This window comes from Varroa jacobsoni, unplaced genomic scaffold (assembly GCF_002532875.2).
Source record: "Varroa jacobsoni isolate VJ856 unplaced genomic scaffold, vjacob_1.0 contig02164, whole genome shotgun sequence".
NCBI classification, from domain to species: Eukaryota; Metazoa; Arthropoda; class Arachnida; order Mesostigmata; family Varroidae; genus Varroa; species Varroa jacobsoni.
The window spans coordinates 1-60,704 of record NW_019214771.1 but is presented as its reverse complement, the minus strand read 5'-3'; the positions used below and the strand labels follow the sequence as shown (position 1 = coordinate 60,704).

General features: G+C 40.5%; 2 long non-coding RNA genes across 2 annotated transcripts; both read right to left on the bottom strand.

Moving 5' to 3' along the window:
* Nucleotides 1-36,550: 36,550 nt before the first annotated feature.
* LOC111272402 (uncharacterized) lies at nucleotides 36,551-39,125 on the bottom strand. Its single transcript, XR_002687499.2, has 2 exons — nucleotides 39,015-39,125; nucleotides 36,551-37,206 (listed from the first exon to the last, which is right to left on the bottom strand). It is a non-coding gene; the product is annotated as an uncharacterized LOC111272402 (long non-coding RNA).
* A 900-nt stretch (nucleotides 39,126-40,025) lies between these two features.
* LOC147751869 (uncharacterized) lies at nucleotides 40,026-41,052 on the bottom strand. Its single transcript, XR_015315722.1, has 2 exons — nucleotides 40,844-41,052; nucleotides 40,026-40,669 (listed from the first exon to the last, which is right to left on the bottom strand). It is a non-coding gene; the product is annotated as an uncharacterized LOC147751869 (long non-coding RNA).
* Between the last annotated feature and the right edge of the window lie 19,652 nt (nucleotides 41,053-60,704).

Sequence of the window (60,704 nt, the reverse complement as noted above, 5' to 3'; positions counted from 1 at the left end):
AAACATGTAAGGATTTTTACGAGGAGACCAAGTAAACATTCACTAGGTGTGAAATCTTGAACCGCAGGCTCTAAATGATCTCCTTATCAGTACAAACTGTCTTTTAGCATTCTTACGTGTCCTTCTCAAGCGCTCGGGCTGTACAATGTTCACATCTATTCCCGGAGGCTTTACCTAAAGGTTAGTATTAGTCAAAGATTGTTCTTAATTGTGTCATTTCTACTTAGCACTAGGGTTACGTAGTTCAATATCTTAGCTAAAAAGGCTCAAAACATCATTAAAACGACTCAAAAAACCAGTTTCAATACATCTAGGTTTTTGACAGAGAAATTAACGGCTTTTGTCTGAGAAGGAAATTCTCTATCCGGTGTGGCACCCTGTATATCTTGTTTTACGATAAAAATCTGCGAAACAACTGAAAAATTAATGAATTTTCATTGAGTCATACTAGGACCTTGTTCAAATCATCGCAGTTACGCAGAAAACGTTATTATGTTCGTGAAACCAAACGGAATCACTCTGTAGTTATTTTTGAAACAAACTAAATCCAAAACGGCGGGACAGCGGGGACGATTCAGTTTAGAATTGACACTGTCGTTTGTACAGCTGTCAAAAACTGCTTATTACAAATTGGGTTTTGCGCTCGCTCGTGTGTCCAATGCGCCAAACGCGAAAGGACGTAGAACGATGAGACAGTAAAGGCCGAACGGGGAGAGGATTAGAGGCAACGTAAAGAAGCGAGACATCATAAGACGTGGTAGCAGCTTATGATTATTCGGATGTATTTTGCTTAACTTAGACGTCGGCGGTACTGTCGAACGACGTCGCAGTCTATTTAGAGGCGTTCCTTAAAGTGCGGCCGTTGACAGTCGTCGCAAGCTGTTTTCTTTAAGCAGAAACGCAGTGAAGCAAGGCCTAGGGTCTCATGTAACTCGAATGACGGCTGGCCGACCGGTCTCATGGCACCATACAACCACTAGTTGAAGGCGACACTTGAACACACAGATCAGACGAATGGTAAGACGGGCAGAAGAAGAAGACTGAAAAAAAAGGGTCCAGAAAGATGGTAGCATGTGGGGTTGTGTAAAGGACTGACGATTTGTGTGTACCTATGTGTTGTGGGTAGGGTTAGGGCTTTCCTTCAAAGACAACATCGTGCACGAAATGTTTTGGTCAGATGATGCCTCGCGGACCCAATCTGCTCTTGGCCGCTTCTTCTTCTATGGACTGCGCCGGGAGCGTCAGCGTCGGAAGAGCGTACAACGATCAGGCCGCAGCTACAGATGGTAAAGGCTATACGAGTAGTTGTAGAATGCGCCGTCAGAGGGGTTCGTCCGTTCGTTTCTTCTGCATCATCGTTGAGTGTCGAACGCGAAGCTGACTGCTAGGTGCTGGGCTACGTAGGGGACAGCTGGTATTCCATGGTGGCCCCCACGGTTCGCTGTGCGGGTGCATATGTCGGCTAGCAATAGAAGGAAGCTGGATCTGCCCGATAGGTTGCTTCGTAACGATAGTAGCTTAGCTGGTTGTCCCTTCTGTGAAGGGAGGCCAACCCCGGGCACGATTACCGTACACCATTTTTTTTTCAAAGCTCCCGGTAGGTCGCTTCCGATTTATTCATGAGACGCTCCACTTCTCCTCATATTTTTCTCTTACCGCTTTACCCTGTTTTGCCAACACTTTTTGCGGACAAGTGGCGATATAGTTGGTGTTGTTGCTGGTGGCAATGTTGCTAGGGAACTGCTCTGTATTTTAAAAACGGTTTACTATATCTGAAAAAATGACTAGACGCTTAAGCTCTTTCAAGTTCGCTCGTGGGCCGCTACTTGGTTTTGCCACAATGGTGCAGTCCATTCTCGTCCACAATTTTGCTTGGAAGCCTTTCGCTGGTTTTCACTAACATAATCGTGTTTTAATTTGTATTTTGCCCTTTCAAACTGATAGTGCGATGTTTCTGCGCTGATCCACTTCTGTGTCTTCTGTTCGTTTTTTCTGTTTTTGATCTCGACGAAATTGAATTAAAAGCGGTGGATTTACACTCAACGAAGGCGCGAAGTGAGAACCGGCAAAAATTAACTAGAATTTGGAATGTAAGCCTTCGAGTATTTATATTCTTCGAAACCCTCTGTCGTAGTGTATGCGTGTGTGTGTCTCTGCCTGAACGTCAAGATGTGCGAATCAGCAAGCTCTGGGAGACATTTTACATTCTGCCGTTCAGCAAACTTTTTCTGTCATAGAATTACTGTTAAATGGTATGGAGTTTTCGTTAAGCAGAGTCGTAAAAGGAGTTACGCCATTTGTACAAAGCGCCATTTAAGCCACGTGTCCTACCTACTGATGTTTAAAATAATTGTTGAGACTGCAACTATGGAAGCCATAGCGTCCGTTGGTTTAACACCAATTTCATTAAATTAGGTTAGAATAAGTATGGATAAGAATAAGAGGATGTTACTAAAAAGCCGATTCAGTTGTCTCCCAGATGTTCAATGGCGTGGGATTGGAGTGTCTTTTTTTGTTTTTGTTTGGGTGACCAGTTAGGGATAGAGCAACTTGATAAGCTATGGACTTTACTACACCTCAGCAGGTTTTAGAAGCAAAAGTTAGCTTTTGATTTCACCAATTCTAAACCCTCATAGGTACACTGATCTCTAGTTTTACTCATTAAAGGAGACAACCTTTATACAAATATTACAACAAACACAGCGTTTAACGCTCAACCTGTTGCGGAATCAAGCTCTAGTTCTGGCTAAAGGATCTGCGGGAGATTCGCATCTTATCTATGTACAACATCTAATTGCGTCTATTCAATTCGCTAGTGTCAGCACTTAACAAAAATGAAAAAAAATGCGCAGAATTTTCGAAAAATCTAATTTCAAAAAGCCAATAAGATGTTTTTGCATGCTAGATTAACATCGGTCAGTGCCTATCGTAGTAGAGAATTGATTCGTTGCACCATTTATGAGGTATTAAGTATTTGCCCCTCTCAAATAGATTTTCGACTGAAAGTCACCATTTCCTTTCGATATTTTAGTATTGCGATTCAAGGCTATAAACGTTAGGGAACAGCTTGGAGAATGCACTGCCATCTTGGCCTTTCGGACACGTGTGTTTAGCCGCATTGACTACGAAGGACATGGCTAAATATGCGTGAATGGCCGTGAAGGTGTTCTTCGTGGACGAACTACTTAAGTCTAAACGTTTAATAGTTTGAGGGTTGTGATCATCGTATCGTTTCGGATGTGGGGTCATGTCAGAACCGGAGGCGCATTGTTGCCGAATGTCCGTCCGCTCTCGTTTCCGCTGTCGATCCGTGTTCCGCTTCCGTTGCTGACGAAAGTTGAGAATTGACGATGCAACCGAAACCGTTGAGTCCGCCTATTATAACGAGCGATGTATAATCGACGCGCGAGTGTGATGAATTGTTGATGCCCGCTTATCGAGGGCAAGATGCTATCGCAGGAAACGTTTCATGAATTCGAGACGTACAAGCAGAGTGCAGAGATTTCCTCACAATATTGATGTGTTTACTTCATTATTTTGCCTAATATTTTCTATTTCTCGTCAGCGCGAAGATCAAATTGTTGCATATGCCAATTTGGACAACTCTACGAAAAGTAGAAGAATAGATTTCCTAGGCTAGGAATGAGGTAAAAGGCATTTGGTAATTACCAAACGCGGAGAAATGTCTGACCCAATAAAAACAAGAATATGCGTTTGAGCGTAATGGCTAATGTTTTTGTAAGGATGGCGACTTTTCTCGTAAAATGAGGCACATTCTCGGAGCGGGGTCAATGTTCGTCTATATGTTTTTGCTGAAACTGCAAGCACTAGATTGAACATATTCTTTGAACTTTTTTCAATTGTTTAGTTGCTAAGTAATCGGCAGTGCTTCGCTGTACCTAACCGACTTTAAATGATAATTAGCGTCCCGGAGAGCTTCTCATACCAATGTATTGTTACAATGATGTCTATTGGCATAGCTATCTTTTAGTCCTATTCTAACGGTGGCTTCGTACAGCTGACGATTGATATATCATTTGCAAGAAATATCTTGTTCTTTCTCATCTATAAGTTACTAAAATGCACGTAATCCACCGCATTTGTAGAGAATAGCCAATTCATGGATCGAAGACGACTCGATAATGTTTCAGAAGATATTATCTAAAGTTTATTAAACTGTTAAGTAAACTAGTTAATTTACGTTTCTACTATAGTTTCGAACGCCGGAGACATAAGACTCGAAACAAGAATCGCGTCCTATGTGAATCCTTACACCAGCTTATGTTAGTTTATATTGGGAAACGAGACTACGGTACGGTCCACAGTATTTCACTATATAGGAAGAGACCGTTGCTAATTTGCCTAGAACATAGAAAAAACTAGATTGTGTCGGTGTTCAATTCTGCAACGGGTCTTGCGGGCTTCGCATCTGATTAACTACTTGGATTAGAATAGTAATTTCTAAATACGTGCTAGAGCTACTTTTTTTTTTTTAATTTTCATACCTTTCTTACACGTTTTCCCTTAGCGCTCTTGTAGTTTCTGGATAGCCATGGAACCCGTATGTGATTTCTTCTTGACTATTGCATCTCAAAGTAAATTGATGGTGGAATGTGCTTGCTTACCAGATAGCTTCTCCGAGGTATAGAAAGGCCCGTCACTACACAGATTTAAATCTGGGGAATAAGCGGTTTAAGGCCAACATTAAATATTCCTCCACAACCGCGACGGTAAAATCTAGCGTTCTCATCAAGTAACCAGACTGCTTACTTTGAATTGCGGTGCCGGAGGTCTATGGGTCTCTTGGGGAGTTTAATATAGCGGATTGTATTCATTGTTTCATTTTTGGTGAGTACTCCATAATAGTAGGAGCCCCTGACGCTCTTTACAAAACTGCCGTCAGCTTAATCCGAACCTATTTTACACTGTCCCTAAACTAGATTTCTCTTCGTGATGACGCCGGTCTATCGCCTATAGTATATATATATATATATATAAAGGGCTTCGTCTGAATCCGGCCAAACTTGGGCGGACCGTCCGTCCTATGGGGCGCTTATCCCCTAGTCTATATATAGATGAGAGTTAGTTCTCTCTGAATCAAAATAACGAGCTCATCTTTGTGAGAGACAGCATGAATTGGAGCCAAAATCAGCTACTATTCAATATTTTTACTTTGACTATAAGTTCATTTTTCGCCTAAAATCGACGGTCTACATTATTTCCTGTTTTTATATGCTTTATGAAAGCTCCGTACAAGTTTTCATGAGGCAACTCGGACAATTATCAGTACGATTTAGATTTAAAGGGTACAAAAAGTCATAGAGATGACTCAAAAACCCATTGTTTGATCTGGATTTTTGTATAAAAGTCCATGGCCGTTTTGAAGGGGGATTATATATATATATATATATATATATTGTCACTCAGGTAATCCACGTAAGCTTCATCTAGAACATGTAAACATTTTGTTTCAAAGGTCTTTTTTTGTTTAGATACAGTTTTACAAACAACTCATAAGGAATATTCAGATTTTCCCTATATATTCATATACTGTTTTATACGTCATAGCGCACCAATGACACACACTGGCATAATCTATACGTCTTTCGCTCTTGGTAGCGGTCGCAACAAATAGATTTCAATACATATGACTCCACTGTCCTTTACGTGAAGATGTGTTGAGAACGTGTGGGGTCAACAGAGCATAGACTCGTAAGCCCAAAAACACACACGTCAGTCGTGGCTTAATGTAATCAGCTTACAAAAACAACTGACGTTTTACCATTTATAAATTTGACTTTTGCGCAGAACGATAGTGGAGTTGATATATATATATATATATATTAGTAATATTCAGCCCCCGATTTAATGTATCGAGGGCCACAATTGATGCCAGTTCTGCGGCGGAAGTTCGACGCCCGAGTCATCGAACGAGGCTGCATTCAAGACCGGAATATTTTTTGAGCTTTTTTTTTTCTACATTTGTATAATCATGTGAATCGTTTACACGTCGAAAGGTTTTTACTACAATGAGTATTGAGTAATGTTTATCTAAGTTCACTTCCCTATAGAAGCAATGCAAGATGCGCTATCCAAGTACACTTGACATTGTCAGCTCGATACTGTCACGTCCATAGTATTAATACAGATTCATATAATTCTAGTAACGTACCTCTTTAGTTTCCCATCCAAGCGGCACAAACAGAAGAACCGGTGCTCAAATCACTAACTCTCATTTTTCGATGAAGTGGTACATCTTTAGGTGAACTACCTAGTTTAATTAACAAAATCCTAACCGCCCGAAGGTCGTCTCGTACTGCGAGTGAGTTCGTATGCTCTACTACCTAAGTAGACGTTGTCGTCTTCGTAATTAAGTTTTCTGCCGTGTATTTTCTCAGAAGAAGGGACAAGGCCTGGCGATGCTTTACTTGTCACCAAAACCGAAATAGAGCACGAAACATTTGACGGCTATTGAGTTGTGCTGGGTGTCTAAGCGCCCCTTGTCAACAGGTCGAAACAACGTTTGCTAGCTTTTTACGTGACAACCATCTGTAATATTCATCAGTTCACCGTCCGATGTGGACGGCAAGGACTACAACACGCCACTAACCGCGGAAAATGGCTTTGAAATGTACGTCTTCCTACTCGTTCGAACGTAACGAAATATAAACTAACAGGCGTACCCAAACCAATGCTCCAAAAGCAATTAGCAACAGTTGTGTAATACATCCTCCTTTTTGTGTTTTTGCTTAATATAGTATGTTTTTTTATGCATAGAACAAAGTTTTAATTTGGCAAAATCACGTAGTGTTCATGAAAATACTCGTTTGTTTATTAAGAGCGGTCTTGTTCGACATATTGTACCGCTTACTCATTGTGCACGCAACAGAAGCTCAATAACATAAATTAGCGAAAGTTACAGCAGGTATCACGAATCGACGGAAATTTAAGGAAATAAATGACTAAACACTTAGGTACGTCTGTAGTCCATACAACTGCCAACATTAGCCGACAAGCGAGCACCGTGAGGCTCCTTTGTGTCTCGAACTCTTAGGTAAATGACCTCTGGCGTAACTGTTAGCGATGAGGGTAACCTTCGCCTTTGAATGGAGCATACAGCTGTCGGCTAGTAAAATGATGGTAAGGCTAATGTCAATGAACAGCGAGCACAGCTGAACCGTTTCCTCGAACTCTTGTCTAGGAATCAAGTGCGGCCCAGTGTCTACTAATTAGCAAAGTTTCGAAGTAATTATGGTCATGCGTGAAAAGAATGACGTTTATCTAATTTGAGATGTGCGTGGCTGGCTGTAATTATGCATCTACGAAAATTTATCGGACTTCAGCATCTAGTACTGTGTGGCAAAGTAGAATAAGGGGCTGTCCGCTACGGTACCATAACAATGTGTAGTGGAAAAAGCGTTTTCTATTTAGGAATAGACATATTCCCTCTCCATAATTTTGTAAAATATGGTAAATGATCTATAGAATGCATGGAAACAGATAGCATCTTAGTCAATATCGGTTCGTACTTGTCCAACAGGGTACATTTATACGTGCCACATAGACATAGTCAGTGGGCGTGCCTATGATGATTCAAAAATACAATTGTATTAAGGGTGTTTTTTGTTCCTTTTAGCTTATCCGTTCATAGTAACGTTTAAGCGGATTATTTCCGTTTTCATTCCTCGACTAGATTATTTGTCTTCTTTTCGTTCCTCTGGAACTTGTATTACATTGTCCCTGTGGATTGCGCTCTCAGCAGTTCACGTTTGGCATAGTAAAATGAGAGTGGCAGGATCATCGAACAGGAGAATTAGGGGATTTCAAGGAAATCGAAAATCGTTAGTATTGGTGACGGTGAAGGTACCAATAAGTTCAATATGGGGGCACAGGTCGGATCTAGTCGGCGACGACTATTGTGTGGTAGGCCAAAAGAGGCTCTTCTAAGCTCCTTCTTCTAAGCAGCTAACGACTTCAGTAACAGGGTGCTACGAAATAAACGCAAATTCCCAGCGCTTGCTACTTTTAACAAAATGCTCACAAAATTCGAAATAATGGTACTGTAAAAATATACGCGCCACGACTAACACGAAATTTTAGTTAATGTATAGACTATAATTCTTTGCAAACAAATCGTTTGTTTGATCTTTTGCCGCATTGAAAATAGTTCTACGGTGCTTCGGTCTTATTTTAAAAGTATAATACGAGATATTCATTCAATCAAGATGCGATGATACGAAAATATTGAGCGTCGTACTCAATGTGGTCGTGCTCCAGCCGCACTAGGAAAATCCCGCCGTACTCGCTGTTAGTAGATGCATAGTTCAAGTATCTTTTATAGGAAGTGACAGCATCCCAGCCTGAATGTAAAATTGATCAACCCAACCCACTTCTGATGGGTGGAGACCGGTATCGTATCATTCGTTGTCGTCGAAGGATCAGGTAGATAGTACACCGCTACCCCTCTATGTGTCCTGTGTCGTACGTCTCCTTATTGCATGCTTATTGAAGGTAAGCAGACTAACTGTGTAGCTGGGACTCATCTGCATGACGAACGTTTAAGACAAGGGGTTGGTCGTTCGCTGGTAGGCTCAGCAAGTTTCAAAGCGTTGTCGCCATGGAGCTCGCTGCCGTCGGCGACAAACACCTTTTCTCAGCCCTCTTACTTCTTCATTCGGCTCAAACACGATTAACACCGGCAAATAACCAAGCAACCCTCATTTACATACTCATTGTACCTAGTTGTATTAAGGTGTTTCAAACCCCGTGAAGCGCATCCAAGCTCACACCTGACAGAACCCGGATGTGTTAAAGAAGGCGAGGTCGGTGACGAACATTGTTGTTCGCACTGCATCTGACAAGCTGTCATTCTGAGCTGCTGTTACTGCTGCCGCTCCCTGAGCTTAGACAACATTAGAGATGACATGATGGCCGCTGCTCAAACTTAGTGAATTATGAGCGGAACACTGAAGCCTCGGGCAACGAGGTGTTCGGCTGGATATGGCGTAAAACTGATTGATATCAAAGCATGCTTTTAGAACGATAGGTCAAGCCGGAGTCTGCCACGGGGCGTGGATAGAGGTCGGCCTATTCTAGAGGGTTAAGCCTTATAGTTTTAACACTGAAATACCTTCCGTGGACTAAAAATTAGGACTTGCTTATAGATACTGCTATAACTCTTGCAGTTCAAGGCTGCACAAGCCATTAGTTATGCCGTCGTTTTCTGGTACAAGCATATGCTGGCCATTGATAAATCAGCCGTTTCGGATCTCTGCTGTAGGACAGAAAGCTTCCGATATTTCTTGCCGTTAATTTGGCAGTTTAATTTAGTCACTGAGATGAAAATGCGAATACCTCGTTATTATTTTTATCTACCCGCGCATGCCTAAAAAAGAATGCCTTTCTCTCACGCCCTTTCGCTAGCCCCATACGTATTTCATCTTTATGGTAGACTCCAGTTTTTCCGATTTCGATCTGTCCTGCTGGAATTTGACCTAGCCTCACAAGCTCAAGAAGCCTGCCAGCTAAAGATATGACACTGTATCGTACTGAATGGCACGATCGCCTTCCATGCTAGACTGGAAAAAGCACGGTACAGTCTTAAGCCCCGTTTGACGTTGGCATACGATCATTTTTACATGGGGGGTAAAAGAAATTGGGCTCCATCATACAGAGCAACGTCACCATCTGCCCATAGATTTACGTCACATGAATAGATCAACGAGCACGTAATTTTCTTTCTTACCGCTAAAATTTCGTTTTTCTATTATGCAGTGCTTTGGTGAATGCTGGTGTGGCCAAACTTGTCAGGACTCTATTAGACCTGTTCACTGCAATAAAAAATCATTGACCTCAATTGATTAATGCTCCATTGAGCTAAATGAAGATAGTCGATTTGTTCGAGAGGCAAGCTAGTTCACACAGGAAACAGACTATATTACGCATATTGGTTAAAGCTTAGATAAATTATGTCCATACAATAGTGAACTATGTCTACTTCCACCACATTCTTTTTTCAACTTGTAAAATGACGTTATGCTATTTAGACCCAGATACTAATTTGCTAACAGTAAGTAGCGTTTTGTGTGGATACGTCTCGTTTATCTTTTGCAAATACTTTCCTAATCGAGAACTTCTCGTGTACCGAGCAATGAGTTTTCAATATTTTAACAGTGTATGTTACAGGACGATGGCTACGTAAAGCAAGATGACTGTTATCGTGGTAACGTGTTAAGGGTCAGGTAGCCTAAAACCAAACAGGACCATACAGACTAAGGATAAAGAACCCCCGTTACGTTTAGGAAGTGTGTTAGGGGATACTGCGCATTCTGCTAACAGAAGTCAGTGACTTTGACGCAGCTCCAACGGTTCTTCGAACAGACGCTAAACTGCTACAACGGTAGTGAGCGCCTATTCAAGAGCTCGCTCAGGGAAACTACCGTCGAGGATTTGAGTTTATTAGGACTTTCTAAGGGCTGAACTATATTTTCGCCTCAGGCACGCGAACACTTTATATTGCAAAGGTTGGGTAAAAATCATTTCTGCTGTTTTGCTTTATCTCAGGTATAGCCAGCCGAGGTATTTAATCTGTGCAATAGCCTATTCCAAAAACTTAATTATGTGCTATGTTTAAGGAAACTGCTGAGATGTCATATATTCTACTACTATGTGATATGACGTTGTTTAACGCTGTATGATGAGACACAAACGTTTTCAGTACTAAGACAGGGTTAATTTAACATATTGTCGCGTGTTGGCTATACATCACTGTCTGCATGAATCATTTTAGCTCTAATTACTCTTTGTAATATAATTCCTGTTCACCTATTTATTTCTGAACATCAACAAGGGCAACGATTTTCTTCAAAGAGGCGATATCGTTCTAGCTGTATATATACGATCGTCGTACGAGGCTTCGGGCAAGCTTTGGGTTGCTTGAGCTTAAGGCTAGAGCTCTTTGGCTCTTGACCTTGCCGTCCCCGCTTTTAGGCTTGAGCCTATAACATTGTAATGGAGACACTACTAACAGCAAGCATGAGGATACTAGAGCAGGTCTAAAAAACAAGCCGAATTGAATTTCAAACTTATACTTTAATTATTTTCAAGAGCATATTTGAATTGGGACCCTTTCCCCACCCAGGTTTAACAGACAAGAGGGCGATGTCTTCTTTATATGTGAGTGTCTCTAATGCAAGCCATTTTCTTTAGATGAGAGAAGATTTTCTAAGTGATGCTTGTCGTGCTTTTTTTTATGGTAAATATAGTGTTGGGTAACTATAGCTATAAAACCATGCATCGGCACGCCATGGTCCCATCAGTACAATGATTTTCTGTCAATTTCATCTGTCATCAAAGACATTTTGTTTTGGAACACCATATATTTTAGCTACTCTTGACTAAATATCGTTTTATTAAATATGACTGTACTAGAAAACCAACTTCCTTAAAGCCTTAATTGGACTAAATACGGCACGCGCTATGTGAAGTTAAGAGGCATCTTTATACTAGTGTCTCTCATCATAATGTTGCCTGGGAACTAAATGAATTAGACCCTTTTCTTTCAAAGACTAAGGGACATGCAGATTGTATTGTTGTGTCCTGAAGTTCAGCCTTAAAATCTTTTTGTTCTGCCTGAATTCAAACTTGAAATTTTAAATGGATCGCAGTCAATGAAGAATTCTGCATTTGCGAATGATGAAACGAGCAAGACATGCTCAATTTATATTTATAACCTGAATGATAAATGGTTTACGTATAGGAGATATATTGCCGCATTAAGAGCTGCTGATGACAAATATGAAGCTAAATTGATGGTCAAATGGTAACGGAACATATTGAAGCGTACGTTTAGTTCGCTAGTAGTAGTACATTTAGCGCTAACAAACACCTTCACCCAGTGATGGGTTCTCATATTATGCGCTTAAATCTATTAGTGCTACGTAGTAGAAAAGAACTATGGCATTATAAAAAAAAGCTTCGAGAAGGCTGTTGGGTCAAGATGACATTCTCTAGAATTAAGGAAACCTAGGCTTAATCAAGTTTCCAGATATACGCTTTTAAACAAGCTACCTTAATTTAAATTGCAATTAATTATTACATCTCATTAGAAAAATAAACCCCGCCGAAGAATGGGAAACGTGACCGTCATTCCGGCCTACAGTAGCCTGCAGGTCATGTAAGGAGCCAGTAATGCCTACACGTCATCTACTGAAGAAATGCCTTTTCAGAGATCCAAAACGTTGCTGACTTTGTAGTGAGAAGTGACGGGTTCTTAAGGTAACCGGCTTAAATCTTTTACTTTAATAAATTAAGTAACGAGTTGCTCTCTTTTGGTTGGTCTTTAGAAATTACGAGATTGCAATCGAGGGAAACACTTTAGCAAGTTTTCCATACGTGGCCGACATCTAGGCACGTAGTCTGAATAGCAGCTGCTTGATATTACCAGCGCCTGGTACCTGTTCAGGCGATAACCGAGGTTGTAGCAAAGCTGATATCAAGCGTGCCTAAGGAATTTTTCACGGAGATCTTTAGGCGACAAATCTGTGTTCATCCTCTTTTGTTTTGCAATCTTATTGAAAGCGAGGGAGGTGAAAACCTTAAGGAAAGAAAAGGACTAACCTGAGCGCAATAACGGCGTACAGGCAAATGATGCAATATTGTATTAATAATATTTTGTAGCAATTTCATAGCAGTAATGATAATAATCGTCTGAAGATCCCCAGTATTTCAAATTATTTAATGCATTGTAGCAGTTCCAGTCAATAGCTTAGAGAATAATGCGTTCCCCCTTTAGCGCGCTCAGCGGAAGCAGGTAGCTGTCATGACCCACCAGGCCCTAGATTCTCCGACTCCGATATTCTTTGGGCGCGTCGCCGTTTTCCTGTTACAAACGACCACTAATTGTTAACTCGACAACGATTATTGGTATTGCGCTCTTTTGTCCCTTTCAGGTATCACGCTCCATGACCAATATGGCCTCTCTATGGCACAGAGTAACGACAGCGAACCGGTGGACAAACATCAAAGAGCGTCATTGTTAAGGAAGAAATAACTGGTGGCTATCTTATGGCTCACAGCCAACAAGGCAGAGCCGTAATGACATTTAAATTAAAATAACGCCAAGAAAATTAAGCCAGATGCAGGCGTTTGGTATCCAAATCGAGGCAGATTTAGTTCGCGAATTTGCTGGATCGTCGAGTTCGTTTCGCTTAACGCGAGATCTAGCAGTCTAGGCTCCCAGCAGCGATTTATGCTGCGCGTTTATGCAGCTTTTAAGAGTCCATACAGTAATACACTTCTACTGTATATTGAGAACAATATATTTTGTTAGTTCTACTTCATCATGTGTTTATCGGCCGAGCAAAGTCTGGTAAATATTTATATTATAGTCACGCTTTGAACATTGTATCTTTGGACAATCTGGTTGACTCTAGAGGAATCCAGTTTCTAGCGAGGAAGAACGAAGATTTACGAGGATATTCTCTGTTAACCTTGTACCGTGCGCGCGATAAAAGCTTGTGCCAGAAGTTCATCGTTCGCAAGAAGTCGTTGTGAAATTTGTCCTACTTGTCGGCGGTGTTCGGTCGACTCCATTGTCGCTCACTACCATTTATGACGACGTCAGTTTTTAGGTACACCGTGTCGTCCATTGGCTATTAGGCGCGCTGTTTGTGGGGAGCGGAGTTGGCTATTATCAGTGATGAACCGAAGTATCGATCATTTGCTTCATCCGACTGTTATGAGCATCGTACGAATATCGTTAGAATAGTCAAGCGCCAAATTTTGTTAAGTAACTTGTGATCTGATTTTGCGCCAATTAATTATCTTTATTGCTACAATGCATCCACAGTTCATAACTTAACCTTCGTAAGAAAGAAGTCAATGATCTCGATCAACTGGTACTTATTCTCTTTTAAACTATTTGATTGTTGTCGTTTAGCCGAGTGGGTTGCGGCTTCCTTCACGTAATTGCCTTCGTTTAGTTTTCCACTCTGACAGATCATCGCTCATCGTTTTCCTTAAATCTCCATTTCTATTCTTTCAACGAACGAAAACTTGCACACAAGAAACTGTGCGCGGGTATGCACGAACGCAGTATTGATGCACGAGTGTAGGGGGCATGACCTGGAACACAAAGGTGGGAACAAAATATTCGCCACCAGAATGGATTCTGTGTGTAACCTGCCCATAGCGTATTGGTTGAAATAGTCGTCTCGACGAAGCTCGATATTATATGGAATATTGTATCTGCTCGCTGGACTTAAGGGCGTCTGAACAATGAACTAGATATAGCTGCTTCGTGCTGACGCAATGTGAATGCGGTTTCAGGCGTATATTTCATTTAGTGCTTGATGCGGACCGAAACTGCAAAAACCTACCTAGGTTTATCCGTTGTCTCGCACGCAGTTGCTGCGGCGCCGAGGGTAAACATATTTGGGATTAAGTAGATAGACATTTGCAGAATATATGAGTAAAATTAGCATACACTATCAGCGTTAACATGAAATCTGCTGCTTCAAAATGAAGAACGAAAGATGTCCATACAAGTTGCACAGCGAAGGCCTTTTTGGAAATTCGTAGCAGTAGTCTATAATTTCTTCTTGCTAATACGACCATTTGGTTGTTGTGTGACTAAGATTGAGTATCTACATTTTGAATTAGGATAGATGTCGGGCAATATCTTTAGTAGTATCTGCATTTTATCAGTTTTACAGTCCAATAAAGGACGACAACATCTTTTGATACAATGTATTCATATACCAGATGGCGTGTGTCTATGTTAGCTTACCCTATTTCTCATTAAGTTAGCAGTCGAGTTCGGGGGGTTAATATTATAATAATAATCGTGTGTAGTGTCCCGAGTTACTAAATAATAAAGGATGTCTAGTTCTTATAATATTAGTGTTAATTGACAATTATTCCGGCGTGTGCCGGTTACAACAACATACAAACACGTACAGAGTGTGCAATTACTGGCAACGGGACATTGCTCATGCTCAGTGGTCGTTGTCGCTATTATAACCGGTGTCGCTGCCGTCTACAGGGATCTGGGCGGGTGAACTCATATTGCTCCGGGCAAATGTATACTTGCCCCCCCACCCCTCCCCTCCCCTCGTACGGATAGCGCGGCTTGCCTCCGTCGTCCAACCTACAAGACCACTCCGTCGCTGTCCTAGCAGTAGCAAGGACAAAGACGGCACGTAGTGACTGCCAGCTGTCGAAGCAGGTCGTCTTTATCGTGTGAACTACGAGACGGAGGGTATACATGAAGATAATTTCATTAACTGGAGGGTGGATTCGTTTCATCCATTCAGCTAAGGAAAGATGTGTTATGCCAAGCTAAGTTCGACGCAGAAGATAAATCAGCAAAGTCGTATTCGATGACTGATAGCATGGGACGAGTAAATCGAGATAAAGAGGAAGAAGCCATATATATGGGCGGAGCACTCTGCTTTATCGCCGGACGCTCGTAGAAAATTAGCTCGGTTGTTAGAGATCCTTGTCTGAATATCCGCCAGCAGAGATTGCCTTACATAACTAAAAGAGTGGTGCGTTCCCTCAGTCCAACGTTGCGTGCATGCGGGGTTATTGTTGGACATACGGATTGCTTGCTTCATATATTTAGAATTTACATATTACATTACGTATATTCTATTTTGTCCTTGGCGTTTGACCTTGCTTTTCGTCCTTTAAGAACGTAGCTCAACAGGTAGTATGGTTGGGGGCGCATTATACAAAGCAGTGTGTGCTACGTTGATTACATTTAAGTACAAAACGCAAACATTTACGAAAATAATATAAGTTACCACGGAAAGTTCCCTATGAAGACTGTGCGGCAAGGTAGAAAATTAAAACCGATCCTTGCGGGCTTGCAGGGATAATGGAAACTCTGGCATCCGAGCTTGCTAGATGACAATAGACTTTGCTAAAATGGGTGGTGGCCGCTGTTCCGCCTGAAATGCGTCCGACTAGGGTGAAACTGAGCTCAAGTTGGCAATATTTTGTAAAATAAATAAAAAAGAACAAGATAATATTAGCTATATTTTTTCATAATAGTCATAAATAACAACTCTGTAGTAAAAAGCTACTTTTGAAGACATGATTTCGCGAGCTTCCAACTAGATTGTTATAGGACGGATCTGCTTAAGCGTTCCTACATCGTCAACTTGTTTAGATAAACTGGTCTCTCTTTCTATCTTATTATTTCATCTTATGTAAAATAAAATAAAAAAAAAAAGATGAAAAAATCTTATTATTTCATCCTATGTAAAATAAAAATCTTATGGAAAAAAACAGTTTAGATAAGTTCTGTTTATAATAGGATAAGAATACCTTTCTTGTTATCACTCCGGCTTTGGCGGGTCCCATTTATCTTGATACTCGATCTAAGCAGTTCTGTTGGTCGATAGACTGATTGATCTATCATGTATTTTATTTTTATTTTATTTTATCTATCACTTATTTACTTGATTGAATTTGATAGAGTCGGACAGGGCGAGACGCAGAAAAATTGAAAGTAGTCGAAGAGCAAATTAGGTATGACTGTAATAAACTATTGATGCCCTTAGGCGGCAGTTCATACTTTAGAATGTGGATAGATACAGGCATCTCCGCGCTGGGACCGAATGCATTGGCCGAGCATTTCAGCTTTGCAGCGGGAAAACATTCTTTCTAACGAAACGCGGCCGACACTCAACGAAGAGCATCAGTGTCTGCTTCCGAAGTGTCGAAGGGAGCGATCCACTAGCCTGGGCCGTAACCAAGAGAGGCTCTGAATAGAGTTCTAGGGATTCTACTGTTGCGCATTCTAATGTACATCGTTGTGTTGTCTCTACTGCTGCTGCTGTCATCGCCACTGCCTATGAGGACAAACGAATGGGGCTGCCTGCGGCGATGAGGCCTGGGCTCGATCAGCTGGGAGAACCTTTCTCTCAACGAACAGACCAATGAGGTTCAACAAAGGACAAAGACCGGCAGAACCACAGAGTCGGGCGATGAACGGCACCCAGAGGGCCATCCAGCCGCCCGCCTCCTCACTAGTTTCATGATACTGATGCTGGTGGCCGCAGCCGCGGTATTCGTAGTGTTCAGGATGAAGGCAAAACAGGACTGAGTCAAGCTGGCGTTTCTATGCACTTGTTTTACAATGAACTAACTGCCCTCTGCGGTGAAACCAGAGCGAAAGTGGCCGCTGGCATTTCCCTGGTTGGTTGGAAGAGAATGAAGACGAACGCCCATGCACAACACACCACTCCTGCTTTTTCTCCGTTTAAGGCCCATAGACATTCTTGCTGTACGTGCACCGGGTGCAGTACACCAAAGTGACTCTACTGCTGTTGTGTGTCTCTGTATGCACGCTTGTGTGTGTATACACGTTTGCATATGTCCAAGAGTTCAGGGGGTTCACTGGTTGAAGGAGTTGAGAGCCAAGCAAAGAGTGGGCCCAACCCTATAAGCCCTATAAGCGTTACCATACGACGCGTTAGACAGTGCTAGAGCAGGTCTGGAGTGCTGGTTCGTTGAGCAAAGACAGGGAGTGCGGAGGGCGCTACGAAGGGCGGTTCAAACGGAGTGTAGCATAGCTGGACGCAACAGAAGCTTCGCGGCCTCCCAGGCAAAGCCCAATGAGCCAACCTGCTCTTGCTCATAGTTGAACATATATACGGAGAAATATACATTTCCTACCCCCCAAAATTTCCTTTTGGGCTCTGCGGGACCGCGAACCAACGAGAGCGAGTCGACAAACGGAAAGGTTGTACCCGACCACAGATTTCGCTGTTGTTCACCCACGAAGAGTCTAGCAGGAGAAAGAGCAGAGATGATGGTGCTAAAAAAGGCATGTCAGGTCGCGAGTCGTGAATGTGCAGGGGGGCAATGTAAGTTAGGTATGTGTGTAATAACCGCGAAACATAGAGGTTCAACAACGTGGTAATGTCCTGATGAGCACAGGAAAGAAGACCCGAGCTACCGTAAGCTGCGTGGTATTCTGCACCCGTTCTGCTTGTACTGGTGCTGACGCAGAATAGTTTGTGCACAGTTGGTGAAACGATGGTAAAGTAACAAAATATGACACAGACAAACTATTCATACGGATGTCGGATAGAGAAATGGCACGATATTTCCCGAGCACTTTGCACAAAGGAAATTTTATTGAATAAGATATAGACATATAATAGGAATAACAAAAAAAGTTGACGCATGTGTTTTGCGCATTTAAGGCTTTTGCAGAGATATTATGGGAAGAACAACGAAAACGCCATAATCCAATAACACGCTGATAATAGTATAGTCATTTGGACTGCAGTGAAATAGTATATAGATGGAATTTACTTTTGTCAAGAAAACAGCCTTCACTGTAGAAGGAATGGAAGTCGGTAGCCGATGCTCCTCTTGCGAATAATGATTCTGATAATCAGATGCTCCTACGGACTACTTAAAATTTAAAAAAAACCGCGCGCGCGCCCCACATATCTTGAATAGAGATGTCGAAAAGCGTATTTTAGTTTACGAAGCCTAAATATCATAATATTTTAAAGAGAACATAAAGTGCCTAATTAATTATTATTATTTCGCGGAACTAAGCAATCATGTTTAACAGATGCGCTAGTTTGTAATAATTTCAGAGATTCAATGAGGAGCAAGTGATTCACGAAAGGGTTCCACTCCGCAAATAGGTATGGAGAGTCCTTTCCGAGCTACCATATACACGCACCACTGGAGCATTTACATATATATATATATATATATATATATATATATATATATACATACATAGGTCGATATGAAATATCAGCCAGGGCTTCATTGCATACTAAGGGTGGTGGACTGATTCCACCTACTCTACCCCTCAGGAAGCATTGCGCCGACGTTTTCCAAACGACACCCCAGGGGCTTGAAGCCTATGGTGCTTGGCTACAGCTGCCATCGCCGAAATAGTCGCGATGATACTGGTGCTAGTAGTAGTAGGTGTTTACAGGCACAGGGAACCAGGGAGGGAAGAAACAGGCGAGCAGCAGTTAGGGTAGGTTCTACGCGCCGAATTAAGGAGAAACCTGGCAGATCTTTCTTGATTCGCCCAATACCCTCGAGCCGCTATTCGTTTTGTGGCTTGCTTTAGCCACCGCAACGATATAACCTTCCTAACCAACCACGTCTAAATACATATACATGTATATACAAGCGCAAGGCAGCGGACGAAAGTGAGATAAGCAGGAAGGCCTGCCGAGAACTGTGGGGCTCCAAATGCCAATGTCAAACACAGGTATCCAGCTTGCGGCTAGTTGCTGCTGATGCTGTTTCAGCCAGCGATGAACGGATGGCAGTTTGTAAAACGGGGGGTGAGTAACTCCCGCACCACCAACATATCCGAGTTAAGCCTATTTCACACGTTGCTCTATTTCTATCTCTCTTTTGGCCTCAGCTCTTTTATCTGTGTTTTAAGCTGGCTAGCTCAGTAGTGACGAGTCTCATTGGCCGTTCGTTCTATGACGAAAATCTGCGTGTACACATGCGCGCTTATCTGCTATATGTAATGCTACACGAATACACAGCCTATCGCATAGGGAAGATGTACGTTACAGTGAGTGTGAGGTAGAATGCTGTTATATATATGTTAGTGTCAATCGGACGAGACAGTCGTCGATAGAATCTCGTTGGGGCAACTTCCCCAGCCAATTCGTGTCCCAATCGCTACTAGCCAGTCTTCACCTGTGACCAAGATAAGGCACCACTCCTTACGCTGCGCAAGGAATGCATACAACCAGCGTGGTGTATTATAGATACCACTTGCAGTAGTGAAAGACGATTGCAGGCTCAAATAGGCCACAGCAGTGCGTCCGCCTGCGGATGCTGTAAACGACCTACTATAAAGAGGTACGTTTGTATACAGGTGAATATCTGCATTAGCGCCATTCTGTCGTCATCAGAGTCATCATATCTACCGCTGCTTCCACGTGACTGCGCAGCCTGCTGCACGAACCATCTTACTGAAGGATCTGGCTAAATACCCTTTCGCAGCATTGAATGCAGAGGCCGAGTGGCCTTTTCAGTGACGCTGTATTGGTGATGTCTCTGGCTATGGGCTCCGACTGTGACCATCAGTACAACTAGTACTATTGCAATAGCGCTTAATGTCATCGTTACCAGTGTCGGTTCGCCTGTTGCCTCTGCATAAAGCCCTAACTGCCGCCAGGGAGGATTGCGAGAGAAAGACCTGTGGAGTTCCCCAGGGAGCGATTGAGAAGAGAGGCTGAAGGCCAAGTTGATTGTCCTGAATGTGAGTGTGCGTTTGTCGATTGGTCGACCGTCATTGTAAATAATTCTGTCTTTCTGGCTCGTGTTACTTCTGCGCATGCTGCTGCCGCCGCTAAAACGACGATTTATGAACATGTCACGTCGGTATGCCTTATTGACATCTTTTTTACACTTACTGATAATAATAGATTATCAGAATAATTTCTCTTAATTTGAAACCGCCAAACATACCTTTTAGGTAAACTCTGATGTGTAAAATATTGAACACGTATTCCCAATTCGGCAATGTTCGCTGTTAATAAGCACAATTTAACTCCTTGTAAGTTTCGAAACCTTAAGCATTGATTCTGTCAGATATAATGTTCCCAGTAACGAATTCTCCCGTCGAGGCAAGCCAACTTACAACAAGTTTTAAAATTGGCGAAGGCCACAAACAAAGTTTCGTGTGTTTTCTGATGTGCAAAATGTACAATTCTCTAACCACCTCGAATTCAGATCCTATTTTTGTGGCATAAATATGCCAACGCTTCCGCTACAACATCACTTCTAGATTAGGACAGTATAAAACCATTCAAAATTTCTATAATACTGCCCAGGCCGAGTGTGTGGTTCACATTGTTTTAGGTGCAAGCTTTCTATGGCGGCCGGCAAGAGCTGCCAAACTCTCCTGCTCGAACGCTTAAAGACTAATTTATTATTCTGACAATGGCCAATAATAGTAGACGATACGTTTGCAGTTGTAGAGGCGTTCTACGATAGAAACCGGCCATGCGCTCGAGTATTCATGTAATTAGTGGTCATCTGATAAAGCTCGTTTTTACTACAATGAGTTCACAAACAGAACCGCCATGTTTGCTGTTTTGCAGTCCGAGATTGGCAATAAATAGCTCGCTTCAGAATTAGCAGTGTGGAATGATGAGCTCCTAGATATGCTGTCACTTGGAAGGTCATTGAGTCGATACTGTGTGTATATATCTATTCTGTTCACCTGCACTGTAGACGTAATAGCTTCATAATGACGTACTAAGTTATGTAGCTCGACCTAAACGTCCTGAAAGGACCTATTGCTTACCTCTTAATACAATAATAACAAAGTATGTATTCACTCTATCTTAACACATCTTACATTTTTTTGTGTAAGAAAGGTTATTTTTGTGTACTGTATTGGACAGTAGATACATTTTGGGTTGGCATTTATCCTGTGGTCAGCACGGTGACTTGAGCATATCTTTTTTGCGTCATTGACCTATTGTGAGTACTGCTAAGTAGGTTGTTACTGACAATGTACGGACGCTGTATTTTTGTATCGACATTAGGTCCTTCCATTGGAATTTAACAGAAATCCATTTTATGCCGTTTTACAACAAATAAACCTAAATAAATATGCGACTTATTTATTTAGTTTCTATTAACGTAGTTAAGTAATCATAATTTCCTTACCATCGTAATTTTTTGGTTAATTTTAGATAGCTGCGTTCCTCAACACAGATGATAACCAGTTCCGCTATAGGTCATCAATATGAGTTTATTTGGTGCTTGTTTCTACCGGAGCGATGAGAGCTTGTTCTGTTTCTTCTTTTTTTTTTCCAAGACAACAGGAACGTTCTTTGATAAAGATCATAATTGGATAGCTTAGCTAACTTCCTGTCATGATCGCAACTGAACGCACTTATAATCATGAGAAGGACCCTTTCTCTGTTACATTACTTAGGTACATTAAAAAATTCAGTTATCTTCAGGGGCGCAGTAGATATGCTTGTATATATAGCGTGTCTTTGAGGCAGTTTCTCTCGTAGCAGACGGCTCTAACGACAGTTAACGCAAAAATACCAGCAAACATGTTTAAGGAATGAAGTTGTTTTTCGTGCCAACTGGATGTGACCAGATTCCTAAGAATTCCTAAGACTAGAGGCCACATATTTGATCCGTTATTTCGAAAGCGTATGAAACGATGACGACATGTTGGAACGGATAGCGCTGGCACCGCTATGAGGTAGAGACGAACGGCTGGTGTCCACATTGAATATGGCCTATGTTGGATCTTCCGGGAAAGCGAACGCTTTGGTCCAAGTGGCTGTCAGCTAGTCTAGATCACCTACGAAACTGGTTTCTTACTGATATATCGATAACACTGTTGCAGAATTTTGGTTTGTAGCGTCCGCGGCAATCCAAGACGTAAGAACCTGGGGCAAGACAACACCCGGCTGAAGTAAAGCTTATTTTGTCCAAACATAAAATGTCGTACTCTTTTACATCGTGTTCCATAGCCGAGTCGGGGGTAGACGCTGACGCCGCTTATATCTGAGGGTCTGATTTCTAACTCGATGGGCAGCACAACTGGACACGCTTACATTACTTGAGCTGCAGTTGATAAAAACTTTCTTGCAGTCCTCTTATCTGTGAACATCTTGGTGAGCTGAAGAAACTCGGCAAACATTTTATAATTTCTTAAGATTATATTTAAGTTTAGAGCATCATACACTTTCGAACTTAGATTTACTTCTAACAAAGTGAATCGTTATGTTTTCTAACAGTTTTCATTAATAAAAATGGCAAAAGAGTCTGTGTACTGGACTGCGTATATTCGTGTACTGTAATTATTTATTGAGTATTTTATTACACAGCCAAAAGGCTTGTCTGATATAAGAACGACCTGATTGTAATGAACTACTATCGTAAGGTTAGTAATATAGTAAATACCGTTAATAAAAATAGGCGCCACTGTAATATACTGAAGAAGGTGTTAAAGGACCCGTTGGTCTTTGTTCTTCTGCCCAAGTGCAAGCTATTATTATTGACAAGTTGTTTTGCTGCCGCGGGTGCTGTCGTTACTGCTAGCTAGAACAACAGTATAAATAAACGCACTGTCTGTCTTATTAGATTCATATTTGATGCCGTCGAAAACGGTTCTAAGGAATTATATTTTCTTTCTCTTCAACTGATCAGATGTCGACACGTTAACATGACTGAATTTAAAATGAATGGATGGATGTATACAGATGGTTAATCGGTGTACGGGCGACTCGAAATCCTGTTTGGAACCGCTGTGATACCGATAGGCTGCTTAGCTAGAGCTAATTCGTTTTGAAGATCATACATTGCAACAACTGTGCGTGTCTATGGATATTTAATTAAACAGCAAAGCAATAGACCAATGGTGATGTTTGTAAAGAACTTCAAATAGGCACTCACGGCCACCTACTACATTAAACATGTCAATGTTGAATCATTCATCTAAAGGTACGTTTCTTCCTGTACAAGATGGTAGTGTATACAAGTTTTGTTGAACCAAATTATATATCGTCATGCAAACTTTACTTCGTGAGAATATTTTGGCTATTTATTGCATATACTCAATGTCACTTGGCGCTGAGATCGCATTTGACCGGAATGGTATTCTTAAGTAACAGCAGATTTGTACTACAAATGTTTCCTACCACCGAGACAGATAAATTAACACACCAGGCCTCGCTTGATGACCTAGTAAGCTGCAAATTTCAAAAAGCGCCATGGCCATTCCGAGCAAGAATAAGATGCTAGCCTAAAGAATAACCTAAAAGTGAAAATAAGTTCTCGCAGTCGTAGGGTGCACAATCTAGATTCAGATCCGTCTGAACTGAATGTCATGCATCGGCGTCGCGATACCGGACATCCCATCATCCAGACGACTTGCTGGTTTGCTCTGCTTTTCTTTCGGACTATTGGGGGTCAGTGCTGAACATGGCAGATACATTCTAGAGATCTCGATTGATTGATTGATCTCGCTCACTTCACACTTCCGTAACTAATATATAAATATATACACAAAGCTTGTTTAAACTAGAGTTATCAGTTATCAGGCGATGTTCAAGGTCCAATTGAAGAATGAACTTTCCGCCATAAAAATTCCTCTCCATGAAGACTCCTAAATCTATCATGGTCCCATGGTCTGACATATATTAGTACCCTTGTGTCTTCTTCTTCCTTTTACATCTGATTTGTGCCAGTTGTAACGATTTATCAGGCGTATGCTATGTAGCATGAGTATCGTTTCATAGATGCTGACGTCTAGAAAACCGCCGGAATTATCAACGGAATATCTGGCAGAGCCAAGGCTAAACGTTCAAATCTTTGAAAGAACAAAAACTGAACTAAACATAATGCAGCATTTTCTTAGCAAAGTCAGCATCGAAAACGTTGTATTGTTTTCGTCTTTTTATATTATTATTAGATTATAAAAGGAAAAAATACAAGGATGCGTACTCTCTGCAATACGTGCCGCAACACGTCAAATAAACGGGTTATCACCTATAATATAACTTACATTTTTCTCAGGTATGGCAACAGTAGGAACTAGTAATCCTTAATTTAACAAGCATCCTCACACGGAACCGCTGGTACAGTGCAATACATGGGCGTACTTTTGGAGATAGTAATATCATTGTTCTGGACTTGTCACCAATATAGAGGTGTTATGTTAAGAGGTCAGAACCCCCACAACTCGGGCAGTCCAGTCGTAGTATATTGAAAGGATAAGCATGCACGACGTATAATTTCGTACATCAGTTTCGTACGGATAGTCATAAAACAGAATCCAAGTGCTTTGCGGTTACTACGTCGGTTTGATAGTGTGAATACTCTGAGCAAAACAGACAAATCCGACAGTTCCGAAAAGTTCGTATACTGAGATAACTCTTAACATACTCTTTCATATTTAGATTAAACTGTGAATTCATATTTAATGCGATCATCATGCATCGTGCTGCCTATGATGTCTGTGTGAAAGCACGCCGAGTCACTCTAGTTAAACGAAAGGTTGAAATATATCCTCACGCTATTTTGCCATCATAAGCGTGCAGTGTAATAACATGCGTTACAGAATATACGCCATGAGAGGATCGCCAATAAGTTTCTCAATTTGAAGCGTACTAGCTGCTGTTCAGATGAAGATCGGTAGCCCGATTCAGACGAACAGAAATACGAATGAAAACGCCGGGCCAGTGAAGTACGTCGCCTGCTTAAAATTCACCAAGGATTAATGTATTGAAGGGAGTGTTCACTCGTTGGGCGACGGGGCGCCAAGCTCAATAATAGAGCGGTAGGAGAGATGTACTCGTATAAAAATGGGAATAGTTATCTCAGTCGAAATAACCAGAGTCTGGCTAGCATCATTTGCATACTTTACGCGATACTGAACGCCAATACCCACTCGAGTGAATTCAATGGTCCACATCTCTGTTCGATCTGGCGTCCTAATACTTTACCTGAATAGCTGAGACGCGATATAACGTTTGTTGCTCAAATAGAGGTAGATTCTTACAACTCTAACGATGAGTTCATAAAACGAAATTTGAAACATGTCGACGGATATTTTTATTGTACTACGGAGTAGCTGAGCCATTTCTTGGGATTTCTTTGTTTCTTCTTTTGAACCTGAATTGTGTGTTTCGACGCATTGTTACCTAGCAGAGGAAATTAACTTGAAGTATAATTATGCTTGAACTGGTAACGTTCAGGTAAGAAGTAATATATCGTTAATGTGAAGAAGTTATAAAATTACCTGTGCAATTTTTTTACTTTTTTTTTTCCAAATAGGATATTTTCCGTGTGAGGTTTGAGTTTAACTTCGCAGGTCTCGGTTTAAAGACGCCTTAAATCGTAGTTTGGTATTTATATTAACCTGATGAACTAAATTAATCTACGCGCCATATTAAGCTGTGCCAGCAGCTTAGCTCGGTTCTATTTCTGTTTTTAGAGATTTGGTGAATGAATTTATCACAGAATACACGTCATTGTGGTCCACGCACTGTGGAAGCAGTAAAAGCAGATTCGGTTATCGTTGTAATAATCATAGTATATTAATTGGCAAAGGAAGTATTTGATGAGCGGATTCTGGGCTTGTAAGACCGCACCTTGTAACGAGGCAATCTCAAGTAGCTTCGTTCGTATTCGATCCCTTCCGAAGATACTGAGGTCAAGTGGCTATAAAACGGGATGACGATGTGAACGAGTGAAGCATGGAAGAAGTTCCGAGCACTGGAGGATGCATCCCTACTAACCTGCACCTTGCATCGACAGGGTCTAGCTGCGATCTTCTATGCGATGGATCGACTAGAAATCGGTTTCTCCGATACTGGATAAATATAGCTGGCTAGCCCAAGAGCATGTGCAGGTTTTTTCTCGTGTCCATATGGCCAAGAAGTACATGGTCGTCTCCAATAAGGCGCAGACTAGCTGAAAAGGGATACTTAATCGATCTTCAAGGTGATGAATTTGCGTCAGACAGTTGGCGAAACAGAGACAACTATCAATGACAAATCAAAGAGACAGCTGAGATTATCAATGGGTCACCAAAAACTGATACGATCTAAAACGATACAGGCAATATATAACTTAAATACGAGGATAGACGAAAACTTAGAAGCATTTAGCCGGAGACCTGGGAGACAGTGTTCTGCCGTCGAGATTGGAATCCAGGTTATTTTATTGGACACATTAAAATACACACTTTTAGAAGTATGAAGCTGTTTTTTGTGAAACGGGTCAAAAAAGCCAAGCCAGAATAACACAGTACTTTTAAACGGTTTCTTGAAAGCCAACTTAACATAGTTCAGTTACTTGTAACTAAAAATCTCTTATGAACCAATTGATTCTAAGCACTCGACTGGGCGGTAATGATGTTCTCGCCAACCAAATTAACTTCGAAAAAAATAGAATTTTTCTTAAAACAGACCCTCGCTGTACAAAATTCCATACATAGAATCGAACGTTGTGCTCTAAGCTTTCTAATATACTATAAAAAAGTATACGATTACTTACTTTATTTCTGACCTTAAATGTCACCTAGATCGCTGAAAAACATTTCGAATCTCAGTGTGTCAGATCGTAAGGTTAAGTCTTGTCCCAATTTGCCAAGGCACTATCGTGCAGGTAGAATAGAAAGAAAGCATCAGATAGCAGAAAAATGATGTTCAATCTAAAATACTATCTCATTAAACAATACTAGCTGATCATTGAACATGTGTTCTAAGTATTTGTTAGGTAAGGATGACATCCAGAATCCGTTGAAGTAAAGCTTCACAAAACAATTAATACTTGCGTATATTTAATGCATAATCGGATTGCAGCGAGGATCCATATTGGACAAGGCTGAATTCATTCCGGAACATGGACCGCCATCGAATCATCTCTAATTTTCTTCCTCTTCTCAGGCACCAACAGCTATTTTTGCTCTTATGCAAAGAGACAGTGAGATGTAGTGGAAGGCAGTGCGTTGCGTGGAGACTTCGGATATATATATATGCCTATTTAGATGGATAGCAAGTTGGTAGATTCGCCTTTGTAGGTGTAGGAAAATGTCCATAGCCCTGCATGTATACGTGTATGGATGGTCATCTAACGAGTACCGGTAACAGTTAGTTCTTATGCAGCTTGTTGGTATTGAGAGTACCCCTCTAAGCAGGGCAGATAGGGCTGTTGAACGTATTTACAGATAGCCTAATATTTCCAAATTATTGGTTGCAAACTCCTAAAGAACAGGTAAATTGTCAGCGATCAATTTAACAGTACAGTTTCATAGTTCTGCACGTAAGATCAGAAAATGGGAAGTAAGAAACTGCTAAACATCAGCGGTCTACCGAATTAAAAGACATCAGGCACAAATACAACAGAGAAAAGAATCGCTGGACTACTGAAGCTGATTTGATCATAGAAAGGATGGGAAGCCCGGGAAGGACTGAAAAATTACCTCACATCCATATTGAAGGAAAGTAAACATGCATAGTAAAAAGTGCTGTTTAAAGAAATCGATGACACCTCGTTGAGAAACGGGTGCGTAACTGCGATAAGAAAGATTTCCCTCACTTCCTCTTCCAACTAAAAACTGTAATTCGGATCGATCCCAACAATCGTCACTACGCTGTCTCCACACACAGACAGACAGACCACATACCTAAAAAACACCCGGCTACTCTCGTGAATAACATTCCGGGAACGTTTACAAACAAGATACGAAAATCATTGCGCACAAAACATTTTCAACACTATGCAGTGGCTGGTGATGCCAAATAGGCGTGATAGCAAAAAAAAAAACTTGTTTTATACCTAGGTTGAATCACCTATCCGATAAGTATGGAACTATCTGTCCTTTGGCTCCTGGAACATTGGTCATAACATCATACTTGTGTAGAATTGTGTGCCGCATCTTGGTTTAATTGTCCTTGCCGACGACCTCACGATGGCTGTAACGACAAGAACCGCTGAGCAACTTGAGTTAAAAATTAATGATATATGTGAAACTGTAGCAGAATTTCTGGAAAGTTATAGTTTGACCCTAGTACCGGAAGAAAAATGGGTCGTTTTATGTTGAACACTAGAAAAAGCCTTACAGAAATTACTATAAAAGGCCACATAGAGAGAAACAATATATTCTACCCTCAAAAAACATCCATTGCTTTCTAGCGGAATTCGCCCACAAAGAATATTCAACAGAAAAGGTACTATGTAGTTTAGGGAAATTAAAGCTTACGATTAATGATCCAGATCACTTAGCTAGCAAAACATTGGCTTCAGCTGCAAACTCGGTCTCTGTTTATGCTGACTTGACTTTCTGGGGAAGTAATGGATAGGAAGAACAACAATATAAAAAGCTTGACTGTATAGGGAAAACATTCACAAAGGATATTCGCGCTTATTAATAAAAGATATAGCGGAGCAATATCAGTAATCTTCATACTATTCTTTTGGAATCTATAAATGACAGAAGGACGTAAAAGACTGTATTATGGATAAAGTGAACGGGAGTAAAGAAAAGCTAATGCTACTGATTGGCAGAATGACTGCCTTATTCTAGAATGGCTGAAGGATAGGATAAATGCACCAGAAAATGAACCAAACAGCTAATGACACTAGTACTTTCTTCGTGAACTGTACACGTGGGGCTTCGGCCTTACGGGTCAGACAGCTACTGCCGGGTCACAAATACCTCAGCAGCTATCAAAAACGAATAAAAATTATAAATAACCCCCTATGCATAATATGCAATCAGGACATTATGAATACACTGTACCTCACCCTTGGGCCTCTACTTCTTTTCGAAGCTTTTTCCACATTCCAAAACTTAGACTGCCGCAGTGGTTATTGCTTTAGATAAAAACTAAAAGTCTTGTATAGGTTCGTGTCAAAAGTGCTTGGAATAAAAAGAAAACAACCTAAACACTAGACGTAGTAACCGCGCGCTATGTTTTGCCAACTCCTTGTCCGTCTTTTGCCCTGAGCCAGAGGATTGGTGTATTTCCGTCAGCCGTTCAATCCTCCTGTTTAAACCGCCTTTGTTCACTTTTTCTTTCTGTTAGCTTCTGTAGGGAAATGATTTTCTTAAGTGGCCATCTTGATTATTATTTTGACCAAAACAAGATACTTGATATTCCACGCTATCTGACTGTATAATCCAGATGTGCATAAAGAATTTCCACCACGCTAACGTTTCCAGTCAAAAACCGAAAAAAAAAATAAGAGATACCCATATAAGTGCTTTATCCTCTTGCTTTATAGTTTTTGTTAGTTGTAAAACTGTGTCGTATACGATATATGATATCGCAATACAGTTAACCTAAGCATAAAGATTTAACTCTCGGGAGATTGGTTAGCCCGCTGAAATAAATTGATCCGAAAATCTATACGCTCGTCAAAGTAGTTCAACATAGGTCGTTATGTAAGGCCTACAAGTTGTGTGCAAGGAACATTCGAAACTTCAGCCTGAAAAAGTTAAAATATGACGAGCTTTTTAATGCTGTCTTTGTAATGTATTCTCTTAGCAACGCAGCGACCCAAATCCTTTGATTCTATTTTAATCAAAACTGGCAATGGAGAACATAATGCTTTATCTTCAGCGTTTCTAGATGTCGCATACAGGAACACGTGGACTAACATAAAACACAAAATCCATTACTAATACATTACTATGCAACTACACAATGTAATAAGAACAGTAAACAGCCGACAGATGTTGTTCCAGATTGGTAACTAAATTTAATGGTTAGCTATGGAATAATTAGCTAAATAAACGGCAACTTACAATCATCTTCATCACACAATTAGTAATACTGGAAGGCTTACAAATCGACAACGGCATTATTGATCGGAAAGATCGTTTCGACTTCTCAGGGAGAAAAGGGACTGATGCTTTCCCCAACCGTCGTAGCCAATGGAGAAGATAAAAGGGGGACGTGACTGAGTATTGCTTTCGATAAGTTTTCAAGATTTTAAGTACGTCTGCATCCGCTAGTAATCCGCCGTAAAATAGTTGTAGCGGATTAATGAATGTGTTGCTAAGCTATTATCACTTTCGTATGGCTTTGATAAATGGATTTCCTTGAGCTAATCAGGAGAAAAACATAAAAAAATCATCGTTAGTACTAACCATTTTTTTCTCCTTAATTATACAGTGGCTAGATATATTATCTTATTACAAATACATTGAAATGTAATACATAATTGAGTTTACTACTTCAAGGTAGGCTTGTATAAGATGTTTGAGAAACTACTTTTTTTTTATCTATAAAAAAAAAGTGTAATGGTCCTAGGTGATGTCGCTCGGGGCGTTTGCCTTAGCCAGATTTAAAATTCATTCAACATGAAGATCACACATTCTGCTTGCACATATATTTAAAGAGTCCCTTTAGAACCGTTCTGATCATTAGTCCGTAGAATGAATGGGCCCTCAAAAATGTTTGCTGTTTCTCTATCGTAAAGAGATCAGAATTATTTGAATTTTTGTTGGAAAGATCTGAATGGCAATTATAAATCTTGTAGATCAGTAATACCCTAGACGCAAGAACCATGCTATACCTAATTTTATCAAATCCGGCGGGACTAATTATAGTTCGACTTCAATGAAGCGTTTGTAAGTTAATGTTCAGCAAGTTACTATAGGAAAATACTTATTGCGCGAATTGCCTCCAGTTCATCTAAACGTGTCCGGTGATGTATGAAGTATATTGCATTTCAGGCAGTGTACGCCGCACGAGACCTGTCTAGCAGGCAGTCTCCTGTTCGCTGCTGTACACGTACGCCTGTAACTCATCACCATAATGTGCATATTAAAATGCGTCCTTACTTTATACTTTAAGTAACTTTCATCATATGGATACGTGCACCAGATTTTTCTGTGATTTTTCGTCTGCTATTCAAGCATCAAGCTTCATTTCAGAATGACGGTAACTCTCTTGGGAGGCCTTATTGTACATAGGTACATGGCTACCCAAAGTATGTACGCTTGGCTCTTTTTTGACGTCCCATTTGTCATACCACACGTAGCGCTTCCTTTGCGGCCACACTCCAGTGGAGCTGAGAGAACTCGCTGTGATTTTAAGTTAAAAAAAAAAACAAAGTATATAAACGACAAACTGAATCGATTTAATTGAGAATATTGTATTGAATCCGTAATAATAAAACAATATAAAATATAAATAATTTTACAAAGATAGAAAGCAGAAATATTTATGTATCACATTCAGTTTAATTTAACCAGTATTAATATCATTACATTTCGCGCGATATATATATATATATATATAGCATTGGATACGATCTGCAGTGCACTGCTTAAAAGTCTGCTGCAAGCAAGTTGGCGAAATAATTCGACAAAGAATCTTACTATGTTTGCGTCCACGACCATAGATTATTGCATGTACTCTTTCGTTCTAAAGTTGCTGCCCTTTGATCCACTCTGTCCTATCCATCTGAGAAGTACACTGTATAGCTTTGAAAGAGTTCGTATCTCCGACCCGGACTCATCCAACCAACTTATTCCCGGTCACAAGGATTCTACCCTCAACCGATCAGTATACTACGTTCCTTATTGGCGCAGGCACCCAACGTCGTTCCACATAGTCCTGCCTCCCTTTCTCCCTCCCTCCCTCTGTATAACCTCCGACTGGTAAAATACACTGTGTGTTGGCGGCGACGTGCGGGATTTAAAGGAGTGAAAGAAACTCATTTGTCAGGCCTTCCTTTGACTTGGGGAAAGACGCCAGCAACCAGGTGCTTTCAGGCCGTCTTTGGATCGAGGCATGTTGCTATAGGGGTTCCGGATTACTTAGTCCCGTCGACAGGTCGGCTCTCAGCTAGCAACGAGCGTTTCGGGCCATCATTGTAGCTGCCGAGGGAAAATGAGTCGCTAAGGCTGGGGCTGAACTTTTCCAGACATATTTCAACCGTTACCGAAAGCGCGTAAACTGTTTTAACAGACATTCGAGAACGTTTAGTCAGTGTTGTTCATAAACAGTTAACGAAAGCAAACAGTGCGCAGCTCATAATATCACATAAAATCCGTGAAGGATATTTCGGCTCGTTAGCTTTCTTGATTTGATTTCGTTATTTATTCTTATTTCAGTTGTGATATACAAGATAGCGCCAAATCTTCTTTATTTTTATTCAACGTGAACAATTACATCTTCAGTTTACGACCTGAAGAACCCGCTAGTCATTCCGAAAATATCCTTTTTTTAATACGCAAATAACTTTTCGGTAGTAATCTTGCGTCGAACGGTATTTGCAAGTGTGGCTTAGGTACACTACATAGAAAAACAATTTGCTATAACTAATTTTTAGGTTTACAGTAGGCCAAAGATCCCAAAGATGCAGTAACTCTAGACTGCCAATGAGCACAAACGGTGCTAGAGGGCGCAAAAGGACTAATTTCCGGAGTTCATTTGGATGATTTAGTCGGCAACGGATACGCGCTTCTTCGATACGATCGTTAATGTCTGTACCAAAAATGACTTCTTGAATAATTTTGATGAATTTTTGAGTCTTATAAATACAACCCCTATTAAGGATTTTTTAGCTGCTTCTGAAGAATCCTGTTCCGATTTCTCAGAAGCTGCGTGAAAACCGACAATAACGTAACTATCGATTTTGGGCAAAAAAATTTCGTTGATGTTTCGCCGTACGCGCAGGGATTGCATAATGGCTTATCATCGTTTACACTGCGAAGATGGCACACTGTTTTTCGCTGTCATAAGTTTATTGCTCTATTCTAGAAAGGACTGGCTTTCGTCTGACACCAGGAATAGCGGATGAACGCGTTCCCGTTACAGCAAAAGCTTCAAAATTCAAAGTTTTCTCTAATTCGAACGCCCCATCCTGTAGAGCACTTGAACTCTGCCTTTTATCAAAGTACGTAGTTTTTAGCCGGTTGTCACGCGGACGTGGAACAGGAGTGCTGCCGAGCTTCTGAATATTTATTATCAATTATCTTAAAAGATCTTACACTTTCGGATAGTAGACGTTTTGGCAATATAAAACAAACAATCTTTCAGTAGTACACCATATTCAACTTTCTCTTTTACGATATGCCAAGCAGCTTTGTGCTTTATTGTTTAAATAAGCCTAAACTAAGTATAATATCTTAAATAACTACATATGGATATAAATTACCATGCTTCGAAAGCCTAGAAAGCATCGACCTATTGTCAAACATTGTTCTAGTATTTGCAAAAAAAATTTGTACGAAAAGCAATTGTTGTGCGGTAATCGGTTCCCAAAAAAAGCAGCTGACGCCAAACGGTAATGTGTTGAGACAATTGACCCCATTTGGATTTCGTGAAACAAAAGCGGAGCGCGGTAGCCAAGCTAAACTAGCTTTCCGTCCTGCAAAGAATCGATCGTAATCTTGTTTTCTAGGCTGCGGGTAGCCCCTTTTCCAATTCATGTCTAGCATGGTTATTTATCAGTTTCACATAACTCGCCGCAGATTCATTGATAGAAGCTTGAATATTTGTAAAACCATTTATCAATAATATGTACTTAGATTCATAACAGATTACAGTAAAGCTTCCGTACTCAGGTATAAGGCAAAACAGGAAGTGCGCCTATTTGAACGCGTGTAGATTTGTATCTTCTTGTTTGAACATTTAATTTAACAATTATATTTACTCCATAAAGTAGTCAGTCGAGGTGAGATTGTCGTGTGTACGCGTAAATTTATCGCTTACGATCACGAATCGCTCGAAGCTATCGTCCGATGTACCAGTTTTTCCTTTGTACATTGAACATCATTAGGTCATTCAAAACTTATAACGATCCGCCCTTGTAACACCTAAATATACTCTCAGGTAATATTGCTTCAAGCATCTATGAGGAAATTTAAGGTTGTAATGTTTGCAATCTGCCTCGTCATAGGGAGTTCGATTGGGCCGTTCGCGAATAACGGCGAACGATGATCCGAAAAGTTTTATAGAACTTTTCTTTCTTCGGAACACGATTTCCTGTTCCTCGCGGGCTCTAGGACTCCGCCCCACCGTTGAACAATGATCGCTTTTCAAGGTGAGCTCAGCTTATGTATTGCCGCTTCCATTGGACGCTCGTTTTATTGAACAACCTGCGTTTTGAAGCTAACATCAGAAGAAACCAATCGAAAAACTAGAAGACGGGGTAAAAAATAACGGTTTATTTATGGCTTTTTTTTTTTTATTATGCCAATCTGATATCTCCAATAGACAGGCTTTGAATTAGTCGTCCGAACACACCCTGTCCGCGTCAAATTGTTTCCGCCACATTCGTCTATTGCATTATCTGTCTATAAAACTGAGATTTTAATGGGAAGTATCCTTAAAGATTATCAGAAGGTGAACTGAACATGCATCAGATGCTTTAACCAACCAAACCAAAAACACCCCCAAGTCTGAAGGTTTGCGAAAGGTCCTACAAGAGATCGCAGTTTCAATGGATGATTTCTGGCTGTTATTTGCTCATACGTAATCTGGTCATCTCAACGTGAGAAACTATAGTGAGAGGGGCATGTCATTTGAAATTAAATTTAATGAAAGTAATTCGTGTAGTAGGAAGCCATAACCTTATGCAAAAAATTCGCAGCTGCATGTTCGCTTTGACCCGTGCAATTGCTCCGAGTGCGATTTTTTTGCTTTATTAGTCCCAGAAGGCATCGGATAAATCCTGAGTTTTCGTACAATTTTCAAACTGTAAACCCACTATGATTGAGCCAGTTTTGATCGCATTCGAAGTATAATTTTATGTTGGCGTCAAAAGTGCGTCGTGGGATCACAAATTCTTTTCGGTGATCCAAAATACATGACCTTAAAAAACTTTTCATAAGTGGACGCGCAAAGTGTCAACGATAGAAATTAGAATGCAAAAACTAAATAATCTATCCAGACAATGGTGACAATCAAGAAGGCTCGTCTAAATGCTCCGATGTTTTTCTAGAGTCTCTAAATCTTTCCAGATGTTACGCTATTTTTGGATTAATGAGCGCTCGGCCTGTTGAATACTGAGGTAAAAGGCAGGTGCCTGGAATAAATCAATTCGTCAGGCAGGCCCTCAACGAAATATTATGAAGTAGTCTTTTTTTCATGTACTAGTATTGCCGAGTTAGTTATAATACTGTCGGACGCCGTACCATTTCACTCAGTGGTTCATGCAAGACGGCGTTTCCTGCCGTTTCGATCTTCATTCGTCTGAAGGGTGCGTTTAGATAAACAGCGATTTCGAGAGAGCAAATTGCTACACGAATCGCTGGTTGGTTGCAAATAACGTCAGCATGGCATATTGGAACCACGATGGATGGTGTTGCAGATGCAGATGCTCCCACACCTTGGCTAGACTCTGTATATGTATGTGTATTGTATGATTTCGACAGAGTTGGCCAAAACGAGATCTGCCCATGCCATAGCTCGCACAAGAGTGCACTGTTCTATGTCCGCATTGCTGGTCGTAACACGGGACGCAAAGGAACATCTACCAACCAGACAGGAGATTAGTGACCAAACAGGAAACCTGCGAGCTGCAGCGCCCCCCAATGGGGCTTAAAAGCGTTAAACAGGAACGTCGTTTTGCTAGTGGACAAAACACCAGCCCATGAGCTCTAATGCGTTAGTTCAGTCAGGTAAACAGGTGTGACAAATTAGTAGTTACATGTGTGTGCAAGACCGAGAGACAAAAAGAGAAGGAAAGCTATTCGTTTTAGTCACAGATGATGCTTGCCGAATCAGCTGTGCTAAGCTTGCTCGTGGTCTTGGTAAATTCAAGCTTCGTTTAGAGGGAAAGCCCGAGAGTCAGACATTTTCCCCAAAATAAACAACTCGTATTAACTCGAACATTCAAATAGATACATATGTGTACAAACAAGCAAAGAGAATAAACAGGCAAGATCCGATAACATTACAATAACGAGTATCATATGGAAACGGATTTGAACGATGCTCTCAAGTGCCAATAAGTGGGGGATATGCTACGCCAGCAATCTATGGTCTGAAGATTTATCATTTGATGTGAACAAATTATCAAATAATGTACAGAAGGGTGAAGATACAGTGCCTTTTTATTGGGGTACAGAGGTATTTATTGGGGCACCAATGATACAGTTCCGATATTAGAATCGAACTCAATAAAATAACACAGTGAATAATATCATAGAGATTTATTATTTATCAGAACCAGCACACAATAATAAAATCTTATTTATTTATCTTTCCTATTTGCTTTCGTAGATACAGCTTAATTTCAGATTCAATTTAGATTCCCGAAAGGCTTTCCCGAAGGACGAGACTTATAGGAAAACCAATATTCAATAGAAATACACAATAGCTTCAATAGTTGCACAGAAATATTGAAAATCGAACTCGGGACAAACAACATAAAATAGTCCAGCTTTTCACATGCAGAGTTTTTCCATATATAAATGCTATGTACGCCCCGTAGCATGCCAAAGGAAGTATGGAACAAGTTTCAGTGTGTACAAACTTAACAGCATTATACTTATATCGATCAGTTTAAAACTAGCACGGTCACATTAATCCTGATGTGCGTGTACTCAGTGCTAAAGGATCTGATATGAGGTTTTCAGATCTAATCAGTTTCCTTGTGGGATGAATACGGTTAAGAAGCGTAGCCATCAATTAGAGCTGGTTTTCACACGCAGCAGCATACGGCTTCTCTATGAAGATGAATTTCCTAGAAATCGAATGCTATATCTTCTTAATTGCATATATACCATGCTTTTCTACTTGAGTTTCCATTAATGAGCTATAAATTTTACGACATTTATGTAAATTAGTAGAGTTGTTCGACATAACTGAAAGTGAAGCAAAGTGGCTGTGCGCAAACACGCGCACGTGTTTGTACCGCTGGAATCGGAAAGCCAGGTAAAACAGCTAGCGTCACACAGACGTTCCGAGTAGGGTTATAATATTAGAATATGTACAGATAAAATTGTATGTATAAAATCGACCTGATCAGTGTTTTGCCATCATATCACGACAACATTACGAGGACTCAGGTCTACGATCCTCTAGCAAATTGCGCTTTTTTGAAAATTCTCTTTGTATAATATGTGATAGAATGTTGAACCTAATATTGTGTGCTGTGCGGGTAATTTAGATCTAAAAGCAGACTAAAAATTGAGAGTTTAAGGAACATTGAACCCTGGCTTTCGCTCTGTTAAGGTTTGTCACCGGAGCGCACGTCGGTGCCGTATGTTTCCGTAGTTTTCTTTTAGTTAAGAAGAAAGCAGGCCTTTTTTTGGAAGGGTCCATTTGAAATATCTGTATCAAATGTCGCTTTGTAGAACTCGAATGGATTAAATGATTGGCGATATGATATGTTATTATATGTGGTTTAATATACTCCAAACCAAACCAAACTTTACGTTCATTTTTTTACAAATGTATCACCTCATTAAAATGTCCTAAGGCGTTTGTCGTGAATTTTTTCTATTGTTATTTTTCGTTATAACATTTACTTTATGGAGTCCAATCAGTAGAAAAAAGCCAAAAATGACACAGGATTAGCTCACGGAACAGTCGTACGATTAATGAGCAGAACGCTGAGTGGTTGAGCGTGGCCTTGAAGTAAGAGGCGCAAAACCCTCCACGTGCAGATGGGTTGGCCTAATAAGGTAGGTTAGTATTTGAGGGCTCAATATCGAACGTTTGGGGAGAAGGCTTTTATAGTGGCCATGCGAGTCACGTTCAACCTAAAACATTCACCCTGTGACTGCGCTATCACCTCCGGTTACACGTGAAAGAAAAGAGATGCAGGGCTATGGAGTGGTTAACTAGCTTTTACTTTAAGTAAAGGAGATACACAATTGGCCCGAATCACCCAAAGTGCGAAAACTTTTTTGCCCTGAATTCGCTGCCGATCTGAGCCAGATATAATAATACTTGTCTTATTAGATCCTACCGAAATATCTGGACAGTCGAGACAATGAGTCAAACAATATAGCATCCAATTTTAAAGTAATTCGCTCTAATCGGTCCGTAATGTTTTCATGTTTATGAATTTTTATGATGCATTTGTTTATGAACCCACCTCCAATAGAACAGAAGCATTTTTACGTACACAATTTTTATTTATTCTTAAAAATAGTGATATAGGTCAAACCTGACGAAAAACTGATACATGACAGGTAAACACATCTCGTAGTAATTATAACTTAAGTATAGCAATGCGGAACGTTTTAATCCCCCTTCAAACAATAGTAAGCACGACACATACGGTTGATAAACTTCAACGCTTCCAGCGTTCATGACTAGTAATTAGAGTTAATTGCTTCTGACGTCTTGCATGGTTAATAATTGCCCTTCGAAGTCCAAAGATCTTCAAGTATAGTGGGGGCGAAACAAGCACTGTTCAAAGGTCTCGAGAATGGAGCGAATGAGCAGATGGCGAGCAGGTATATTCACATGCACTTATTTTTGCGGGTCTGTGACAAAGCGGCAAAGAGTATAACTTCTGGTCTTTGCTAGCAGAAAACTTACCTGCAGACAGATGTAATTTTATCCCTTCCAATTGAATCTATAATGCATGTAGATCTATTCTCCCTAGCTGTCTGCGTGCTTTATGCCCCTAACTCGCACAGCTGTACAGCCCTTCTGGGGTGAGGCAGTCTCATTATCTAAATCAGTTGGCTCACAAGCCTCTCGCCTACGCGCTCTGCTCAACTGGAAACGAGGGTCAAGTCGTTGAATCCAATGCAGAGGGATCGGGGCGCATTAATCGAGTTCGTTGACGTCTAGTGACTGCGTTCGGCTTTGATTTGACTTGACAGAAAGATACATTAAATTGAGCTACTATCGTACGCGCACGGAGAGTCAATACCAACCAGCTATGCCATTAGAAAGGCCTTCTGTGACCAGATACGCCAGAGAAGATGGCTGAGAAGCTCTTATGTATAATAATTACTGCGTGCTCCATTTATTAGATTTATGCCTGTATGTGTACGTGCATTGAACATACATTTAGTTTAGTGAGTATTTTTGAATCAAAGGGAGTTTTACACATAGAATTGACTTGTGTGAACGTATTTGTTCCTTACTACCTGACTAACTGAGGAAGATTTACGACATAAGGTTAGCCATAGTCGAATCAAAGAGCTTCAGACAAATTTGATGTACATCTGCTACTAGAATTGTCGTAGTTGTTATAGGCAGTTGTTAAGTCTCTTGTTGAAACTAAGATCGACCATGTATGTAACTAATCTCCGTAATTTTTCGAACGAAACCCTCTTTACCAGAAGCTTATATATAAACCTTAAATCTATATATTTATTAAAAATACATTTTATTTTAATTACGCAAAAACGCAGAAAAAAAAATTTAAAAATGTCCTAAACATTTCAACTTCACGAGCTAACAAATACGACAGTTGAATAATTCTAAACAGATGGAAAGAGCGCTATATTGAGCAACAGCCGGTAGACAGCTCTGTCTAATACACAATTGTTGAGAGCAAAAAAAAAGATTGCAGCAATGAAAAAGGACTAATGAAAATCATATTTCATCGTTAGTTTATTTATTCATTTTCTATTTTTTTCTTAACTTTGCCATAGTACCTGTAGTTTTAGCTATAAAAAAAAAAACAACAAATCAGTTAGAAACGGAAGATCTTTTCAGTCATTATCCAAAAAAGAAACTCATCAAACCTTTGAGAAACTACGCGGCAAGCGTAGAAGTATGCACTACTAGGCTGATAACGATGGTGGTAATCCTAGTACTGGTGTGCTCCTCGATCGATTTACTGAATTCTCTATTTTCTTTCGCTTCAGCTACTGATCGAAGTCCGTATTGCTGTGAGTTTCGTCATTTTTCCTATCTGGCGATGTCAAACATCGTTAAAAATCGAGACGATATATGTAGTTTAAAGGCGCAAACATCGACAGAAGTTATTCCTTAAAGAGCAGCCTATGCAAGAGACTTTTTAAAAACGCCACAGTTTCGTCGCTATGAGGTAAATCAATATCGAATAGTAAGAGACAGATGTTCCTTTTCACAGATATTGGCGCAAATTGAAACAATTAAACCTTCCATACCCCTGAAACGGCATAGGACGTGTATGCAAGAACTATGTCGAACCTTGACGCTCGTTCATACATGCATCTAAACGTTTGTTGCATTTGGACGACGGCGGGTTAAAACTGAAACAAGCAAAAATTATTTTTATTGAATTTTCGTTTAAAAAGGGCCAATAACACAACTAAAAATAAATATGTGCCCATTGCTTTTTGCAGTCAAATTTATTCTCCTAAAATGTAAAGGAATAATTTCGAAAAGGAAGAAGCCATAAGGGAAACAGGTGTGCATTTTTATACCGTCTAACGCCGGTTCCGGACTTGGAACGTCGCCTAGCTAAATATAATCGCAGCTGGTCACAGATTTTGGAAACTAATCACACTGATCTCACTCTATCTCGATAAAGAGACATTTGCGTCTCGAAAAATATCACAATAACTATAGTCGACTTGTTGGTTTGGGATACGACCAGAGGAGAACTCTTCTATGACCGCATAGGTGGCTGCAAGACGACGATACCGTAATCAGTTTCGTTGTTCTAGGCAGGAGCGGGCTGAGGGTTACTCTGCAAATGGAAAACGTCGCCATATCCCTTTCTCAGCGGGAAAGCCCGTCAAGGCCATTTTTTCGTTATGATCTGTATTGATGCGCATTAATGGCCTCTCGATGTGCCAATGGAGAAGTGAACTGATAATCTCCCGCTTGGCTTAAAGCCTCAACTAACAGACTCGGCGCGATGCATCTACCTCACAGATGACGGGATTATAAACGAACCATCTGTCAGAAGCAGTGATATTTCTATCTCACTTGAAAACAACTACCTCCAGCTGTGGGCTAGCTTCAAAATAAAATTTGTTATCAAGTTTTATTTTTCGATAGTGAATACGCCTGACTGAACTTATAACTGACTACATCGCTTTTCCTCATCTTTCGAGACTTAGCGCCCTACATAGATCATAATAGTCACCGTATATATATATATGTTGTAGGCTCTTGTTCTATAAATGAGGGTGCCTATCAATTCCATGCATCAAATAAAATCTTCTTCAGATACAGTACGACTAGACAGTGAATATGTAGCTCATATTCATTGGACTTCACTCGTACCCTTTACCTGGCGGAACACATTACGGTGTTCGTTAAGTGGTAATTTTGTCCGCCGTAAAAAGTAAAATTAACTAAGCCTAATATTGCTTTTATGTGGAACAGGCCCTTACTTATTCGAACATGTAAGGGCCTATCTCACATAAAAGGCTCATCTTTATATGTGAAGGTCTAGAGGGCAATTTATTTACACACAAATATACATCTTCAACTAACATAGAAAATATATAATAAGTGTAATTGCACCACTGATTATAGACCTTTCCTTAAAATAGACGCATTAAAATAGGGGCATTTCTAAAAATTGACGTAGATTATGACATAGCATAATAGTATAGTTATAGCACTCAGGGGAAGCAGCCGTGACAACTACGATATCACTGCGTGTGTTGTTGGTTAATTGACGAGCCTGGAAGTTCGATGGTCATTAGTACGGTTTGGGAACGGGAAAGCGTCGACGGGTAGATCCGAAGCAACACTAGGACATCCATGATATTGATTAATGTCGCCTTTCGCCTCACATACCAATGTTTCCATCGAACGGGATGTTCCCGCATAAGCAGACAATTGAATTACCCTACTTTGTTAAGTCAATCTCCAGTTAAGTGGAAGGCCTGTGATAGTGAATTCGTAAAATGTCTAAATATCTATGAAAAATCTAGCGGCAGTGGCCTTTATGACAAAATGAATATTATAAAGAAAATGGAACTAAGCGCAAGTTCATGTTGGTTTTGTTCTTTGTCACGTTTTCACCTCGCAGAAGTGGCATTGCTACGTTGCTGTAACTAACATACGTCTTGAACCCAGAGTCGGTAAATAATCGACTAATAAATAACCAGAGCTATAAACGTAGGGCTGTTTTTTTATGTAAATATATGTGTAAGTTTCACTATAATTTAATAACGTGAGTCCATGTTGGACTGTGATGCGCTATACTTGTTAAGAGCTTCTCTTTATTTTAATACTTTCGTGCCACCTATTTATTGTCTGGTAGCAGATACAGTCGCCAGTGATTTAGCGTTCGGGTCCGCTAGACTCAGTGACGTGCAGTCGATTTAGGGGTACGAGCAGCAGCGTCATCATTGCCGTCCGCCATTGAAAAGAGGGCGACTGCTTCTACACGGCGAGAGCGGGCGAGAACAGGACAGAAACCGGGGACGCAGAGATCGTCGCCCAGGTAGAATCACAATAGCGCTATCAGGTCGCTCTGAGAACGACACTCATTCCCGGATTCGACTTCGACAGGAACAGCCACAATGGACAGACCTCATTGAGGTTCACGAGAGGGCTTCTATCAACCGACTTTTGCAGGCAGGCAAAGAACGTTGAAACGAGTAGAAGAAGACGAGGTCGCAACTCGCCTCCTTTATTATATATCAACAGCAGTAATGTGCTATCTATCACCCCAGCAGCGTGTCGATCTTTCGATTTCGATATACGGCTGTTCATTTGCAAACGCAGCAAATACAAACAAGAAACCAGCGAAATAAAAATAACTACGCTTTTGCATAGATAAAAATGGCACGACAAACGTCTTGTAAATGGTTCGAAACGGTACTGGTTCCCCAATGCAGTGTTGTATTGCGTGCAAAGTTCCCAGCTAAGAATCTAAAAAGCTAAAAGCTACGTATTTAGTTCTCGACAGTTTCCGGAGTACATCTATTAATTAAAAGCGTCTTTTTGTGAAGATGACCAACAACCTCAAATTGATCACGTTCGTTTTTTAAGCAAAACATATTAACAACATTCAATCAAGCACACTCGACAGTCGTGACAGGGAACGTATATGCAGGAGGTTTATACGTGTAAGAGGTGAAATGTATAAATAGGGGCATTCAAAAGAAATATCATATGTGCCTGTTCTCACCAGGCGTCCTTTCGCCTTTCGTAGAATGGACTGGTTTGTCCGCTTGCCATGCTCACCGCATTTATACTAGTAAGGTGTCGGTAAAGCATTGCCGAGTCTCCGTAGTGCTAGATGTCTATCGACTACATAGCTAGACCCATTGGCCCTATTACAATTCCGCCTCCCGTCCACATCTCAGGTCGATATAGAAAGAAGCAAACGGGAAGGCTCGGTCAAGAGGGGATTATGGTGGAAGGTGCAGCCAGACTCAGAATAGCGGGACGATGCGAGAGCCTGAAAGATTGCGTGAACGAGAGGCCGACGAAGCAGGTGGTACGAGCGAGCGGTGCCAAGCCCTAGTGACGTCTGGCCGTGTGGGCTGCAGTATAGGTGGACCATGTTCGCTCCACTCTGCATTGAGGATGGATCGTAACAAAGCTCCACCCGCGCACACATCGGCTGGTACGCCGTGCGTCAGGTAATCCTCAGTTCTTAGTTTGGCTCGTTCAGTCTCGGCGACTGTGGGAGCCAATGAAGACGTACGCACAGTGCACAGTACCGCACTCCAAACGGTTACTACAGCTACAGTGGCCGACAACGGACAGCTTAACACACTGAACGGTAGTAAAGAGCTTTTGTGGCATGGGCTCATCTCTTAGACGTTTGCCGGCAGGATCTTACGCTGGTTACTCGGCTGCCGCGCAGCGCCGCGCGTACGGCCTATGAGTGCAGCATTCTGATTTAATGGCGGGAATGCAACTTTAATATAGCAAAAAAGAAGAATATTTCGCTGGCACGCAAACCTGTTGTTACTGGTGTCTCAGGGCGCCTACGCAGACGTCCCTCTCGATTGTTGCGGATCGCGTGCAAATTACCTGCTCATTTGTGGAATCAGCTTTTTTGGTCGGCAGTCACTCGACTCTGAAGTGGGAGGCCGGGTTAAAACAGGTTCTTGCAAAAATACGAATTGATATAAGTGTTCTTAGTAAAACTTTTAAAACTCTAATAATCGACGCGTAATAGTTATTTATAAATTCTTTTACCAGCTATACGTTATGATAGGTTGTACTAAATAGAAAGAAAAAAGCGAATGAGCCGAACGAAGCTGCACTGCGTGTGTTTGGTTTTTTCAATCTTGTCCGACTTAGTAGTGGTTCCACTGTAGCAGAAACTCATATCTGAGCTTCGTAATCCTTATCTTTCTGTAATAATGATTTGCAACTTAAACTGAGTCTTTCGCGAACACCAATTACTTCTGCATCAATGGAACAATATGGAGCATAGAACATACGACGACGCAAAATGTTGGCCTTGCTGTGGGCCAGGACTTAGAATAAGCAACGGTACGCATGATAACATAAGCTCGCAATAGCTGTCATGTAACTCGAAGGAAAAATTCAGAAGCATGCCGGTCTGTACGGAGCTTTCCTAGAACGTCCTTGCGAACTGTTCTGCTTAGTTACGGCTAGTAACGGACCTTTGTGCTTGAACTATTAGACACATCGTTTGCTGTCTCGTACATATCCGCATATGACTATGATAATTGTTTTGTTGAAGAAGGTACTTTTGTGGTACCTTTCTTGTTGGAATCGTCGTTTTTAGCGTTCTGGCTTTTTATTTGCTCGAATGTGACGCTTTGATCTTGTCATTTAGCTCATATGCCCTCAGCAAGCGGCTTGTTTCCTATGTCGAAACATTGTAAGTGATGTTCGTGTGCTATAAAAGCACTTGCACCGTTTTCGACCATAATCCCCTATGAGGCCCGTTTATGCGAAAAATATACAACAATTTCAGCTCTAGCTTAACTTCTTATAGTAAGTTTAACTCCCCTAATCGATACCGTAAACGGTATTAGGTATCACTAAAAGGCACTAAAATAAATACGAAACATATTGATCAAGTAATCCGTTCGATCAAGAGTGACAAGTTGATTCAGTTTGAATTGCCTCTAGAACAGTTTGCGTTCTGCATTAGACACTGCCTATATTTACTCGTACTAAATATTTCTCAATAAATTGTCCTTCATAAGTTAGCATCTAGCATTTAACTTGCTCCTATGCAAAGTAGCAATATCACAGCCAACGTCTCAAAACAATGATCCTTTGCGTACGTTATGGGGCATAGCTAGCATTAGTCTCGCATTAATCTCGTCGTAAAAGCGGATCTGCTATCAGTTAGCTTCATTATTAAATACAGTACTCAGAATAATCTAGAGTGCAACCACGCCGTACCACAATTTGCCTGTCGGCTTTCACATCACCCGCCGATACCTCAATTGAACATGCCCTTAATGAATATACTGTGCGTGCTTTCGGGTTCATATAATATTGGCCATCTTTTGTACCGATTTATCCATGTTAAGAAAACGCTTAATTTACACATTAAAAGTAAAAACGTATAATTCTTAACCTCCACAACTATTCCATCTGCTTTAATATCCACCCTATCTTGCCACTGTCGTCATTTTTCCAGTGTCTCGTGAGCTTCATTGCTCCAGGCTGTAACGCATAAATCCATCCAAACAAGTGAGAAGCATCTGTGAGAGAAAAATTATCAGAAAAGGGGAGCGGGAGCAAAGCAGAGGGGCTGAAAACCCCTGGAGGGAGACAAAACTTCAGGTGGTTGAAGCTTACACGCAGGCAAACACAAAATTGAACGTCGTAGCGAATGGTTCGACTAACGAAGTGAAGCGATCTGTTCGTAAGCAATGCCAATTTTTCGACAGAAGCAGTCATAGCACAGCTTCTGCTGCCATTGCTGTTGTTTTGGATTTGTAGCTCGAAAGCAAAGCAATCTGGCCCGTTTCTGCTGGAAAATGGGCAGCGCTGTCTACATCTTTTGGGTATTTTATTGTGGTTTTTATTTTATACATGCAGCAGGGCGAGATGTAGATCGGCCGAAAGAACAGCTGGCGTTCCGCTATGAAATTGCTTTGGGTACGGATAGATATACATTTGCCATGAGCCGACAACGCTACTCAACTGTGGTAACCAAACAAATATAAAGGAAAACGAACAAGATATCTCGTATTTTTAGTATAATAAGAGCTGAGATGCAGATTTGCCTTAATTCCTGATTATAGAACTCTGCGAAGGGGGTGCCGTCACGCGACAATAATGGGAAATTGAAAATCTTGTACGAGGAGCACAATAATCGGCGTTTATAGATATTCGGTAGTTTCCAAGTGTCTGAACATGAATATTTTGATTTCAATAATGCACGATGGCCAACGTGTTTTTTTAGCCTAAACAGGTACCAACTGAAGTATTGCTTCTGTGTCAGTGGGAATGCCATGTACATAGGAAACCCGAACTCGTACCTGCGCTGCGATACACGTAGGAGCATTCCGACTATGTCGCGACATCGGGTTTCCCTTTAAAAAGGAAAGCACTATTATAAAGGGCAGCTGTCTCACACAATCACTTCTCCAAGAAGTAGCTTGCGCCTGCATCGAAATGCTGGCCAAGCAGGAGAAGGACAGAGTGACAATGCGATCTTCGTTCAAATTGAAATACCTTGGCTAACGTCGTACATATAGCCTTATCAATGCCATAGGCTGTGCTTCAACTCTAGTCTGGAGTTCAATATTGATATTCAATAAAATTTTAGATGTCCGTCGTTCTTTATCTTCCTATTAGATAAAGCTTCATTTGAGTGTTTTACCAATTTATAATCTTACTATATATATGTATGTATGAAATCTGGCTAGCTCGTTAGTGATACAATAAATCGATGCCTGTGATTTCGTATATTGAAGACCATAAAGGGTTAAATATGGTTTCATGATTGTTTTTAATTGTAGAGTTATACTTGTTTCGATTATTGTTGCAACTGAGTTTCAGTGTCGATGTTTTAGTCGTATTTGAATTTTTCCTGCCTTGCAATCTGATTGTGTAATGAACCTATAAGCCGCTTATAAAGGGTCCTTCAACCAAAACTTCTGGCTTCAATTAAGTACGACATGAAGGCAAATTCTTTTATCCACTTTAATTTAGTTGATAAAAACGATGCGAAGCAAAAAAAAAAGTCAAATATTCCTCGACTTTGCAAAAACATTTCATTTGGTTAATAAAAATTACCCTATTCAAAGATAATTCTCTGATGCCCTTACTAGGTTTCTTCAAAGCCTATCTATCTAATCTGCAGCGTCGAAATTACAAACGACGGAAAACCTTACTAGCAAAAACTGAAACCGTGCAGGATACTCCACAGGACTACTCCGTCCTGACGGCGGCGTGATGGTTGATGTGTTTGCATATCGAACGTGAAATTCAAATTTAGGTGTATATACACTTTGTTTCGCGCTGGAAGCCAAAATCCGAACGCATTACGTATAGCTCCTAATATTTAGGAGGCTGAATTAGGAAAAAATTAAAACAGGAATCTTCGTTGCCTCTTTTAATTTGCATAAACTAATCAGCTAAAATGAGGTCATAGCCTTTGCCGACAGCACAACATTCGTCTTCTTTTACTATTAAATAATATATAATATATATTAAATATATAGTAGAACGATATCAACAAGAATTTAATTGAAATGTTTGAACCGCACAAACACCCTCTCTGTATAAACATTGCAAGAATAAAGTACATGTTTGTAGTGATCATTATGCAAAGAGTAAGCATCAACTTGAAAAACAATTTTAATTCTATTAAACCCTTAAAAATCTCGCGTTTGAGCCACATCGGCAATAGATAAATGTTAAATCCTTATTTACATATCGCGTAACACTCGATAGATGTAACCCTAATTATTTTATTAAAAAGAATGCAAATAGCGCCAACTATGTGCCAGATTCAATAGTAAAAAATAGAACGACGTTTTAGATTTGGACAAATCACTATTTTATTGACAAACCGAAACGTGTGCTCTATTTTAGTTAACGATCCCTTTAAACCCTCGCAGGGAAAAGAAGACATGCCTAACGCATATCCGCGAACACTGCAATATACACACCGCCCCTCCATTTAAAACGTGTAGTTGTTTGTCGTTGCTTACTTTAGCGTGTCGTTCTATCGACTATACCAACCACCCGTAAGGCAATGCTCACACAAGTAAACGCGACGAGCTCTTTTGAGTGCGAGATGACAATAATGGTGACGTAAGCGATTTAGATCTTCCAGGAGGCTTATCAGAAGGATGACCCAGTCAAAAAAAGCCGAAGGTGCGTGTTGAGTCTTCATCGGGGGGTTGGGGATAAGTATTGATCTGTATGCATGGGGGGACAGGGATAGCAACTAGGGTAAATAGTGTTGTCCTTTGAGGAACTTGTTGTCAGCGATGCTATTATCCCCTTTCTCGTTCGTCCTGGGGAAGCGTTGCCAATGGTCGGAGTCAGGGCCTATTCAGTACCAGTCCTTTTCGTAGCGTTCCTGTCTCTCGCTACTACTCAGCCTCGGCTAAGCGTCTTCAGTGTGTGGCAACAGCGGAAAAACACAATGACCCATCACAGGAATGGGGTGTGGCGACCATTTCATGCACAGTGTAGGTCTTCTTTTTACTTACTCATCATTTCCTTTGCAACATTTCTATGGTACTCGTAGACTTCGCGGGGTGCCTGCCTTTTACCTTCCTCCACCCTTCAACAACAATAATGATTCGCATTCATTTCTTTAAGGGTGTATAGGTGTTATATAATGGACACTGGTTGGAGTTAGCAGTGTATTTTGTACACCAGCTGCATGCAAATAAACAGAATAAGATCGGGTTTTCCCTCTTCTTTAACAGGTCATCTAACGACACATTTTTCGATGACCAAAATATTACTCACCAAATTACCAGACTCATTTTCCTTTTTCTAATAATAATTCAACTAATTAACTAACTGGCAATATAATAGACCGATGGATCTTCCTGGAGTCGTGAGTCGTCGCTATATGATGATTGTCGTAAATTTGGATATGCTACTACAAATTCCTTACTGATTATCAGTTGAATAGAGAGATCTTGCCTGTTAGGGACATACTGCGTATTAAAAAAGATTACCCTATATACGTATTACTATTATCTTGTTTTTCATCTTCTTATTATCATCGCTCGTTTAGACGTTGATTAGAAAATAAAGATATTTAAAGGTTTATATATATATAAAGCATAATTTTAATTATTTTTCAATAAGTGTTCTATCAGCCTTGTGATGTGATTCCGGTGAATAATAACATCATTCCGGTAACACGTGTGCCTGTACACTTGTGACTTTTTTTTTGCCTGTCCTGAACAAAGCGTCTGATGAGAGAGGATAACCGAGCAGTCAAATCTCAAGCCAGACGATTGTTTCGCCATTTGTGTGCTGGCAGTTGTTTTTTCCCATATGTTTGGCCATCTTGAGACTCTGATTTGTGACAACTGAGTCCACCCTCTTGAAATACACGTTAAGGCGTCGAATATTTTTTACTTGTGATTGAACGGGTTGTTTTAATGGCAATCAATGTTTCTGTTTTTCCCTATGTGTACCATAGAGAAGAAAACCAAGAAACAATGGACACGTACTTTTTCCACCTCAACGGAATGGAGACGGGTCGTCAGAGAGTAAAGCTCTAGCATAAAGAAGCGAATACGGCCGTTACCGATGTTAAGGTGCCTTATGAACCCTAATCACGATGTTGATAATAGCAACACTCAGAACAACTATATAGACGGTAGAAATGATGAAATAATGCCAGGCAAGCGCTTTATAAAGCAAAGGCCTGTGCAGTATACGTACGCGAGTGATATATATGTTATCGAAGAGAGCATACGAAGGTCGGACGTTAATGAACTAACACGCAACCAATAATGATGCTAGGATGATATCCTAATTGTTGGAACAGGGCAAATTTAGTGTATTATTTGCCAAACGTAGGCGTTCATTATCTATTGTCAAGTTATATTCTTCGTTATATGCTTCGAGTACGGCCAAATACGATCATTATTATTAGTCTTGCCCGTTTTATAAGGTAACAAAAGAAGAAAGAACATAAAAGAAAACATGTTCACCTGCCTTGTTTAGATCAAAGAATGTAAACATCTAAAGATTTGCAGCTCATAAAATATATAGTAACAGAGATATACAAGCCTATGTATATATATGTGCATTGGTAGAAAACGCTCGTAGTAATGACCAGATTTAGTTGCAGGGTAGGGAAGAATGTAGGGAATCTGATTTGAGCGTCGGCCACAGGATCGGAGCTTTTGGCTAGCCTGGATGGGGTTGGACGTTTATGAAGACGGAGATCAAGGACAGCTGGCCTTGGATTCGGCCTGTCGGGCGCTGGTAGGTGAGTACTCAAAGGGCCGCGGCACGTCCTGACACTAGCAACGTTTAGCTGCAGCCCCAACAGTCGGTAGGATGCAACACACCATCCGCAACTGCGGACGAACACGATTGAAAAAGGAAGAAAAACAGTGACAGGAGATACCGGAAGCGGGAAAAGCGAACACGACAGACAAGTGACGATGACTTCTCCACTAAACTGCCTAAACTAACAGAGTTAGAACTTTTTACTTTACAGAGAACTCTCCAGTTTTAGAGGACGATTCAATAAAGAAGTATGTGTGCCTAATGGGGTTTGTAGGCAGGAATATCTGCGCAGCGTAAAGGCCAAACTTACGTACTTAAGTATCCACAGTACGGCTCAAATAAATAGTTTTCTGTCACTCTAAAATATATTACGTGTATTTGTTTATTTTTGTTTTTATTGTTTCTTTTTCCTATGAGAACCTTATATTACGGCTTAAATATTACGTCTACCCTATTTTACAACGCTAGCCTAAATGGGCACTTATTAACTAAGGCCTAATACATGCACCTTTATTTAAGGCAAAGATACAACAGCAGTATTATCAATAGTAGTGGGGATATCAAGCCTTTGCCTTGGTAGTTCTATATCATGAAGTCCCCTGAGCGATTCTTCTATGCATCTGCTGGCGGATTGCTAAGTCTCCAACTACTGGAACAAAGGCTTCTAATTCAAGTCCCGCGGTGGGATATACACCCCGCAAGACTTTCAGCTTACAAGTTTGATGTTAGTAAATGAAATACATTACCTTGCTTACAACCTACGATGTCAAATTACGGCACAAGTCTACCCCACGTTGGTCAACCCGACGAAAATCTCCTGGTCTCTCGGAGAATCACATATGTATGTAAGACTCTACTGCCTACGCCTCATGTCTGTGGCTAATCCAGCATGAAATCGGAGGGAAAGCTGGGGTTCGCTTAGGCAAAATGCCCCTGTGGCAACGGGACATTGTCGCAATGCCTTAGGACTCCGAACCGATAAGGGGTTGGAACAGGAACCACAATGCGGAAAGATCGATACGTTTCTTGCTTGTTGCCCCGCGCAGATTTTTTGCATCAGTGGCCTGAACCACGCTCTGCACCTTTGTCTAGCTAGCTAACCTAGGTTTCTTTTTGACGTCAGATTCGTTTTACGTTTGACGAATCGGCCTGCTTTGTTTTCCTTGCAAGTTTTAGCTGCAAGTGCATCGTGTCCAGACGCAAATAGAGAAGTGTATTACGTCTTACAGAGCCGCAAAGCACAGAACGTAGCATAATACTAATCAGTAATAGAGACAGCGTAAACGCTTAATTCTAATAGCATATACTAACTATTTTAGATTATTTGTGTACATTTAGAAGATACACAAATTATATTCTTTAGGATTTATTGCAATTATACCTTGTTTAAACAAAACAAGTCTTAGCCTTGCGCATTTTTTAATTATAGTTTCGATTATATTTTCGATATATTTTCAAATATGCGTATCTAATGTATTAATAATATATCTATATATATATATATATATATATATATATATATATATATCTAGAATCTATAGGATTTCGTAATAAAATTTCTATTATCGTACTAAAATAATATAATTATTTTGTGTGATTCCGCCAAGATCAATTTCAGCTGCCTATGGAACGTTTACTTAGCTTTCCCGGATGCATACTCTATTGTTCCTGTGAGTACAAATTGTTAATCATTGAGTCCCCCAAGATTCGAATTACTATAGCTTTCTCTAGAGATAGTGGGGTGTCAAAATAACGAGCGTCCGTTTATGAATCACACAGAGTGCCTATTTCCGAAGCCTGTCAGAATGGGTCCACTGTGTTACGTGTCGGGTCGTGTGTCCAGTCAGCTGACTACTGAGATCCCGTATTGCCCGAGGCTATGGGAGGTTGGACAGTGAATAAGAGGAAGAATATTTTCTGAGCTAGAGCGTGTAGGACAGCTTAAAGTAAGCCAGATTTTGAATTTTGTAGAAATGAATTCAAAAGATACATAGTCTTCTTCGTATCTGATGGTTAGATAAGAAAGTACAGGCGGAGCATGTTCGATTCGTCGCCACCCCTGGTCTATAAAAAAAAACCAGTGCCATTAAACGATTTATTGCTTCTCTTTGGAAAGTCATGCGTATTGTTTTACATGACTTTTCGGTATGGCATGGGCATTTATTTTAATGCATTGAATAGGCTACGGCCTGTGCTTTAAGGAAAAAGTATAAACATATATGCGATTATTGTCTTTCCTTCCAGTTAGATAGTTGACGCCAAAACCTATAAAAGCCTATTTTGAGAACAGATTAAACTAAATACAGTCAATTACAGTGAACTCTCGGGTCGAGAAGAAGAATATTCATTACAACTAATGGTGCTGCAATGACCAATATTGTCTATTTTTTTTTTTTTCGTTTGGCCTGGGTCCGACGTTAAGCATTGAGCGCTGTGCGACTGTGCCAATTATACGGCTTCGTAAGGTTCACGACTTTATGCCTTGTAGATTGTGTACACTGCTCATGTTATGATTTTTAATAGTAGTAATCACGTGTGTGAGCCTTAACTGATGACGTATATGATCTGCTACCTCAAACCCGGCGTGTTAATCCTAGAAGTTCGGACTCGGGCATGGACAAACAGACTTTTTTTCGTTGTTTCTCGTTGTTTGGTGCCGGGAGCCAGCCGCCAGTCTGATGGAATGCTCAACAGGGATACCGAACGTAAAGCTGAGGCACGCTATCTATAGCCGTAAATGGACAAAGTTTATATATAATGAGTCTCGGCTGTCTGCATTGATATTAGGCAGAGAGCAACACTTTCTAAGAAGAAGTAACAAAAACGGTTATGAATAGACACGCAGCAATAAAAGAGCCTTAGGCCTTGGAGTATTCAACAATAGAAACCTATAGATGTCATGTCTCATGTATTTGCTTATGAGTGAATAAAAGATCACCTTGAAAAAATATGGGCCTATGGACTTCGCCCTTGCCATGAAACGAAGTCAATGTGAGATCGATCGATCTGATATTTGCAAAAAATAACTTACACAACAGCAAATTATTAGATTACCCAGATTTTAGGCGCAATAATGGAAGAAATTTCATATATCTATGGACGACAAAAGCCCCCCTATAGCAGTCATTGCCTAAGCGCGCGTCGATTCCTACGCAGATATTGTAGTTAACGGTGGATGCACCGAGATTCCGCTCTGCGAGACAGGGTGCGTCCGTAAAAACAAGAATAAAAAAGCTTGAGTTAACCTGATGGGGAAGCGAAGGATCTAACTGTGGACAACTAATATCGTTCAATGTGTATTGGGTCGCTGAAGCTCGACAAGATCCGAATAAAAATGGAATATCTGAATAATCATGGAAAAAAATCATTAGACATTGATGCTGAAGCTTTGTTTTTGTTTTTAACAAGGCACGCCTTTAAATTAAATTTAATTAATTATTAACGAAAACATTGTTTAGTGTTGAAGAGAGCTAATGAACAACTGATTTTTTAGTTATAAAATACCATACACATTAGTATAGTACTTATGCTGCGGTTAAAGTGTTATGATGCAACCCTCAAAAAGAGTTACGTGGGTCGGAGACAATGTAACTTATAGACAAAGGATAGAAGCACAAGCACAGACGCTCACAATCTAAAACATAAGAGGGCATATCATTGTCTGATCTCTGATGGACATGTAACAAGTATGAGTTACACTGTACTCAACTAAGATACAGCTAAAGGCGGGTGCAACAAGACTGGCAAACAAAACACAAGCATCTTTTCCCTTAGTCTGCTCCTAAATTAATTACTGTTTTTCATTATTAAACGGAGAAAATCTTTAATTTTCTGCGAGTCCTTCAGAGACGCGAGTGCAAGTTTCGTGATGAGCCACGGACCACCAACATAACGACAACAACAAGATTTATTCATTTGTTAACGTTAACTGATAGCAACATAGCACACGAGAAGCAGGGATCATCTTATCAGCGCGCTATATATGGAGAAATGTGTGCCGCAAGCATGCAGTATCTGTTCGATTTCTCTGCAGCCTCTACTGTGTTTCGTTCGAGGTTTCGACGACTAGAACGGAGCTGGTGTGCGCTCTTACAACTTGTCTCTTCGATTCTCGCAATGATCGCCTGCATAAGGACGGTAGAGAAGCTAACGGACAAAAGTCCATCCCGAAGTGACACTGTATGGGACTATATTTGTTCAGAGTACTGAGTATTGGCAATACATTGATTGTGTTATTTACGTATCGGTTAATATTCTTGTAACCAATCTAGACGTTAGACACGTGAGTGGACATCGTCTCGGCAGCTGGCCGTGCATGTATGTAATGCAAACTGAGTTATGTACTTGCTAGTTGTTTTTTTCTGTGGCTCATTTCATGTTCATTATCAACCTAATAGGTAATGAAATATACCTACATCTATCTCTTATTAACAAATGAGAATATTTAGCAATTTGTTTGTTTTAGAGCACATAGAATTTATGGGAAGGTGGCAGTTCTAAGCCACTAAGAATCACCAGGGCATACCTGGCGGTTTGAAGTTTTATTTTCGAGAACATTTATTATGAGAATAATAAAAAGCGTTCAAGACCATGTGGATTTGTAATGGACTTGAAAACTGCTACCAAGAGAAACGATGATCGAACAACCACGCAAGCTTAATACGCTTCGTACTGGTAGATTCTAGTGTCCCCAGTCAGTTAATATGAAGATAACATGAAATAAATAGGGTTTTCATCAATTAAAGGTAGGCCATGCTTCTAATGAACATGGCTCTACTATAGGAAATACTTCAGAGAGATCTCGTGTAACTTCATAATACTTGATTGTTCCGTTTCAGAATGAGGGTATCGTCTAAAGAGGTCTTTGAACACCTTTTTCTGAGGACGTGCTTTAAATCCACAGAAGAACGTGACATCGATGAGACCCGCTAAAATTGCTGCAATCTTAGAGTCTGAGTGCAGGGCTCAAAACTGGACTTGGTGTAAAGAAACCACGTACGCACTTGAAGAAGTGGCTATAGTCGACGTCTCTTGATATCTACATCACTCTTAATAGTAGCATATAAAAATTTCCCCGGTACACGTTTTTCTATATACGCCATTTTACGTTACTTTACTAAATAGTGTACCTTAAAGGTCTGCCAAAATATGAACCGTTATCAAATATTAGTTAATACTAAGTGTGTAGGTTCCAAATTGTAAGAATTACGAAATTAATTCGTAGAGAAAGACTGTGTGAAAGTCAGAAAAGTTATCTGGATTTAAAAGACAGGTATTTTAAAGAGAAATTCAATAATTCGGGTTGCATGTGACTACTTAATTTTGACACGATCCATCGTGCAGCTCATCTCGCCTGAGATATCATTACATTATGTATTCCAGGTTTATAAGAATAGGGTGGCAATATGGTTCCCATGTTCTAATAGCTTGCGTACCCATGAACGTAAAACTGGAAAGAAGTGGGATTGCCAGCTTGAGAAAATTTAGGACGGATGATATTAATAATTGGAAAGACTAGACTCACACACTCATAGATTTTGTTGTGTCATGTGGGTCAACAAGCCCCAGTGACGGTAGATGTGTGTAGGGACATAGCGTTGCGTGTGCAGTATATCATGCGACAAACTACGATGGTCCCTGGTCATCAACAGACTCGTAATTTAACTCGCTGTCTTTCTCCTACTAATATCTCATCATTTTATTGATGAATGTCTAACCAAAGTTATTTCAGGTGAATATTTGACGCTAAAAACAGTTACTGCATGCACATACCCTAGGAACATGCATGCACATGCATGTTCCTAGGGTAGCCAAAGGACGCTCCTAAGTTTTGGCTTCCTCATAAAATCTAAAGTTTCCCTAACTTCTTATTTTTATCGCAAGATATTTTCAATAAACTTTCTGGGCGAAACAGCGCACAGAAGTCTATGCTCGTTAAGAACTAGTTAATTATGCCAGCAATGCTATACACATTTTTAGGTCTTAGAAAGACCTTAAAAGGTACGTTTCTCAGCGGCATTCAATATACGAAGCTATCAAAATACTACAACAAATTTCTGTGGACCCGATCTCGTTATGTGATTGTCAGTGCACTCGGAAGTGTGAACGGCTGGCATGTCTAATGGGTATGAAGGCATTTAGATTTGATTGCCAAAGTTCATGTGGGCCTGCACGGAGGCTCACTAATCCTGCAGGATTTCCGAACAAAAAGGTGTAAGTCCACTTTGACTAAAATCGATAACATGTACAGTTTTTATATGAAAACTAAACTAGCGAATTAATAAGTTTTTTTTTTGCGATAGAACTACAAGTTGACCTAAATTGTTTTTGGATGGCTTGGACAAATTGAGCCTTTTTTATTTTACGGCAGCAACATATACTGAAATTCACTTAAGTCTTTTCGCGCAGAAAACTTTATATTTTGCTACGTTTGTGGTCCCCTGAGCTAACCTTTGGAGTGGTGATGCTGCTCTCTCGAGACAGGCTGTCAGGAATATAAGGACACTCGTAAACTATACAAAATTCAAAATCGACAACGCATGGACCAACGTTTTTCCACTAAAATGCGTCATATATGTGGCTCGAAAGCCACACCTCTGGTTTTTACATGGTGCAAGATAACATATAATAAAGAAGATATAATGTCATAGTCAGGAAGCTGTTGTCATTAGAATTAAAGTTTGGAGCACTTTTTTGTTGGCCAAGATTACAGAGTATTACTTCTACTTCAATTGTATACATTAGTTTTAGTTTAGCCTCAACTTGAGTACTCTCAAGTACGATATTGTACTTTGGGCATTAGAGAGAATAAACTAAGGAAAGCACGAACCATCTACATAATTTAGGTAATCTCAATTGTTTATAAAAACCAAATATCGCCGAAGAGTCGTGTCAGTGTTACAACCCTAAACAAACCCTAAAAGCAGCGAAAAAATGTTTTGCGAGTTACTGCCAGGGGGCTAAGGCAAGTCATCCTACGATGTTTCCGCTAGATTTGGCAACCGACTGAGCAAAGAATTTTGGTAAGCAGTAGATGCTGACGGTAACTTGACAGCAAAAATCACATTCAGGCAATGCTGAACGCACTTATTTTACGTTAAAGGTCACCTGGCTCCGCTGGCTGATTGAAAAGTGTCACGTACTTACATGCAACACCGATATTTAAAAACAAATAACTTGTGTTTAATCTCAATAAGCGATTCCACGTCGCAGTAACCTGAGCATTTCCTGCCATATTAATTGAAATTTGATAAATATACACTCTATAGAATGGTGAGGCTAGGGTTAGGAAGTTCAGAAAATCCCAAACAAAAAAATGTGTCCTGTGTAAAACAAGGGCTGTACGCTATCTTCCTGATGAGATGTAAGGACAAATACCTATAAGTCTCAAACACAAAACTGATATAACTTACCGTTAATCCATCATTACCTGGCATCTAAAGCACATTCTGTTTTTGCGTATAATTATACTTCTGCCGCTATAAGCGCTCATTTCGATACTGAAGCCTATGTGTGTGTATGTAGTATTTTTGAACACGAGAACCGTGAAGCGCCGAAATAAAGATAACTGCGAAATTTAAGGATGAACATTTGTTTCATTGGCCACAAGTGTTTTGACCTGGAGGACAAGGCGTTCTAACAACTGCGGCGGACTACACTATTAATAAAAAAGCAAAACGGGGTAGCCATCTTGTGAAAGATGAACTTGCGTTGCTCCGGATACAACAGTCTCTGAGAAATATAACGGAGCGCATTTCTCGCTAGCAAAGGTACATATCCGGGTTTCCTTTTCAGGTAATAGAAGCATATGCTTTTATTGTTCAGTGCTTCTTTGATCTGTGATATACCAACGCTGATATACCAGGTAACACCTAGCACTCTTCCCGTCTAAATGATATATCACGGCTTCTTCTGCCGACTATCCCACGTGACATTAATTATACTACAAATGCTACCAATAATCGATTTTAGTTCTTTTCGATATTTGAAGAGTATTTTGAATGTGGCTGTTAGACATATTCTGACATTGGCACCTCTACCTTGGAAATGGCAACCTTATAAAGAGTAAAATTTAGCCCACAATTTACATTGCCTGTTATTTAACCTATGTCCATTAGTTTTACCGTAACGATGCGATTTAGCGTATTATGGAAAGTTATCAATTAACTTTCCATATTAGAAAGATTCATCTGATACCTTGAGCTTTTATGCTAAAGGCTGCTACAAAAGGCTGCTAACTTCCGCCAAATCGTGCTCAACGTCGAAGTATACAGATATTTGTGAATTACGCCTCGAGCCTTGCTGGTGTAAATACATTCAGTGAGAACTCCAGCTATGCACGGCTTTATTGTCAAGTAACCAGTCGGCCTGCCGGTTTGACAACGGTCACCTCTGAAGTCATCTTTCGTTGTATCTACAGCCGTGGTCAGTTTCTGATTCCCCAAATGGTAACACTTCCACCTCCAATTCGATTGACCAATCCTCGTTATTTTTAAAAGCGGCCATTAATCGGCAAAACCCTACGTCAAAGCGCTAAATCTCTGAGCCCTCCAAAAGCTTCTTTACGCGCGTCGCCCTTGCGGACTGCTCTCTCCCTCTCTCTCCCTCCCTCCCTCCCTCCCTTTCTAACCTCTAGGAGAGAAAGATAGGTATGATAATCTTTGCCCTCCTCTGTCCCCCTCCAGGTACGGGCTACCTATGTAGTCTCAGCCATCAGTCTAACTTCGAACAAAGGGAATTCCCCGAATAGACGGTCTCTAGCTTGACAGGGCTTTGATCAGTATGAAAACGACGCAATCAATGCTGCACTCAGAATTACGCGGCTAGAAGCATTGAGCAACTAGCCCCTAGCTTACAGTAGTATGGCGGCTTTTGATAAGCGTTCAGGTGGATGAACGACTAGGCGGTGTTCGTGCATCAGCGATTACGATAACTCTACGCATTACGATATCAGTACACGACAGATTTCGCGAGAAAGAAAGAAAAGAGGGGGGCAGCTTAGACAGCGCGTAGACGATAGCAATTTGAGATGGGAAACGAAAAAAGACCGTGGATTCGAACGACAGAAACAAAGGAGAATGGTTGGGATGACGATGATGACTTTACGCGAGGCTGCCCAGCTTCGTCGGTGGTTGATTGTTATCATTGATCAACTCTGTAATGAGAATTCGGCTTTCATGTGTGGGGTTTGAGCGGTGTCCCCCTTCGGACTTTATAGATATATCCTACGAACGATAGGTGCGACAGGAAAAGGGAACTGGAAGATTGGACGAGATGGGAATAGTGAGAGAAGCGGTTTGCGGCAATGCCAAATTTTACCAATCATTTGCATACGTTCTCGCTGCCTAGAGACGCTGATTATTGTATTTTTTTCGTACGATCGTATCCTAAACGCACATGCGCGTCTAGAAGCCCACATTCAGATACATGGGCAGCAGTTACTTGTAATTACAAATTGTCCCTTGAGTTAAATCACATAAGTGTTATCCTACTTGTTTCTTTTTTCCCTATACCCGCTCTTTTCTTCTAGAGACCCTTCGCTGTTGTCGTAATGCAATTTTTGTCTACTTCATCTACTTGTGTACGTATTTTCTAAGCTTTTCCTTCTTATATATACGCTATGTGGGGCTAGAAAACACTAAACATTACTAGGCTAAACGATCGATGTTAATATTTTTTGCTAGATCTGGCTGTGGTTTTTTTTTATTACCTTGTCGAATAGGCATTAACATTAGAAGGAAGGCTGTAAATAGGTGGCAAGTGCAATATGCCTAATGATAAGGAACAGAACCACCAGAACGTGCTATTGACATCACAGTGCGTATAACTTGAGGAAGAACATACTTTTACGTAGAATTAATTTTAAGTATGCATTAAACTGACAAATCAACGTCTGTGTCCGTTAGCTATAATCCACATCTTGATCCCTTT